This window comes from Prosopis cineraria, unplaced genomic scaffold, assembly GCF_029017545.1.
Source record: "Prosopis cineraria cultivar Desert tree isolate PC_DT_omini unplaced genomic scaffold, ASM2901754v1 PC10, whole genome shotgun sequence".
Classification (NCBI taxonomy): domain Eukaryota; kingdom Viridiplantae; phylum Streptophyta; class Magnoliopsida; order Fabales; family Fabaceae; genus Prosopis; species Prosopis cineraria.
Genome location: NW_026555341.1, coordinates 2,357,876 through 2,418,823, shown reverse-complemented (window position 1 = coordinate 2,418,823; position 60,948 = coordinate 2,357,876). Strand labels below are relative to the sequence as shown.

Genomic DNA, 60,948 nt, shown 5'->3' with positions numbered 1-60,948 from the left:
CTTTTCATTTCCATATTCACAAGGTTACATCCAAAACAAGACAAGACAATAGAGCACTTGCCTAAACGTATCATGAGTTCTAATGGCTCTAGAGGATTGTCGTAGGCTCAACCAATCCAAGGCCATGCCCTTGTACATCAATAATTTTAGATATGAGCAAAACCTCTGTGCAAAACCACAATTGAGTTTTTCACAGCCAAACGTTCTTGCACTTTTGGGAAATTGAAATAGGAAATAGAACACTAAAGGCCTTGCTTAGATGGATGAAAAAAAGAGAGAAAAATAGAAAAAATAATACTATGATAGAAGCTTGTACTTTTCTTCCTATCTAATTGATAAGTAAACCCTATCTGTGATCTTAAAATATCTAAAACCATGTGTGAGTGGTATTTTCCTCCATGTTTCATATACCCCATAAGAAACATCGTTTGTTGATGATATCCATACAAATGAGACATTTTTTCACAAACATGGCATGCTAACATCTTTAGTCCGACTTCTTATTGTCGTTCTTGAGTGATATGTTTGTCTTATCACTCTCTCAGAGGTTATGGAATTACAAGAATTTCTTTGTAGCTTGGTAGTGCCATGTTTTGAGATTGATAACTTATTTTGTTTCACAAAAATGATACTTCCCTTACAGACAAGTTCATGATTGACAGCCCTACTTTTAGAGAATTTTATATCATGGTTCTTCTTCCTCTTAATTTAAGAATCAAGTAACTATATAATTGAAACACACTTTTTTTAAGTTACTGTTTTTTAAAGTTATGTTTTAAGATAGATCATAGCACAAATCCAAATTATTTAATAAGTACATGTTTAAAAAATCACGTTGGTTTAGGGTGACCAGAACCTCCAAATATGTTTTAAATCAGTTAATCAATTAAACAATAAAACCTTAATTACTTTCCACTCCAATGTCTTGTGCTTTTAGTCATGAATCAGATCCTAACAATTCAGATTAAATAAATCAAACACCTTGCTCTAACAATGACTTACATTGCATGGGTTGCGAGATTTATTAGTCAAGATAGGCACTGCACGTTTTTCTAGAGTCAAATTGAAATGCATTTATAAATATGAAAAAACAAACGTCTTATAACAAAAGAGTTACAAATCAATCATCATTTACCTCATTCTAAAAGAAAAGATAGGGATGATTAAAGATGCAACATGTTCTCACATAGGTATGAGCATTTGTAACATCCTAATTTTTAGATAAAAAAATTTATGAAATTTAAGTTTTTTTAAAAAATGATGATAATAATAGGAATTTATATTATTTGAGGTTATTTGAAAATAATAATATAGTTAGGCATTTAATTATGAATTAAAAACTTAAGTTTAAAATTATATAAGAAATATTTTATTAAGATATAATTTTAAGATTTAAAAAAAATTATTATTAATGTGTGTGTGTGAGTTAAAAAGAAAAGAAAAGAAAAGAAAGTAAAAAAAAAAGGGGAGGGGGCTTAGTCCACATCGGTTAGATATGGGAATGAAAGGCACCTCCTCATGTATAAAAAGAGGAGGTGCGTTGTGGAGGAAGCATGAGTAAATTTTTATTGTAATTTGTAAAAATTGCAACTAAGGGCCCAAAATGTAATTTGTGAAAATTGCAAGTAATGGCCCAAAGGTTTGAATAATTAAATTCAAACCTATAATTTTTTTAATATAATTTTGGGACCAGAATCTCATTTTTATATTATTTTTCTCTCTTCCTCTCATGTTGCTCGGCGTTTTCTCACAAGGAGGAATTATTTTCTTTTTCTTCAGGTATGTTCTAACTTTTCTATTTAGATTAGCATTTAAAAATTTATTTAATTACAAAATTAATTTTATAATTATTTTCTAAATAATATTAGCTTTCTAGTGATATGATTATTTTGTAAGATAGAGTAAATATTCTGATTAGGATTTTTCTATAGGATAGTTAATCTGATGATATGATGGATTAAAAATATAGGTTAAAACTCTTAGGGATATAATAAATATTATAGAATATTTTCTTGAGGTTGAAACTCATGTTTAAGAATCTTTGAGTTAAAATCTAGATTTATATGGTTGAATTTATGTGGAATCTGAGATGTAGGGATAAACTTATAATTATTAAATATTTATTTAAGTATAAATAGATATTTTTGAGGTTATAGAAAGGTAATTTGAGGCTTCAGGATAGTTCTAAAATTTTTAATTTATTTTTGGACCAATTTTTAGAATATAGAAGGATGAAATTGTGATACTAGAAGTGAATTGAGGATAAAAAAATAGTTTATTAGGGTACGAGAATTTTAAAAAAGAATTTAGGAAGTTAAATGAGGCATAAATCTTAAATTAGTGTTAATATGGATTATAGATCTAAGACTTTCTAACTCTTTAAATTAGAGTTATTTATTTTAATGTAAAATTAATATATAGTATTGTGAAATAATTATGTAGATTATATTGACAAAGATAGTGGTGAAAAAGGAGTTGTGAAGGGGAACTTGTTATTCAAGACACAAGGTAACCATTATTAATGTATTGTGATGAGTGTGTTTGTGAATGGTTATGTGTTGACTTGTTGTTTAGAAAAACTATAAATTATTGAAAATAAATACTGTTATATACTTGTTTGAAATTATTGCCAAGTGGGTCAAAAATTTATTTTTATTTATCATGATGAGATATTATTGTTCGGATATATTCCTGTTTGGATATTTGAATGATGCATGACTTGTCAGGGTATTTTAATGTATGGTGTTAATGAAAATTTTTGTTCGATTAATTATTACCACGTAGTAAGCCCTCATTGGACCCAATGAGTGGTGTGTCGCTTGGTCCAACTCACCTTTGGCCGGGTGATTTGGCGTCCGAGCATGGTGAAAGGAGGATATAAGGTGCAGTCATGCAAATTAAATACTTGTTCGGTTTGTTTGAAAGTATTGTTCGATTAAATATTTTGTGTGCCCACTTAGTAATCGCATGATTAGTTACATCCGCATGCATCATTACATATTAATTTTTGGTTACTGGGACTTTTAAGTCTCATTCCCTGTGGTTAATATTTTTACAAGAGTGAGTCCGGCCGAGAAAGCACCAGAAGTGTAATTATGGTGTATGAGACACAATCTTTTATGTTGCTTCTTATTTTGGATTGTACAATGTATCTTGTGCCAACTTAGGACATATCTTCTTTGTGGAGCATGTAAACTCTAATCCTTTATATTAAATGCATTTATATGTCCAAGAGGATTATGTCTGTCGCTTTTGATTCATGATCTGATTTGAATAACATGCTATGAGAATCATGTCTGTCCCTCATGGTTCTAATTACTTTTTGAGATATTTTAAGACCTGTGGTATATTGTCTTGGATGTATCATGGTAGAAATTTTTCTACCATGATAAGGGTATGATAAGGGTTCAATAAAAAAAATGATTTGTTGAATTAATAATTTACGAAAAATCGGTTTGTAAATTTGAGGGTGTTACAGCATTCGTAGCTAGAGAGTTAGCATTACAACATACATCTTTTGTAGGCAAAATATATTAAAACAACCTAATTTCTACTAAGCAAAAGACAAGCATAATAAATAAAATCTTTAGAGGGATGTGATAAGCCCTATGCCTAATAGATTTAGAGAAATGTAAGAGACCAACTAGTCTATTAAGAGGACTGAGCCCATTGAGATCAAAGGAGAGGATCAGGGGAGAGGACCATCAGAACAAGCCTATAAAGAGGAGCCGATTGACACATAAGGTGACTTGGAAGCTACGTGACCTAGCAGGGGAGGAGGAAGTATAATAAGACAAAGTTTGTTACATTGAGTCTTGTGCAATGATTGAATTATCCTTCCTCCTGAGATTCTCATCTGCTTTACCAATTTATTTCCATTTTCTACCCTCCCTCTCTCTATCCTTCTCTTTTCTGCAATTTTCTAAGGCATTTCCTTTTCCATTTCTTTGCATTTATATTGTTTATTGCTTATGTAATGCTCTGAATTGATGTTTAGCTGGTTTATAATATACTCAGAAGGGCATTTATCATTCCTTGTTATCTATTATAATTTGAACATCACATTTTTTGTGCTCTTATTAAGAGACACCCATGGTAAAAAACACTAGACTTAAGGAACTTTAGGCTAATGTCAAGAAGAATAGTGAGTTTATGGCTAAGATGAAAGACAAATTCAACAAACTTGAAGAGTTACTTGAAGTAGTTCTCCAGTCGATTGATACTCTGAATTGATGATTAGAGAAACTTGACTCATCATCCATGGAGGAATCACCATCAAGAGAAAAGACTATAATCCCTACTCTGTCTCTCTTTCAAATACAAAGTTGACAAATTAAACTGGACTTCCTAAGGTTTAATGGAACAAAAGCCTTGAAATGGTTATTTAGAGCTAAACAGTTTAAGTACTATGATATTAAAGACCTACAATGATTAGTTATAGCTTTAGTTCATTTAGATAGTTAGGTAATACCTTGGTATCAAATGATGAAGAAAGCATAGAAGATACAAATGTGGTCGACTTTTACACAGGCTATAGAAGACCAATATGGGCCTTCAAAATTTGATAGTGTCAAAGCGCAATTATTCAAACTTACTCAACAGGGGACATTATAGGATTACAATAACAAATTCATGGCCTTAACTAGGCACATTGATGAACTATCGAAGATGGCTTTATTAGATTGCTATTTGGGAAGATTAAAAATAAAGTTATAGAGAAATGTTCTTATGTAATAGCCTCACTCATTGCTGATGTTAGCACATTGATTTGCTGAGACCACCATTTATGAAGTTTCAAGCTTAAAGATTAAAGACTTTGAAGAGCTTATACCATAAATTATGTAGGGTTATGCCATTCAGATCTATAAATCTATATGTAAGTATAAGAGGTAGTAACACTACTACTAATACCAAAATGGAAAACTAACTTACTGCCACTACTTCCTGCTCCATATGCCACATATCAAGAAGATTACATCCGCTTAAATGCAACCTTAGCGAGAAAAGGGTCTATGTTATACCTGTGATGCCAAATTCACTCCCAATCATTGTTGTCCTAACAAATAATTGATGATGTTATAAGGAGAAAAAGAGGATTTAGATGTAATTGGAACAGAGGTGCAAGTAAATGAGGTGGAACATGAAGCTACACTCTATCACTTATGATTACGTGTGTTATGGGGAACGTAAGGAATAATTACGATATGCCTCAAGGGGTCCATCTTGTGTACAGAGTTTCAAGTATTACTAGACGTGTGAAGTTTAAATAATTTTACAACCCTCGAATTGTATAACGTCTAAAAGCGCTGATAGAACGAACTACAGCAGTGAGAATGATGGGAGGTACTGGATAAATTTTGAAGAGTTAGGAAATGATAACTAATATACCTCTATTAATTGAAGGACCTAAAATAAGCTTAACCATGATCATGTCATCGATCGTGAGAGTAGACACGGTGATTGGTGTTGACTGGTTAAAGACGTTGGGGCCCCATATGGTTGACTATAACAAATCTACTATTAAATTTATATAAGATGGATAATTTATGACTCTGAAGGGATTTTGTGGAGCCTTGGCTGGACAAGTTCAACTTCACCACATGGATAGAATTCATAATATGGATGTGTACGATGAATTGTCTGTGGTGGAGTGAGTAGACTCTTTGCAATCAAATATAACTATAGCTGAGAACACACCGGATGATTTAGCTTTGATTTTGTAGAAATATTACTCTATTTTTTGACCCCTCATAAGCTACCATTTATTCGTATCTATGAATATTGAATAGAGTTACTACCTAGAAAAGGATCGATGAAGGTGAGACCATATCGATACCCCTTTATTTAGGAAGTAAAGATTGGGTAAATGGTGACTGAATTATTGTCTAAAGGGTTAATTCAACCCAGCGTAAGCTCATTTTCTGCTCCAATTATCTTGGTAGAGAAAAAGACTATACATGGAGATTTTGTGTTGCCTATCGTGCTCTTAATGCCATCACCATAAAAGACTCATTTTCAATGCCCATTGTTCACAAGTTATTAGATGAATAGCATGTTTTTTAAAAACTAGACCTTCGATTATGATATTATCAGATCCTAATGAAGGAGTCGAATAGAGAGAAGATGACTTTTTGTACATACTAAGAGATTTATGAATAGTTAGTGATGCCATTTGGTTTGACGAATGCATTGGTCACCTTTCAATCTAATAAAATTTTGAGATAATGGATGATCTGGGAAGATAGATATTATGAATAAATATTATTTTTAACTTATTTTAGATGTTTTCTATTTAATAATATTGTTTATATTTTATTTAGGTATTTAGTTCTCTAGATTTTATATAGATATTTACATATTTATTTAAATATCTATATATTTATCTAGATATTTAGTTATTTAGATTTTATTTAGATATTTATTTCTTTAGATTTCATTTAGTATTTATATAGATTTAGATTCTAGGAGATTTTATTCAATTTTATTTAATTATCTAGTTATCTAAAATTTATTTATTATTTTAGATTGTATTTAGCATTATAAATATGCTTAGAAATTTAGAAGCATGCATATCATAAATTAAATAGACTTTTGATACTTTTGATCTTTTGAAAATTTTCCTAAGCATGAATATTGAGAGAAGTATAGAATGAGATTCTTGTTCTATATCATCTTGATAGATTTATTTTTTATATTTACTTCTATCAGTTCTATGTTCACTTATTAATATTATAAAGTTAGATTTTGATTCCTTATATTAACAGAGATTTATCTTTCTTATTTCTCTCTATCTATCTTGGATCCTATCACAATCACTCATGAATAGTGTGTTCAGGCAACATCTTTGGTGGTTTGTGCTCATCTTCTTTGATGATATTTTAATTTACAGTCGCACATAGAGTTACACTTGCAGCACATGGATCTTGTTTTAGGTTTGTTGAAAGAGCACTAGTGACAACCTAAGGTCCTTTGGTTAATTAACTAAGTAGTCCTTTAGTTAACAAAGGACTGAGTTTGGGCCATGTAGTGACAGCCCAAGGTGTAGAGATGGATCCCTCTGAAGTCAAAGCACTTCTATCGTGGCCCATTCCTTAGATTGTGACCCGGTTGAAAGGATTCTTGGGTCATAGTTGGTATTATAGGTGATTTATTAGGAAACACGCCCATGTCGTTAGCCCATTAACTAACTTGTTAGAGAAGGATGGCTTCAAGTGGTTTGCTAAGGCCTAACAAGAGATTGAAAATCTCAAATGCCTAATCACATAAGCTCTAATTCTTGCTTTACCTAATTTTAGCTTGTGGTTCACAATAAAAACTCTAATCATTGACATCTAATATGACAAAACCCTTCGTTTGAAGGATGCTAGCTATTTGAAACACCATATGAAGACTTATGAAAGTTCACTTGTCTCAACATATTAGAATTAGTCCACGATTGCCAGATACACATATAAGAGCTTGATGAATGGATTCTAGTTTAGATTGTCCAATCCAAAGAATGGTGGGAAGATGGTGGAACAGGAAGTCAGAACGAGAAAGGGTGCTTGTAGCATGAGATGGATGGCACAGGAATTGATTTGCATGATGGATTTTTATATGTTTTATTCATGAGGGTATTTTGGTATATTCTCATTTTTATTTCTATTTTCTATTTCTCTTTTCATTTCAATCTCAACAACAATAAACATTATATGGGTAAATATTTTCTTAGAATAATTTCAATTAAGAATTCAAGAAGAGACTTAACTTCAGGTGAGTTTAAAAATATTATAAAATTTTAATTCATTCTACGGGAAGAAAGTTAAAAGAATTTCAACGGTGAAAAGACCAAAATGTCTTTCACATGTTATACAGAATCACTAGTTGTTAATTTTTTTTATTTTACTTATTAATTTATGAATATGAATTGCAAACTACATAAGTTAACATGTCAATAACTATATAAAATTTGCAACATTAGTTTTTCAATCATAAGAAGCAACATAAATTGTTAAATTGTTACCTTTACTTGTTAATTTACTAATATCAGTTGTAAATTCTTGACAGGTCTTGTAATTTACTAACATCAATTGTGAATTACTGAAAGGTCTTGTAATTTACAATTGATGTTATTAAATTAATAAGTAAAGTCAGCAAATTAACAAATAATAAGTGTAATAAAAAAATTAACAACTAGTGATTTTGTATAATATATAAATGATATTTTAATCTTTTTAAAGTTGAATTTTTTTTATTTTTCTTCCCTGTACTGAATTAAAGTTTTATAATGTTTTTAGATTCACGTAAAATTAAGGCGCTTCTCAAGTTCTTGACTGAAATTTTCTCTATTTTCATACGGAACTTTTTCCTTACTTATTTCATCTTTATCTCATCAAAAATTCCTCTTACATGCCTAGACATGTTTAGTTAGTAATAATAATCATCGGTAATAAAAATAAGCAAGGACCCACGTGGCAGCGGGCTAACGTAATTGTTATTTGGAGGATCGCGATAGGCGATGAGAGTTGAGGGGAACTGGCAAGGAGCCAAAAATCGCTGTGCCGGAAGTTGCGAAGGGGAAGAGGTGAGCTTCCGTGTCTCGCTCGTACATTCTACCTCCCTTCATTTTCTCTCTGTCTCCGTTTTTTTCTGGTCAGAATTATGTGAAGTAATCCGGAGCTTAGTGCGAGGTTGATTTTTAACCCTGATCTCCGTTCTCGAATTCTGAGTTTCAGATACCATCTGAAGTGAACTTTCCCACTCGTACGGTTCTAGCAGCATGGACCTGGCAGAATTAACTGTTGAACAAGTTTGTGACCCGTACACTTCGCTTGTTTTGCTATTTAAATCTTTGATTTTGTAATTCGCTTTCATTGCTCGATCTGTCTCTAAGTTTCGTTTGATTTACTTGAATCTGATCGGGCTTCTATAATGCGTTTGTTAATTATCTGCTATATTTTATAATATTGATTATCGAGTGGGGTGCTATGGTGGTGTTTCTATTGACATTCTGTTGACACTTTTGAAGGTTCTTCGTAGGGATATACCATGGGAGACGTATATGAGCACAAAGTTGATCTCAGGCACAAGCCTTCAGCTCTTAAGGCGTTATGATCACAAATCACAAAGTCAAAGAGCACAGTTGCTGGATGATGTAACTCTGTTACTAAAATTTATTCTATGTTTTTTGTAGTGTTAAGTTCAGCTTGCTACCAAATTTATCTTCTTTCCCTTTGTATCATAAGATGAATTTTCTTGAAGTAGATCTATGAATCTTTCCTGACTTTAATATATAATGGTATTGAAATTTCAAATTCATTCTGGCAGGGTGGTCCAGCTTATGTACGTGTATTTGTTCATGTTTTGCGTGATATACATAAAGATGAGACAGTGGAATATGTTCTGGCCTTAATAGATGAAATGCTTACAGGTAATTGGATAAAATTGGTGTTTCCTTATGCATTATAACCAGCTGGATAACCTTTTATTTATTTCCCTTTGCAGCAAATCCAAAAAGAGCTAGGCTGTTTCATGATAAGTCCCTTGCAGATGATGATGCCTATGAACCTTTCTTAAGTTAAGTGATTAAAATATGTTTAGCGGCTTCTTTCCTTCTTTCTTTTTTTTTCCCAAAAAAAAAAAAAAGTTCAGCAGCTTAATTATTAACTTTTGTCTGGTTTTGAAAATGGCGGAAGCTCACTTCTTCGTTTCCATTTGTTTTTCCATCTTATTTTTGAGTTTTTAATAATTTCTTCTCACAGAAAATGCCATCATTTGTTTAAGCAATGTTGTATAAATGTGGCATTTCTTCAACTTAGAGGCCACTAATAAGTTTCTTTAAGGAGTAATATCGTGCTTCAACTGGAGATGAACATACTAGCTTTCCATTCCAATATATTTCTTTTTCAGTATTCCTACTGCATAAGAACCAATAAAATGAGATTTTGATCTTTTAAATTTTCATTCCCAGGACAATTAATCTTCGTTTTCACTGCAATGCATGTATTCATGCATAAATAGAAATGTGTTGTCATACACTATAGTAACACTTAAACTGCACTTTAAAGAGAGGGTGGATTGATTTTTGTTTCCACAATTTTTTCCTACCAGATGATTTTTTAAAATTTGATTAGTAATGAGATTTATTTCCTCATGATTGAGATGATGTCATTTAGTTTCTATCATCTTATGTATTTACTTTCTACTATAAAATTTTGGAAAGTAAAAGTAACATTATTGTCCATCTTTCAGATTGCTTTGGAAAGGAAATTGGTTCATACAAGAGAAAAGTTGTAAGATCCTTGCTTTAGTAGTTAGGTAAAACTGCTATGATGCCTTTTGACATTTAACTCTAGGACTTAAGACTTGTGTGAAGTTGTAGATTTTGTTGTCTAAGTTATTTTTTAAGTACTTCCAATTTCCAACCACTTTGTCAATGTAGTGCAAGGCCAAAAAATCAGGACAGCAGTGTTGCAAATGGAGAAGTATCGAAATCAAAGAAGCCATTTATTACTATTGATGATGTTTTAAAAGAATTGGTAAAATGGCTCTGTGAACAGGTATTGCATTCTGAAGCTTAAGTTCCATCCCATTCTTAGTCAGATGTAATTGACCAGCCGAAAAACGTGATGTGATGGATAGTTGATCACTTTAAGATATCTCAAAGTCTTTCCCAGAAGAAAGTGCTTGCTTCTAAGAGAAAAGGATAAAAATTTTACTTTGCTAGTCAATACGCTCAATTTATTGAATTTGAGAAAGCTCAAACATTTTTCAGTTTTCACGTTATATGAGATCCAGCAATTCCCTTTAAGTCTTTGTACAACTTGATGTTGTGAACTGTAAGAATGGAATATTCTAAAGGAAGTGGAAAATTCAAACTATCGAGGCTTTCCCAAATGTATAATCTCATTGTGAAAAATATAAGTGCGATTAAAAGCAAATATGTAGTGGGCAGAGTCGCCTAGTTTTGGGCTTGCCAAATGATTAAATAGAACAAGTTAATTTATTGATGCAAGATGGGAAGATAAGTATATATATATATATTATGTATATTTATATTTTATTGATATCTGCCTAATGTCGTGGCCTTTGTATTATTTTGTCAGGATTAAAATTTATATTCTGATTTTCATGTAAGATTAAAATTTCTTATTATTGTCACCTCTTAAGTAGGCTTTGGTTGATAAAATAGTAACCCTTGGTTTTTATGATTGACTGATTTTAGAATAATTTGAAAATTTGTGTATTTCTTGTTATTAGTCTTTCATTCTGCATCACGTATCATCTGGTGAACATTCCCTCAGCCCAAAAAACTAAGTGTGTCTTAGACGATATACTCATTTTGGATTACAAAAATCCTAGTAAATATAGATGATAATAGAATGGGTGAACTACTTAAGAGAGGAAAGAGGCAGAATTTTTATTATGCAGTATTGCTAATCCACAATATCTGTATGGAAAGGGCATAGGATATGGAAAGGGCATAGGAAGAGTAAGTTAACAAAGATATTAGTCCAATTTAATACAGATGTGAGAGCTATAGGCTTTGCCATGGTTTCTTTCTCACGACACTGACTGCAGAAAGAGGAATTAACAAAAATGTTGATAATGCACCAGATCACGTTACTAATAGAAGTTCTTGACATGCATGAAAGTGCAGGATTTTCAAGTACAAGCTTGTGACACAATAAATGAGTGACTTGGTTATAATTAAGAACAGAATTGCACAAGCCAGATTTTGCAGATACACACCTAGATCTGTAGTCACTTGGTGCGATCTTGTCTAGGATTACACAAATATCATGCTACTTGCGTTAAATTTTGCAAGAAGATTCCAATATGCTTTCTCTCACCTTCATCATATTATGGTCCGTAGCTGAGGAACCCTACTCATCCTAGTCGTGGTGTGCCAACTGCTATCAACTGTTTATCAGCTCTTCTTAAGGAACCTGTGGTTAGATCTTCCTTTGTTCAGGCAGGTGGGGTGAAGTTGCTTGTACCTTTGATTTCTCCAGCATCCACCCAACAGTCTATTCAGGTATGTCTGGACCCTGTCACTGGCTGAGAAGGTTTATTACTGGCTTCAGATTCAGTTGGCCCTTATGAATCCTGCCAATAGGTAGCTGGATAAGCATGATGCATCTAATACAGGTTATCAAGGGAACTTGCTTCCCAAGAACAATGGTGGAGAGGGTGATTGTGGGATCCTCAATTTTTTTAATAAATTTTATTCATTAAAAAAATAACTGATTGAAATTAGTAAATGTCAGAATTGAAAGAATATTTGTGTGGGGAAAAAATTAATGGAGAATTTTCTTTGTAACAGCTCCTATATGAAACATGTCTCTGCATATGGCTCTTATCCTATTATGAGCCAGCAATTGAATATCTGGCTACTTCAAGAACCCTTCCCCGACTCATTGATGTTGCTAAAAGTTCTACTAAAGAGAAGGTACTGTTGGCTTTTTGAGCTTATATTCATCTTACATTCCTTTTATCAATAAAATACTTTTCTCATTTGTTTCTTCTTGGCGTTATCTTTCCTTGTTCATGGGTTAATTGACTGCTTTTGGCTGAAATTTTGTTTTCTGCAATACTGCTATGATATTAACTTTTCAATTAACCCATGCAAGCAACTAGATTTGTTTTTAACTTTAGCTAGTATAAAGATCTGATGTTAAAAGACTTGTTCTGTCTAATTTTTATCAGGTTGTTAGAGTAGTGATATTAACTCTCAAGAACTTGCTGTCAAAAGGGACATTGGGTGCTCAAATGGTTGACCTCCAGCTGCCACAAGTTGTTCAGAGTTTGAAAGCACAGGCATGGAGTGATGAGGTGAGATGATGAGATACAATCATGCTTTTTATGGTTATGCTAAAAGTATGATGCCTAAAGGGTGAAAAAATATTGTAGTTCTCTTGCAGATATCAGTCACCAGAAATTATTCATGATATACGTCTTGCCATTGAATTGTGGTCATGTGGCTCTTCACAATCAACTCCATGTTTCCAATGTGATTTAGATCACTATTATATGTATGATCTTTGATGTTGATAGGCTGCGGTTAAATGGTAAAATTGGTCCCATTTTGTTATACACACCCTGCCTTTATTGCCTGCTGAATGTCTACAAATTTAGAAGGCTCATTTTTGTTAGTGTTTGTACATCTTTAATAGAAAATTGGATGACATTTTCTTTGGGACTCGTTATACCCCATTATAAAATTCAGTGATAGGCAATGGACGACTGGTCTTGAAGTCAATGGAATCAAGTTACGTGTCGATTTGATGCTTACAGTGGCATTTTTGTTTCCTATGTGCATAAAAGCGTTGTGTGGCTAAGTTGGATATGCACGAACTGAGGTTCATAAATCACTCATTATGTTTGCTCCTACTTAGGCTTGATGTGACTGTATTTTGTGTTAAGCATGATCTTCTTGTCCCAGCTATTTGAGATCTTATTATTCTCGAATTTTGGCATAAGTTATAAACTCTGATCGGGGTTCTGAACCACCCCCCCTCCGAGGGGGCCTGCCCTCCCATTCTTCTCTTTGAAAATTATCTTCTGGTTCTTCTTCAACACCTTTATTGATTTGGAGGTTTATCATAGGACTTGTTGGAGGCACTGAATTATCTGGAAGAAGGGCTTAAGGATAACATTAAGAAACTTAGTTCTTTTGATAAATATAAGCAAGAAGTTCTCCTTGGCAACCTGGATTGGTCTCCCATGCACAAAGATCCTATATTTTGGCGAGAAAACATTCCCAACTTTGAAGAAAATGACTTTCAGGTATCTCTGCATTAATCTTCATTTTTTTTTGTGCTCAGAGATTTATTTAAGGTGTTACTCACAATAGTCGGCTGAGAAAATAAAAAAAATTTTTCAATTACAATTGGCCATAACATACCATATTACTTGCATATCATCTCATGGAGTATAAAAGAAAATGAAGAAATTCATTTCTGGATCTCCAACAGGTATTGAAACAATTTATTGGTGTTGACGGCGCTCATAATTGGTTCACCTTGATGAACATGGTTTCGTGCTTAATAGTCTTTGTCTGGCTTGCACGCTTTTCTGCTCAGATACTTAGTTATTTGGTTAGATAACACATGTTGTATTCTATGTCTACATATCTTGAATTTGTAGAGGTTTTTTTCTTTCTGAACTCTAGCAATAGTTGGTAGCACAATTATTCTTCTCGTCCAGGGTTAAAACCCTTTTAGGTGCAACAGTATCTCCTTTGCTCATGGATCGGGTGAATGAGGCTGGGATATGCTTCAACAAAATATGGGTGCTACTTTGCCCCCTGAACTAATGTGGACGATCAATATCAATATTTATATGAAATATGAAATTTAAATGGAAATGTGGCATCTCTTAGACCCCATGTGACCTTTTCTCCCTGTTTTTAATCTTTCTACAGATTAGGTTCCGTGCCACATTTTTCCTTTTAATATTCCTCGGCATGATTTAATAGGATTTCAATATTAGATAAATAGCACAATCTTTGAGAAATTTTGAAGTTATTGTTTTTCCCGTGCATCATATGGGAAAAAAGATATCTAGTTTCTATTCAAAGGACACATTTGTTTAAGAGATAAAATGGTATATGAAGTGCCATTCAGTAATCAGAAAGAAAAGATCAATTATATTGTATTTTGTTGCATATTACCTTCGGAGAGAAGTCTTTCTAATTTAGTTTGTAATGTTTTTGGTTTGGTTATACTTAAATCTTCATCTGTTGCAGATTTTGAGGGTCCTACTGACAATTTTAGACACGTCCGGTGATCCAAGGAGCCTGTCTGTTGCATGCTTTGACCTTTCACAGTTCGTCCAACATCATCCTGCTGGGAGAATCATAGTGACAGACCTTAAAGCCAAGGAACGGGTGATGAAACTAATGAATCATGAGAACGCTGAGGTCACTAAAAATGCACTGCTCTGTATCCAACGGCTCTTCTTAGGTGCCAAGTATGCAAGCTTTTTGCAGGTCTAGTTCTATTTTGCGTTGGTGACGTATCCATTCAATTCCATCCCCCTTACCATTTAGATGAGCACTTAAAATGGTTTTATCTATTTATTTTTCTCCAGGAGTAATTATTTTTATGGCCATCGGGTTATGATTTCGAAGCTGTGTTATCAATATTTAATGTTGAATAAATGAAGTCTTCTAAGTTTATACTCGAAGCTGGGCATGTGGGTATACTAATTTGTTGGAAATGCCAGTTACTCCTTGTTTGGAAAATAGCCAACTAAACCGTTCGCTCAGTTTTAGTTGATTTGCTCTGCCAATTACTTTTGTATTGTTTTTTTTTGACGTACTTGTATCATCTCTTCATCCTCTCTTTTTATCATTCCCATCCTATCACATTAAGATTTAATATTTTACAAAATTATTATATTATAATAAAATATAAATGAACAAATTTAAATGGTTAAAATTTGGCCTGAGTAGGGAGAAAAAAAGAACGGCCTCAGACAAAAACAATAAATAGTCATGGCCCACGAAGTCCGTTTTTCTAGTCACCCCAACATCGTTCCTGAACGTCAAATGAATTGCTTATTATGCTTAAACTTTTCTTTTTCTTTTTTGACCAATGCTTATACCATATTGCATGAACAATGCTGTACTACCTAAACTTTGGACAGAGTGTTTGACGCATTCGATCCCATAAACATACTGACTGACGGATGGACGAAATACAGGAATTTTTTTTTATTTTCTATTTTTTGGCCAGCAAACAGGAAACAATTATTCAAGTGTGTTTGGAATCATGTCGATTGAAACAATACTTTTGTTATCTCTATGAAAAGCTTACCCTCAAAAGATGGCGGTAAGTGTCTTGTTTCATGTCGGGTAAAATTAAGAGCTCCTGCTAAAGCTCAAGTCCCCAGAGACCCAGGCCAATGAAGAATTCAACGTTGCAGAAAGAGACGACACTATCTCATGCATGGCAGGGCGACTCGCTGGATCTTTCTTCAAGCAATTATCAATCATTCTCAGCACAAACACAGCAAGTTCCAATGGAAAGTTTCCATTCAGGCAAGGATCCATAAAATCCCTCAGCTTCTCCTCCCCTCGGTCCCCATCAAGAATGACACTTAAGACATCTGATAAACTCCCTTGATCTTCTGAATGAATAGCAGCAACTTCTTTTCCACTTAGCGTTTCCAGCATCACAGCCCCAAATGCATAAACATCTTGCTTTGTAGAGATAATGCCATTTTCTAGATACTCGGGAGCCATGTAGCCTCTTGTTCCAACAATATGCCTCGTCACAGGGAATTGATCATCCTCTCCTTCTACGGACCTTGCAAGCCCCAGGTTTGCAATCTTGGCCCTCAAATCAGTGTCGAGAAGGATGTTATCACTCTTGAGATCCTTGTGGATAAGAGGAGGAGAGGTGAAACTATGGAGATAGTCAAGTCCTGTGGCCACATCCAATGCTATCTGCATTCTCTGACTCCAAGTCAAAAACTTTCCGTCCAAGTTGTTGACGTAGATCCAATCAGTCAAGGATCCATTAGCGGCATACTCGTAAACCAGATACCAATGGCCCTCGTTGAAGCTGACGCCCGAAAGGCGTATCACGTTAGAATGGTTGACTTTGCTCAGAATTGCGATCTCTTTCGACACATCGCCATCCATCTTTTTAATAGCGGCCAAATCACCATTAATCATAGCACGATAAACACTCCCTTTGATGCAGCAGCTTGAATTAAAATTATCCGTTGCACGCTGTAGTTCCTTAAATCCGTACACTTTGAAAGTTTGGGCTATGCCGGATATTATCTCCAACAACGTTTCAGACTCTTCCCCGACCTTTTTCCCTTCTGGTTTCTCTGTTGCCTCGAAACTCTCGGACACTATTGCAGAATCATCTTTCTTTTCGCTTCTGGGACGCCGTTTACAGAAAACAAGGATACCGAGGAGGAATGATATCAAGACAAGACCTCCGACAGCTCCAACAACTGCATATATCCAGGTCTTATTTGAGCTGCCGCCTGAGGTAGAAGACGAAGGTGGGGATGAAGGAGATGGTGGAGGAGGAGACACCACGATTCGAGTGATGTTGGGTTCATGTTGAAGGGGCACTAAAAGTGTGGTATAGGGATATATAAAGTCTTGATAAGAAAGGCTATTTGATTCGAGAGTGAGATCAGTGAGTGCACCAAATCTTTCACTGATGACAGAAACAGAATCACCCGGGTCTACCAAGTAACTCAATAGGTACTTGACACCCTTGTCAGTTTGATTTTTTGTGGGACAAGCGCATCTAAGAGGGACCTTAAGTTTTGTACCGGGGAATAAATCTCCAGGAATGTCGTTTTGATCCATGAGAGCTTGACAGGTTGAGAGACCTTGGAAAGTGTTGTTAGCAATCAAGAAATATGTTTCTGTGTTGTGGACGGTGTAGGTCGTGTTAGTCTGATAATAGTCACTTGCACAAGAGCAGTTAACGGGGACAATCACCAGATGATTAGCTGCAAAAGTGGCATTCAGAGAAACCGAGTTGATCTCGGAGAGCTGAGAAGGGTCGGAGCCAAGCAAAGCAGAAATTGTGGAAACGGAGTAGTAAAGGGGTTGAGATCTGAAGGTGAGGTAAGCTTGGCAGCTGTGAGCAAGGCCGTTGCAAGTGTAACCACGAATAGATTTTGAATTGCCCTTTCTAGGACAGGCTACTGTGCCCAAGCCAATATAAGGTTGCTGCCCCAGATTCAGAGGGAAGCCGCAGAACAGAGCCAAAGAGAAGACTGGGATGAGGAACAATGGACGCATTGTGATTGCAGTCAAGTGGGAAGGAAGAAATGGTGGTCTGCGTGATCACTGATTACTGGAGGCTTATTCTCAAACAATATGTGACATTTATAGGGGTCCTACAGTATATGTTGCTTTATTTATTTTTCTTTCACGCATTGAATCATTGGTCAGAGTTATAGAAAATAAGTAGCGCAATTTCTGAGAAGATTACAGTCTGTATTAAGGTTAGAATTGGTTCTTCTCAAGTTGAATTATTGGCTACGTTATTCTGCACACCGTTTTTCTGTTGACCAAGTCTCTCCAACTGATATTAAGGCTTGTATGTCACCACCTTGTTCATTTTTTTAGGCAATCTTCCGCTCCTTACTTGACTATCTTCCTTATCTCTTCACTTGAATAATGAAAATAAAATTAAAAGAGAGCGACACGACTTAGCAAATTTATTATTTTTAAAGTTAAGAACTTTGGCCCGTGAGTATTATATTTATATGCTCTGCCGGGGAAAAAACAGAGACAAGGAGGCAGTCGCACGCTATACCGCTTACCGTGTAATTAATTAAGTGTTACCAGTTGTACATTTCGTTAAAAATGGACAATAAACTGAGTAAAAATATAGGTTAATAAAAAAAATAATGTAACAAATTCAACCCACATACATAGGCAAAGATTAATAAAGTTATATTATTTGTTATAAAATAATGAAATCCACAGATGACTTTCAAATACTGATGAATCTCAGAAAAGGACCGAAGGAACCATACATGGAGCGGGAAAATCGAGCCAAACCAGAGAAAGACCCAACTCATAAATTCTAGTTCCTAATACTTATCTGCCCACTCGCAGAAGCGACGACTTATTAATATATTCATCAAGAAGGGAAGAGCAGGTGAAGCCTATAAAATTAGGCAGAGAAACCATCGGCATGAAGTCCCTTGTAGCCAATGAGTGTACAAATAAATTCAATGATGAACAATGAATACCATTGACAGTAGACTGAATCACAAGAATCTAATTTGTCCCGGACACAGCGCCGCCAATCTTTGACTTTAAGTCATGCTTCTCCATTAGCATGAATCCGAGAGAAGCTTTAACTTCCCCACTACCTCTTACGAGTACGAAGTATGATCCCCCATCAAAATTATTACTTGCGGACTTTGACACCGTATCAACACCTCCATGTACCACACCTTGGTCCGTTGGTCGTCAAGAAATATATTTGCAATCTTAAAGGTAAGGGCTACGGCAAAGTTATACTTACACAGTTACACCCCCTCCTAGGGATGGTTTTTATCTACCAATTTCCTAAGCACAGATACAATATGATGAAGAAGAAAAGAAATGCTATACAAAGATAATAGGCGAAGCAGTGGAAATTGCAGCTGCAGTTTCGAAATCCCCCATTGCCACGAATCTGGACAATGACAACTGAAATGCCTATTGCCAGACAAAAAATTCCGCCTACCATGCTATTTCTTAGTCCATGAGCAATCCAATTCGGAGCTATCACAAATAGCAGAAAACGCGAGACTGCATGAATAAAAAGTAATCCAGAATCATTACAATTTTGAAATGACACCAGCCTTAGCATAGGATCCATTAGGAAATGTTCAGCAAGAAAATCAAACCTGGAACTGGAAAAGTGTGAGGGAAAAACACGTTTGCTACAATTGCAAGGAAAGCAACCCAGCAGCCAAATTGTTCCCTGCATATTAGAATCAGCGATTTATAAACTTGAAAGTTGAAAGGCTAGATAGTTGACCAAAGGCTTCTTTTTATCTTGAATTGAAATATAGTCAATCAATGTGTCTCGGAAATCTGGTGAGCACCTTAAAATTCTGAACAGTACTTCTGGTAAACTTGTGAAGAGATATAACACTAAAAGGGTGCTTTGTGTGCGTGAGTCCTGTCCAAATCGATTCAAAACCAACAAAAACCTGTAGAACAAAGGCGCACAAAATCTAAGGATTGTGTGACATGAGAAAAGCTAATATATATATGTATGTATGTATGTATGTATATGTATATGTTTATAAGCTTCAACATTCAAATGCAAGGTTCTATAGCTCAATACTTCAGAATTCAGATTAACACGTATTTTTTCTTTTCTTTGGGTGGGGGGATACATCACTATGGGGGAATACTGAATGCTGCCATGAAAGCCTGTATGAAAAGCCATAACCGAACATTATAACAATGAGAGTCTCATAAAATTTAGCAGTTTAACAGCCCATTTGTCTTTTGTTTAGGAGCATTTCAGCATCACAATATCTGGGCACTGAACACATTAGCCCAAGAGTATATTTTATATCGCAGCAGTACTGAAACTAGGCTTCGTAAGAACTTCGAACTAGCAAAAAACAAGACATTGCAGCGTCATTGGTCCCGTATTACAATAAATCATGCTGACTTGAGCTCCAGGATAAGCAAGAGATTTCCTCCTTTTTGGGAGATTTTGGGAACAGACGATCAAGTAATGCAAATCGACCATCCGATAGGAAAGCTCTCTAACTAACGACTAGCCAGATTTGCTAAGCAAGGATCTTCAAGTTTGCAAAGGAATCATCAGTGACAATTGGGAAGCAATATTTCAAGACATTACAGATTATACAATTCAATTGCTTTGATTATAGCGTGAAGGGAGTATTGTTTGTTATTTATCCTAAGAAAGCGAGAAGCATTGAGTAAAATCAGGCATCTACTTCGCTCGTTCCTAAATATTGCCATTTCAATGCCAACATGGGAGAACGAAATATAATCGTAACATTGTTTGCCGACACTAAAATCCAGCAATCGTCACTGTTATTTCACTCCTAGGAAGCTTACCGTTAATCGATCTATCATCTATGTATGCCAATAATACACAACAGGAAACCCTCGGACACATAAATCACGGGAAGGAAATCCCTGAAGTTAAAAGTTCCGACGAATTGGCTAGAAAGAAGGATTTAAGCAAGTGTACATGGGAGTAGAGAATGATACTGACGGAGAGAGAAGAAACGACTCACAAGTCGATGATGCTTCCACCCCATTGAAAGGCAGCTTGGGCACTACTAGATTTCGAGGCAATAGATGTAGAAATCGCAGCTTCGAATGCATAAGCAAGGCTTGCAACGGCATCACGAAATCCTGTCTGCAGAGCATCCATGTTTGCGTGGCCTTCACCTACCATTCCACTCCACATCAATGATGCATTGCTTATTGCCCACGATTGTCATTTTGCATTTGTCTTCACAATTAACCTAACCTTCCAATCAATCTGCCACTCTTTCCCGGATATGCCCAATTCTGATTCTGGAAGATCCTTTCCTATGTTGTATGACCACATAAACCATGTATTGCCCAATTTTCTGTTTACAAGATAAATGTTTTGCTCCAAACCAAACGGTCAGCCCCTCAGAAAGTCATATATGTGGCCATTGGCTTGGCTCAATGATCCTGTACTGTACGGGCATATGTCGTCGTAACGGCCTGTGCCATGTTCAACACCGCTTAATCAATGTCGCCCCACAAAAAACATCCCACGGGAAGGATCTTCTTTCTTTTAAAAAAACCATTGTCGATCAAATCACAAATCTTAAATATTGAATGATATGTGGCCTTAAAAATATGTTCATGGACACTATCACATTTGGTTTCTTCTACTATGTTTTTGGCCGAAAAGGTTTATTCCGCTATTAATATATTGAATTGAATATATTAACAGAGTGATGCCAATACATAATAAGAGCATTTTTACATCAAGAAATTTTTTTTGTCAGAATTTGTTACCGGTGGATATTTTTTTTTATGACTTTTAATTTTTGAAACATGTGTGGTCAAAATACCCAACACGTTCTAGCTCAATTAGATCTTGGCTAGGTAGAAATTTGGAGAACTCCTTATGTACATTAGCATCTGTTCCTATCTTTTAAAAAGTTGAGATACATTATCTTATTAAATTACCCAAAAATAAAATAAAATAGCCCGAGGTTATAACTTATCACCCTTTTTCTTTAACTTTTTGAGGGGGGTTCCGTAACTACTTGCTCAACTTAGATTAACCAAACTCTGCTTTTTTTCCCCCTTATCTTCCTCCGTATTTGATCTTGTTAACTACTATTTTATATTTTTCAGTCTCTTTTTCCTCATAAATCAATGGAAACTGCGTGTCATGACTTAACCTGAACATCCATAAATGATTTAAATGGATCATGATAAGCACAATATTCAACGGCAATGTTACAACATATGTTAAGAAGTGCTTTTTAATTAATTAAATGTAGAATGTAGCCAGCATACCCATCTACTAGCAACCAAATTATAATAAGCTTGGGAAAGCAATGTAATAAGAAGCTAATTAAAACAGGCTAAATACATGGTGAATTGTTTAGAATCCGGGAATAGTAAAAGTTAAAATCCCCGGTGGATTGTTTATAATCCGAAAATATTAAAAGTAAATCTCTAATCTCTGCATCTAGAGGTTTTGGTACAACATAAGGCATCTAACAAACTTGTTAATGCCCTCACATATTTGGCATCTACAACTTCAAAAATTTGTTCATTTTTATAATAGGGTCTTGGCGTGCATGCTCCTTTTGTTTTTGTGAAGCAAACTCCATTTTCAAACACACCCTCACTGAATGAAATTCCCACCCTTTCCTATTTCCATTGCTCTCTTTTCTTCATGTCACCTATTCACATGCATTAGTACAAACTTGTATCACTTAGGTATGATGCTCAACCTTCATATATGCATAGGTTTTTTTTAAGCAAATTTAATGAATTGCTCAAACTCCTCCTCAACTCCTTTTTTTCCGGATGTTGGTGCTATGAAAGATTGGCTTCACTTTTGAGGCTAGGTCCCATACTTCTGCCAATAGCATATTGCACCCATCCTAAGTAGAAGTTATTGTCTACATGTGCATACCCATAACGAATTTTGCAATGTTATCATCACATGAGACACGTTTCATACACAAAACTATAAGTTGCTAATTAATTAATTACATACTTGGGCATGTGTTGGTTGTGTTTAGGTCCAAAATGGTTATACACTATGGTGACTTTCATGTTCTTGTCTCTAGCATAACCACCATCATGTCTAAAAAGCATAACCTTGTCTTGGCCTCTAAACCAATTGGTAGAGATGGTAACATTGATGGAACTCCTTGTGACATCCACAAGACCATCTTGACAATCATACAATGTATTCTGGTCAATTTAGACTTTGGAGTCTGTAACCAATTTGATTACATCTCCGTCCACTTAACCCACTTGAATAACCTTACTCGTTGGACCCATCATCATCCCAGCAATTTGGGGCTTATAGTGATGAATATGAATGCCATGTATTATTATGTTGGTTTCTTATTAATTCCAAAAAAGAAAAAGCACAACACAATTGTGAGTTACTTATTAAACTAATAATAGGTGTGAGAAGAAATTAATGATTAGATAGAGTACCTTGAATACCATCAAGAACGCGTTACGACCAATGTGAACGTCAACGCCTCGGCCATCAATGGTAGTGAAGCTACTAATGAGGAGGGGTTTGAGAAGCTTAATGTGCATATCTCTTGGGAATGTGATCCACACTATGTGTTGAATCATGGAAGCTCCATATCTCAACGTGCCAAGTTTGGCGCTTATTGGATCATCACTAGGATCAGTGACTTTCTAATGGATGAGGTGTTTCCCAATATTATCGGTCATCTTCCTCGTGTGGCCCACATAGCAGGTTGCAAGCTGTGAGCGATGTCTCCACCATTGGGAGTTCATTCTCTAGCATTGATCAATCACATTTATGCTTAACCCAGCCATCTTGGCAAAACCAATGGCAGGAGAGGAATGCAATAGCAAGAGCAGAGTAGCACATGATAGAATTGAAGCTTTGAGAGGCCATATGTGCATGCAATGTGAGGAGAGAAATTGCAAGATATCTGAAAGGAGGGAGTATTATTGAATGAGGATTGAGGTTTGGAGAATTAGAAGTGCAAGGGAGGACTAAATATACAGTAGGAGTGGTTAGTGACACTTGGAATGCGTTGAGTTGTTGTGTTAATCTGTGGTCAGGGGAGCGTCCAGTGTTGGGGAGGAGCTATTTTTGTAGAGGCAATTCTTTTTACCGTATTTTATTGTAATTGAAAATCTTAATTAAGGAGCTAAATTTAATCTGAGTATCAACCCTCCAGTTTACATATTTCAACAAAATTGTAAACCAATCATTTAATTAATCAGTTGCGATGGCATGTTGATTTTCGCACACCATTGCTTGATGAATTGAAAACACTAAACAACCATGAAATATTCATTCAACGATTCGGTCTTGAAATTGTCAATGTAAAATCCCAAGTATAGTTGTCAATTGCATTGATAGTCATCACAAGTATTTTAGGGTCAAAATTAATTTAATTTTTCAACCCCGAAGAACTATAATTAAGAATAACGTGTATGGTAAATTATTCAAATAAATTACTGAAAATAAATAAATTGTGATTTAAGCAATGAGGACAATGTTAGAGAATCGAAATTCGCGGGGGAGACTGATTATGATCTCTGGTTTAGACTTTCACATTTACGATGATGACAATAATCATGTTGTATCCTATTAATTAATCCATCAATATAATAGTTTGTACTATTATTATCATGTCAATTAAATACATTGAGGCATGGCCTTTCAACTACCACATCTATGATCTTAATCTATGTCTAGCTTAAGTTGCTTATGGATCTTCATCTTCTTAGTTCTAAATCCATATTTCAATTACACATCCTAAAACTAGTCATAAAGTTGGCTTGTGATATATACTCATTCCATCTCAAATTATTTTGGTACGTCAAATTATAAGATATTTTAATAAAAATAAGATTTTATTAATAATTAACATTTCAATATTATTTCTAATTATTTCACTCATTAAATAAATTTATTTTCCTTTTTCTTTTATTAATGAAGGTTATTTTTTTTGAAGTTTATAAAAAAATAAAGATCATAAATTGTGTTTAATGAATTTCATTATATATGTACTTTTATTAAAAATTAAAAAAATTTATAAATTGAGACGGAAAGAATACTCCTTAATAATAAACACAAAGGGAAGTATTGCTTGGGATATATGCACATTAACAAAGGGAAGCGTAAACTCAAGAATTCTCATTCATGAAATAAAGAAGCAAAATATCTTAGTAAAAGCAATTGATGTCAATCGTCTTATAATTCTCCTTCGTGCTTACTCTTATCCTCCTAGCTAGATCACGCCTTTTAAATTCAAAATTAAAATGCCAAAGAGAAGCATCCAGATGTCTCGAATCTCTCGATCCCTCTCCTCCTCCTCCTCCTCCTCTTGTTTCCTTGTTTATGTGCCTGCATGCTGCTTTCTCAGTCAAGAATTCACACCGAAATTCGTTGCTTACATGTACTACCTCCTATTTTAAGTTACTTGTTGGGATATTAATTAAAACTTTTTAATAAAATTTTATTTAAAGTCATTAATTATGAGAAAAAATATAATATAAATTTAAAATTTTTTATTTAAATATGAGTAAGATCATAACTTCATTCTATTTTTGGATAAAACTAATAACTCAACTATTTCTTTAGGAAGGGAACCGAGTTCTTTTAAAATTTGTTCATTTTTTTGTAAAAATAATTTTATTCCTCCGAGCTTTAATGCATTTTTTCGTCCCAAAAAAAAGAGAGGTTAGCCTGCCAAAAACACTCCCTTTTTAAAAAAGAAAAAATTAATATGAAAATTGCTATGAGAAAAAAGATGGAAAATCAATTGAAAGTGCCCGTCAATATTTACTAAAACTTAAAAGGTGAGGATGATGGATACATAGGGGAGAGAGGTTGAAGAAAAGGAAGCGCCAGCGCTTGTAAAGTGCCAAGTGGATTGCACAATGATTGCAAGAAAGAGTAGAAAACACAAATACGTACGGTTGTGTCCGCGTACACGGGTGATGGCAACGCCCTGCCTCTAACATTGTAATTAGAGTGGAGAATAAAAATTAAATTTTAAAAATTAAATTTAAAAATTTTATTTAAATAAATGTTTGAGTTTGAAAAATGAAAAACTTTTAACGCAATCAAGTTTTTGAACTCAATCCTGATAGGTTTTAAGAAAAGAATTTGAGCTGGAATGGCTTTACAAAATTTTGTTTTATTTTTTTTCTTCTATGTTAGAATACACCATTTGGTAAATAAAAAAAAATTTTAAATATTCGATCATTTTAAGTTCTTTAGTTTTCTTTATCTTTCAACTCAATCTCTCCCTCTCACCCTCTTTTTTTTTTAAGTTGTCTCACTTCTTTGCTCGCCCTTTGGCTCTCAACTCATCTCTTCCTCTAATCTCTTGACTTAGTGTGTCTCTCTTTGACACTCTATTACTTTGATCTTTTGACTATTTTACTCTCAAATAAATCCTCTTCAAGCATAGACTTTTTTAGTTCATGAATATTTGATAGTTTAATTTGATACTTGCTTTTAAGATTTTAATTTAATTTAAAAATTTAAATCCCTCATCTTATTATGTGAAGATTATATTGATATGGCTCATATATTTTATTTCTAAAATTTTGTTACAAATTCTAATGATATCAACTAACATGTATTTAAATTTTTAAATTTTTTATTTATTTTTTAAATAATGTGATGCCTTGATTTAGTTTTTGTTAAATTTTAACGTTAAATTATAATATTAACTATTATAACATTAAATTAAATTATTATTTAAAAAATAATATTAATTTATAATATTAATTTTTTTTATTTTTTAAAATAAGACTTTTAAGCTTGGTTCTGAACCTTTTTAATAAAGAACGAGCTTGAAAATTTAGTAAAAAAATTAAAAAATAAACTTCTAAGACTTGGAGCTTTTTAAGGGTCGAGTCTATAAAAAGTAGGCTTAAATGATCGAGCTTGCCTGTCTTCTTACCTCGAGATCTGTTTTCCTATCTCTATTTATGACGCCAATTCCTTCGTTAATTACTGCCTCACCAACCACAAAGAGCATGCACGCTCATTCTCTCTCTGTTTATCTCTCCATCTCAGGTCAACCATGAATCCAAACATAATCAAACATTAATCCTCTCTTGTATCTTTTCAAGCTTACCCTGTGCGCTGTGAATTCCATCTGTGTGTGTGTGTGTGTGGCGCTTCGTCACAAAGGATAACGATGAAGGCCACATCAATAGATTAAGTTGCAGCGCACCGATGCCGTTCTCGAGTTTGTCGCTTTCACAATCCTTTCCTCCGCGTCCCAGTTTCCTTCTTTTCCCTCCCTCATCTCTTCACTCTTCCTAATTTTACCCCAAACGCTCCACTTCTTTCTCTTATTCCCACTTTCACCCCCCTTTTCTTTTCTTATTTTCTTCTGAACTCTATATCTGTAGCAACTTTAGCACTTTGACCTGATGGGAACCGCCCGTTGCCAGTCGACCCAAAAAAAAAAAAAGTTAAAGCACGGCGGTTTTATTTTGGAGCATGAACCTTGCCACCTTTGCAGACCAGATTCACCCCTGCTGTCTCGAGAAACCCCTTCTTATGTATTCATGCTTCAACTCTCTGGTTTTTTTGTCAAATATAGGCGTTGAACTTGGCCGAGATAACGGGCTTCATTCAGCGGGCATCACATTTCATTGTAGAACTCAAGCACCATATATGATTTATGAGTTAGTCGAGTCGGCAGAGAAACTGACAAAGCACATGGTGGCGCATTAGTTCTGGGCCATGTGGTGGCACGTTCATAGTAATCATCAGACCAAGTTACATTTGATGCAATTGGAGGGCAATTGAGGGAGTGGCAACTGAAGGGATTCATGAAGTAAAATGTAATGGAAAGGGGTGGTTTTGACATGCCAATAATTGAACATAACATGGAATAGATGATAGGGTCTAATGAGCGCACAAATTAGAGCAAATCAATCTCGAGAGCAATTATATATAGTGTTGTCACCTTAACTTCATGCTTACCCTCTAAGGAATATCCAACTTCAGGACTATATGGATTCCAACTATATATATATATATATATAGTTGCAGGCTTCTGATTTTCAAGTTATCAGCTATATATATATATATATATATATATCTGTTTCCGCATGGCCCATGACCACGAGTGCTGCTATATATTGAAGAATGTCGTCATTGTGTTCCAGCATGTCTCTATGTACATTTTACTTTCAGGTCCGTGACAGAAAGAGCAGAATGGTGCGCAGCATGGTAATGAAATTTTACATCACTTGGGAAGCGGTATTGTTTCAGCGAGAACGGATTTGATTGGCAAGAGTCCAAAAGTAAGTGAGATATCCCAAAGCATATGCCTCGAATATAATTTTTTTCATATTCAAAGAATGAATATCATGCACATGATAAATTCAGTTTTCAATTAAGATCTCTTTAAATCGTAGCAGACGCCCAATGGTTGGTGAACGGTGACATCAATGTGCAGTTAAAAGACAGTACATACCAACTGATCATATTCCCTTCATCGCTACTAATTTGGTTTTCGCCCGTCAATTTTTACAAGATACTCCAAATATTTACAGGCTCGCCGACTTAATCCTTGTTTTGACTTGCGTTTTCATTCCCAAAATAAATGGCCTACAAATCAGTAAATCTTACTGTTGACTTCAATTTGAATTCAACATCTCTTTGAACCCTTTATAGTCGTTTGAAAACAGATAGCTTCCACTTCCACATTCCACAATCATCTTCTGTTCTATACCTTGGTCCCTTCAACGTCATATTGATACTTGAGGAGCCTTCTGGAAGTGGCATATTCAAGTGTTTAAAACAGGATCAACATGACTGGAAATGATATCGATAACAATGACAGCCAGAAGCTATGGTAAAATATTTAAAAAATAATAACAACATTTTCTCCCCTAATATATTAAGCTGGGTGATCTTCTTTCTTCATTAATTCCAATTAAGTGTATATAGATTAAGTAGGACCATTTTTATTTACTAAATTAAGACAATAGGCTATTCTGAGTCAACGAGGCTCATGGAGGTAGAAATAAGGGCCTATAACCTGGCCTATTTCAGACTCAATTTAGATCAAATTCAGGCCTTTAATTAGGCCTATTTAATTCAATAGGTTAAGTTTAATTTTTCAAAATCTAATCAACAAGCCCAATAGATTGGCATGTATATATATTATGTAATTTATTACAAATACATTAATTTTACCATTTAATTTTTAATCAATTTATTTTTTTTTATTTTGAATTATGTTTTCAATTAAATTGGACTTATATATTAATTTTGATATTATTACTTTATTGTCGTGTTGTATTGTATTTGATAAATTCTTTCAATTATTAGATATTATAATTAATAAATTGAGTCATATATTATATACTATAATAATTTTAAAGTACATTTGAAATGTTTAAAACTTAAATAAGAGAAGAAGACTTTTAAATAGGCTTTCAGGTCAGATCAAATTTTAGATAGACTTAAACTTAAGTTGTGAAAAAGTCTTATACAAATTTCAAGCCAGACTCATCCTTTGACTTATGGCACAAGCTTAAATTTACGTAATTAAAATCTAACTCATCTAACTTATTTCCACCCTTACTTAACTTTGATACAACTTGATCCCGTGGAACCACCGTGGGAGAGAATATGCTATGTCTATACCACACACTTCAGTCATATTTACAATTGAGCCCCTAACATTTCAGTCATATTTACGAATCAGGACCTAAGGGGACAAAATAGTCAGAGCGATACATTTTGTCGAATTATCTTCCGTGTATGGTGTGGTGGTTTGTAATTTCCAAAGGTTTGCGTCCTTTAAAACCAAGCCACCATAAGCCTCTGGCAGCAAAACAAAACACTAGCTTAGCTGAAGAGAGAAAGAGAGAATGACGCCCTCTTACTGCGTGAGGGAGAGAAAGCCATGTGTGCGTTGGGTTGAGAAGTACTTCAAGGACTGCCTCTGTAATCTCAAAGACGAATTCTCGTTCTCTTTCGGGCTCGTCAGTCTCGTTTGCTGGGGGGTCGCAGAAATTCCTCAGATTATCACCAACTTCCACACCAAGTCCAGCCATGGGGTTTCCCTTGCCTTTCTCCTCACTTGGGTCGCTGGGTTCGTCTTCATTTTATACCAATTCAATCATCGCATTGATTCACAGTTCATTATGTATTTTCAGAGCAATCTGGTGGTTAATTGGTATTTTTCATTTGCGTCGTTAACTTTTGAAGCAGAGATATATTCAATCTGGTGGGTTGTCTTCTGGAGCCAGCCACGGTGAGTCGGACTTACATACCGTGAGACATGTTTGTTTCATTGCTTGGTAGCAGGTGGTGGTCCTGAGAGAGAGCTCAACTTGTGGCCAAAACAACCAGCTGAAATTGAAAATTGTGTGGCCTTTCTCGTAGACCTTATCTCGAACATCAAAATGCTCTCTGCATCATCATCCACCAATGTGTCCTATCCCTTGCTCGTTACTTATTTTATGATTGTGGACTAACTGTGTCCTTTTTTTTTTTTTTGGCCCTTCTGTTTGGTGGTTTTACGTACGGATGCAGCTGCCCACTCAGTTATACACAGCTCTGGTAAATGACAGTATCAATTTTGCTTTCGTTTTCAGGTGTAGGACTCCCTTTTTTTGTCTACTTGGGTAGTAGAAAATGGTTTAAAAGAGCTAAAAACATTTAATGAATTATATACTGTGGCGGTAGTAAGGGGGAGCTTCCACAGAAATCGAAGGCTGAGTCAAGACAAAGTTGACTACGTGTCTATCAATCCAATTCCAAATCAACTAGGTGGCCAGCCTTGGTTGGTTGTGGTTTGGAGCGCCCTCCTGGTGGCACATGTCAATCTCCAAAAATTAGTTCTGTTCTGTCCGTCCGGTGTAATCCTTGGAACTTCCACCTTCTATTAACAGTTCATGTATTTTAGAACTCACTATATGCAGTTTTTGTAAAACTACGAGTGATTCTCTCCCACTGCCCTATGCGGCTCACTTTGTTGCAAGTTATTATAGGACTTGGTCCCACCCCATTGATGATATTCATTAGATCAAATTGGAATTAACTGCATATTTATATAGTAATACTGTAGGACTTTAGGTAGAACTTTATAAAAAAAAATGATATAATCTCACTGGCAGAAAATTGCCGTGGTTGACAGCTGTACACAACAACTACAATTGTATTAGTACTGCAAAGCTTGTATTATGATTACATCTACAAATGTTGCAGACGAAGTCGGCAGAAAAACAATTACCAAGAGGTAAGCCCCTGCAGTTTGGTCGTGCTCCAACTGAGATTAGCCTGACATTTTTGCGAGTCTTGTCCGTTCCACTGGATTTTACTGTGATGACATGAAATAAGTATTGGATAATGATAGGATGAAGAAGAGAAAAAAGCACTGAGACCGAAACCGAGACACGAGTCTGGAGTTGCAATACCAGATGGCACGCACAAAACATCGCCAGCCCCTCGAAGGGAGATGTTCTATTATACGTAGGTTAAATATTAATGTAATTTCAGCGGGTTGGTGATTAATAATGAAATAGAACGGACGGAGTGATTTTGGTTGTGTTGAATAAAAACAAAACTGAGCAGGTCAGCGAGATCTCTGGCTGGGAGCGGCACCCCACCCTTCCGCACCTACATCCGAGCAGCCAAGAGTGGCCCTTCCGCCCTGGAATTCATCTCTGACTCCTCCTCCGACGATGAGGCTCATCCGTCTTACTCCAACAACTCTCCCTCCCAACCTCGACCCATCCCTCGTTCTTTTGCCGTGAGTCTTCAATCTCTACTCCCATCGTAATTAACACCTTTTCTCTGGAGATGCCTACGAGTGCGCTTGCCACTTGACTTTATCTGGTAACATCACATGGCGTTTGACTTATCATTTCAGGCAGGCTATGGAACATTTTTAGCAGCATCGGTTAACTTGCCCATGCAGGGCAATGCAAGGAAACTGTTACAGGTGTGGATAGGCCCCCATTGCCTTGTTCACACTATTATTGTTGTTGTTAATATTAATCGTATCATCCTGAAGTATGCATATTACTTTGTGATACTCTAATTTGGATAATCACTTACGGGAGGGTTGGCAGCAGGAGCACGAGGCGCACAGTACCTTTGGTCAATGGTTGGGATGGCTCATGGCTGCCATATACATGGGAGGCCGACTCCCTCAAATTTGGTTGAATGTGAGTCTTTTAATAGTTTTCACTTAATGGTGTCCATTGGATTCTGTATGGTTTTATGGTCTCCTCCTAACAAAGCTATTGCCTTGTTGACCTGCAGATTAAAAGAGGGAGTGTAGAGGTATGTGTTTTGCCATCTGTGTTGGCTTCAATCACCGTGTGCTTCCATGAGTACTTGACCAATTTATTGTCTCTGTTTTCATATATAAAAGCAGGGCTTGAACCCTCTCATGTTCGTCTTTGCTTTGATTGCCAATGTAACCTACGTGGCGAGGTTAGCTTCCCTCTCTCATAAAGACATGTTCTTTATAATTTAATTAGAAAGGTCTAATTGAGTTTTCTGGTGGATGCAGTATTCTTGTACGAACAATTGAATGGGAGAGCATCAAAGCAAATATGCCATGGTTGTTGGATGCTGTAGTTTGCGTGGCCCTGGACCTATTTGTATCCTTTATATATATACATATATATGCACTCACGGTGCAAGGCTTCTATGACTGTTGCCGCCACTCTGCTATATACTACTGGACCAAACCTTAACAAACATGCGACAGATAATAGTGCAGTATATCTATTATAGATACATCCGAAAGAGATGGGTAAGGCACGAGAATGGTGGAGGCTACAAAGAAGCAAGCAAAAGCGGTTCATCCTGATCAGTGGACTTGTAATTGATGTGTGAAGAAAGGAGGTCCTCCGGTTTGTAGCATTAGTGGGCCTTTTTTTTTTTTGCCAAAACCAATGACGCATTGCTTTCGCGTCATTCTGCTGTACTCCTACTTTTACTACTAATCTAATCCAAGCCGAACAGTGATATATAGCCCAAGTTGGGAGGCTCATGAATTGTTAGCCGTTCATGATGCTTCTGAAATCACGGTCGGCCCCTGCTCTGATGATTCTAAAGTGGAAAGGGAAACCCACCAACTCCGTCATTTAAGACCGCACTGATGCGATTGAGAATTTAAATTTTAATGATCTGACGTCCACAACATCACCCGTTGATGAACCTAGACATTGTCGAGGCTTCGTATATACATTAAACCGACAATCTCACTGCAGGATAGGATGACAGGAGGATGTTTATTTCAAATTAGTTCCAAATTTTCTAAAATTACGCTGGAGGATCAAGGATTAAAATGAAATATAATTATGTTTTGTATCAAAATGCTCTTCATTCATTTTTTTTTTTTCAAAAACATCCAGCCACCCTTGCATCATTGATAAAATAACAAGTAACATTAGTGACAAGTTTACGTAATCTTGATTTGAAAATTTGGATTCTATTATATATTATGTTGACATTGTATAGCTAAGAAACATTATTGACTTGGTGGTTATTACTTCCTCTATTAAAAAATATAAGATATTTTTTTAAAAAGTTGAATATTAAAAATATAAGGCATTTTAGTGTGTTGAAGTGTAATTATTGTATTTTTTTTTGAATACTTCTAATAAATAAATCACTTTATGTTAACTTTAAAGTAAAATATCTTATTAAATAGAGGTAAATATAAAAAAATAATGTTAGTTTAAAGACAATAATCTACTTTGTTGGGATGTGAACTTTGATTAAAAATGCTTTATATTTTTTAACAGAAAAAATATATTTTTGATGCACCAAGCCACCTTGGAGGAATTAATCCTGGCTGTGGAGGTCCGGCCTTCGGAGTTTTGGCAATAGTGGAGGGGTGTTTTTTAAAAAAAAATAATTGAAAAACATTTTAATTATTTTCCAATAAAATATAATTTCAATTTAATCTTGATTTTTTAATGTAATTTCAGAATTGTTTGAGTTTGATTCTAAATAAATTTTACACCCTCCGACTCAAAATATAAGCATTTTTTTAAGTTAACTTTGATTTAAAATATAAGTAATCTAGTACATGTAAAAAAAATTTCAATTTTACCTTTTTGTATTTATTAATCTAAATATTTGTATAAATGTATTTATAATTCATTATGGAGTATTTTGATAATTGAATTAAAAAAATAATATATATTTTTATAAAAATGAAAATTCCATTAATATATTAATTTTAAAAAAAACTATTTATACTTTAAAATGGAAGAGTATGTTATGGTCCCACGGGTAAATTGGCTTATTTCGTCCCGTCCTGTGTCTTCATTGGTTTCAGCAAAGGCACCTACTCATGTTTAGCGCACGCGTATCCCCTTCCCCCCTTCTATCTATGCGGAACAGAGGAGGAGACGCAACCAACTCTGAAATAACTCATGCTCTATTTGAGAGTACATAATAAAATGGAAAGCAAGTGTTGTTGTTGAAATAGAACAGGGCATAGTATAATGGAATAAAACCGAACAGGACATTTCATTGTTTGAAAATTTTATTAGAAGGATGAACGTTTTTATTTAAAAATTATTATAAAATTAATATATTTAAATTAGTATAATTATGTTTTTCAATATCAGGGGAAAGGGAGGTGAAAGAGTTGGAGAAAGTAATAAGGATGAGAGTAATTTTACAATAATATTATTTACATTAGACCATTCCATTTAGTAGGTCAAAAAAAAAAAAAGAAAGACTTCAAATGGTTAAAAATAGCTTGGAAGGCAACCCAAGTCATAACACTCCCTTTTAAAAAATTCTCCCAAACATGATATAGAACTTTTCAATCATCCCACTCCATTTAACTCCATCCCTAAAAAAAAGTCCCAAACACTACTTTAATAAGTGTATGGATGTACTTAAACTTTAGAACAAGCCATCGTCAATATTTAATATTTAATATATTAACAATGGTACTTATAATAAATAATTTTTTAGAAGAAATTGATAATTTTTATTATAAATCACTTCATGAGATAATATTTTTTTTCAATATTATTATATGTAAAGTCATTAAATACGAAAGAGAATATGATACAAGTATAAAACACCGTATTTAAATATATGTAAAATCAAAAATATATTTTATTTTTAGACAAAATTAATGATTAATAGACTTGAAAAAAAATTCAGAATAAACCTAATCAAGTTTGAGCTTGGATCAAATACCTAAATAGCATTTTTTTTAAAATATTGAATATTGGTTAGTTATTTAAATCTCAGTTCATTTTATACTAATAGACCATATACCTGAGTAAATTATTATAGATATTTTCTTAAAATTTAAAATATCAATATTGTTTTATTTTTATTATTTTTAATCTATAAAATATATTAAAAATAGTATTTAAAATATAATTTAATCTTTATCTTTCAAATTTATGACCCACAAATTTTTTTTACGAAAATGTGAGTCTTCCACACATTTTTTAAGTATTTCAAAAAACATATTATATATTTTTTGATGATGATAAAAATAATTAATTATAAAATACAAATTAAAGCTTACTTTTAAAATGAAAAGAATTTCATAATTTGATTATTCGGCTTCTTTTGAAAGTGCTCAGGTCAAGCTTGGACCCATGGAATTACAAGCTCTGGCTGGTTGTGGGCTCTACCTTCATTTGATGTAACTGGGTTACTGGGGTCCCGATTGAAGGCTTCACGAATCAATTGAAGCCCAAAAACAATGTTAAAAGGTGAGAAGAGATTATGGATCGGCTCGGGAGGAAAAGCCCATAAAAGACGTGACACCAGCGTCGAATCTTCCAGTTGGATTCATGGAAGAGGTTCTACAGTCCCTTCAGAGAAAGAAAGGTCGGTGGCCGTGATGGCGGTGGAGCTTTTAGAGCAGAGAGACATCACATCAAAGTGTGCCATTGGTGATGGATGGATCTTCATTGGGTGATGAAAAATTCAACATTCATGTTTTTGCTGCCTTAAAAGTTCATATCCTGATATTGTAGGAGCCGGGAACTTCCCCTCTTCTCTCTCCCCCACTTCCCCTTCCTTCTCCAATTCCCTTCATCGTCCCCGTGTGCTACTTTCTATTTATCTCTTGGAGTAGAAATACGCGAGATCTCCCTCTGCAGCTTGCAGCCTTATCTTTTTTTTTTTTAAAATCAATTAAAGTTTAGACTTTTGACTAAGTTTATTAAATAAGTCAGAACTGATTTTATGAAACCTAACCTACAAGTTCAACTGATTAATCTATTTACATAAATATTATTATATAATATATTATACACATTAATTTTATCATTTAAGTTTTAATTAATTAATTTTTTTATGTTTTGTTATGTTTTCAATTAAATTGAATTTATATATTAATTTTAACAGTTATGTTATTATTGTATTGTAGTTGCTAAATTATTTTAATTGTTATATATTAAAATTGATAAATTATGTTACATAAATATAGAGTTTAATAATTTGCTCTAAGGTAAATTTGAGATGTCTAGAAATATATAACCCTGTTTAATAGGTTTTTTTTTAAGTAAGTTTTTAAATAAGTTTTCAGGTTAGAATAAGTTTTGAGAAAACTCCAATCTAAGATGTGAAAAAAAAGCTGTACAAGCTTTAAGTTAAGTTTAGGTCAGTGTTTTTAAAACTGGACCAGATGGTCAGATCAGTCTAACCGTCGATCGGTATGAATTTCGGTCTGGTTTATATGAAAAATCATTTTAAGGGTTAAGTCATTTTCAACTGGCGGTCAGACCGGGAACCGGAATCAAGCCGAAAAAAATAACTAATTTTTTAATCATTTGATATTATGTTATATCATGTGGCTTGTTAAATTATGATAAATTTAAAATATTTTATTTTTTAAGTTAAATAGTAATTTTATATGTATTTGTTATATTTAGATTATTATATACATATATATATTTTTTAAAATTTAATTATTACATCACCAGTTTGACCACTTGTCCAACTCGATTGAACCATACGAACTGTGAATTGCTAATTTTTTCAGTTCAATATTAAGTTCGGTTCTGAAAATATTGGTTTAAGTTTTTGATTTACTACATAGGCTCAAATTTATTTAATCAAAACCTTACTCAATCTAGTCTATTTCCACCCCCAATTGGCTCCCCCTAATTTGCCTATCTTTTATTTTTTAAAAAAAAAAGAATATTCTTTCGGAAAGTTGAAATTCTCCGTACAAACCATGGTAGAATACTCATCTCCATTTGTGAATCCATTAATCCTGCGCATCCCCAGCTTCACATGGCATGCCAGTGGCGGTAAGTTGACTCCGCCCAACTTAAAACCCGAATATTTGAAGTTTTTGCCATTTTAATATTTGTCACTTCCCAAATTCAACTGGCCCAACCTCTGGTGTCTTTTATAATATTAATATAAAATCCGCCGTTGCTGTGACTCACAACGCATCTCTAGGATCGATTCCCCCCCCCCCAAAAAAAAACACAAAAAAAAAAAAAGCCTAAACGAGACACACACACACACACCAAAAATATAACTGCCACTGGGGATATAGATGCCTCCCAAATCCCAACCCCCTACCCCCTTGATGATTTGATCCCATCAAACATTAAACTATGGCTCCGTCTCGCTCCACTTCACAACGACTCGTGTTTCTTATTCAGTATTTCACTGGCTTTCTACTCCTTTAATTTTGATTAAATTATTATTATTATTATTTAATTTACGGTCGACGCCCTGAAAACTTACTAGGAGTCTTACGTAATTTTGACCGCATAGAGAGCACCATTATACTTTATATCATGTCCATAAATCAAAGTGTCGGCATTCATAGATTTATTGACATCCATATAAGTAGTCGCTGAAATTAAATTCTTGATAATCAACTTTCAATATATATTTTTACTTTCTAGAATGTTATGGAGACCGGCCCAGTGATAAGTCAATCGTCACTCATAACACTAGTTAGAGGCGCATGAAACGCACGTACGTGGGGCCGAATACGTAACGAGCATAACATGGGAGAGCGGAAAGAATACCGAAGACGTAAACACTGACTGAGCTTGCCTTTTTTCAACCCCCCGGTGAAACCCTCAGCCTGTCTTCTTAGTCATCATGTTATTGTTACTATTACCGTGTCCCTACATTATTCCAAGGCTTTAATTTGTTTTGTGATCTCGTGCACGTTAACTTTGGGCACATTTAAGTAATTACATGAGGACTGAAATTGGAGTTGGGAATTGGAGAATCGGTGCCCCTTTTTCAAACACCAGGGTGCGTCCATCCATCCATTCTCTCAGGAGCCACCTGTTTTCATCACGCCCACTCATTCTCTTTTGCTTTTAATGCAATCACCATCACTTCTCTTGATCCTTCTTGTTTTGCCATCCATTTACTCCTATGCACTGCGTGGTACTCGCACCCACTGGCCCCGAGATTGCTTTATCATAAATCATGCATGCTTGCGATTTTTAAGCGGCATCCTAACACATAGGATCCTTGAACGCAACAATTAATATTCGTATATTTCAAATAAACCCATCAATTAAGCCAAAAGCCGGACTCTATTTGGATGACCATAACCAAGTAAAAGCGTCACCACTCACCATAATTAATGATCGTCAAACCCTCGCAAAGTTATGTTGTGCTTTAAGCAGACAATCCATGGACGCGTGAAAAAACTGTTGGTGATTTGCGTAACCTGAAAAAATATGCCCATGCACTAATCCTTTTCAGATCTCTCATCTCCCTAGTGTCACCGTCACGGCGCCACCGACATCTTCCCTGGCCGTCGCTTTCTCATTTCACTTCTTTACAGGCCAACCTTGCCTAGCGGTTTATTTTGACTGCTTTCGTTATTGGCTTCCCCGCTCATTGATTACACATTGCTGCGATTTAATTAATTACGTATACAGCACAGCAAAATGTGCAGACTTGTAACCCTTTTTTTATGGGCAGTAACCGTATAGGTCATATATAATTACGTGCAAACGGGATTTGAGAGGAAAAGTGACAGGATCTTCAACGAGAAACATAGAATTATGAGCTGTAACAAAATTATAAGCTGTAACAGTCAGTCGACTACACTTCTCATAGAAAACAAGAATATGCAATATGTCCATGGCTGTACCTATACTATCCATTCCAAGTCTAGAAACACCATATACTTCTGTCTCCTCCACGATCAGCCGGGAGCGACTGCAGCGCCATCTCCTCCCAAACACGGAAAAAAATTCAAACCATAAATTTAAAAAGACGATAAAATTGGGGAAATAAAAAGAAAAGGACGATGATAGATTTTTAATCTTATTCATGGAAGCAAAAAAAAAAGAAGAAGAAGAAGAATTGGATGGCCTAAGCATCCAGAGCGACGGGCGTCTCTAACAGATCGTAGGGAGCCCATAGGGCATCCAGAGGGCAAGGCCTGTTGGCGTCTAGCCGAACCCAGGGCTTACCCTTCCCGCTCCAGTGCAACAGGCTCACCGGGCCCGGATGCAAATCCCTGCAAAGCCCACTAAAGTTGTCGCCGCCGAGCCCATGTTGATTCCACTTGTGATCCACCGGCGCTATGTTCCCGGCGAACACCAGCAGGAACGGCGGCAGTGATCCCAGCTCGTAGATCCGAATCCTTTTCTGCAGTTCCATCCACTCCTCAATCTTCCTTGTGTAATCGCCGGCACGCCACCGCTCCAAATCGATCACCATCACCCCGGTGTTGAAATAGCAAGGTCCGCGACCCGCAAACGTGAGCGACAAGGACGGATTGGACCAAAACGTCGGCGTGAAGTAGGCGGTGAAATCGGCGTTGCAGTATTCGGGAGCAGCAAGGACCTGGTTGGAGCCCATCGGAGTGGCAGCTAGTTCTGCAATGTCATTGAAGAGGACCAAGTCGGAGTCGAGGTAGACGACTTTGCGGACAGAAGGAGGGAGGAGATTGGGGAGGTAGTTGCGGGCATAGTTGAGAGGGCAGTCCAATGCGGTGCGGATGGAAGAGGAGATTAGCCCAGCGACGGTGACGTCATCGAAGGGGTAGATTCGGAATTTGAGGTACGGGAAGGAGGCGGAGATGGTGAGGTTGAGGATGGGAGCGGAAGAAAGCATGGAAGCGGCGGAGACAAAATGGAAAACGACGTTCTCGGGACAGGAAGAGTGTTGGAGGACGGAGAGGATGGCGGCCATTGAGCCGCGAAGGTAGGTGACGTCGAGGGTCATCGCTACGTGGATAGCGTCGTCAGAGCAGTTGGGGGAGTTGTAGAACTTTGGGGCTTCTTTGAAGCGCGGAGCAGCAAGGGCGGCACAGCTAGTGGTGAAGAAAAGGAAGATACAGATGAAAGTCGACGTCGGTGAAGGTGCAGGCATGGTTGTGTGTTATTCTGGGGAATGATGGATGTGGGACGGAGAGGAGTGTGCGATTCAAATGATTTTGAAAAAGAAGGGTTAGTAGACAGCAAAGACAGAAACGGGAATCGGAGATGGAAGGAGAAGACAGTACAGAGCTCCAACCCCTCCCGCGGTTTCTGCGTGGCTTTGAACCCACGTTGGTCTCTTTCATACAGTCACCCCCAGAAGTCAATGATATCCAATATTTTGTCGCTGGCAGCCAGCACTAATACTGTATATATTTCCCCCTCCCTCGCCTCTTTCGCATGTTTACTATTCTCTTCTTCCATCTCCCATTTTCTTATATTACTACTTTACTTCTGAAAAGCAGGAACTTCATATGGGAAATTTAGCAAGGAAGGTAGGAGAGGAAGAACACAGTGGCAGTGGAGGTGGCGCTATAGAAGATTAGAAGTAGATTGGGATCAGAATCTTTAGCGGAGTTGTTCTGGAATTAATTGCTATTATTAATAATTAATAATATGAATGGAAATAATAAATAATAGTGATACTTCGAGGTTGGTATTAATTTTAAGTGGTACTAGATGCATTGATTATAGTCGTGGATGGTTTATTGATTAATCTGCATGGACCAGGGGCGGTAGTTGAGGTATGCTTGTCTTGCCAAAGCGCTTGTGGATAACTTGCATCAGCGCATAATGTCTAAAGCTGAAAATAAAAGGCTAAGTTTGGATACTTTATTTAAATAAGAGTTTGAGTTTTAGAAATAAATTTTTTTAAAGTAATTAGACTTAATGGCCTAACCTTAATAAGTCCTATAAAAAAAACTCAGACTCAATTGACCCTTCAAGCCTTATTATATTATTATTGTTATTTTTTTTATGAAACACGCATTTAAAGCCAAGTACTTGCTCACTTGAAGCCCTGCTCTCACATATATTATATTATTATTAATTTTAATTTATTGTAAAATTAATTTACTATAATTTAATAAATTTTAGTGTGCAGTATAAGATTTTTAATATTTTTAAGTTTTTTATAATTATTATGTTTGTGTATTTATAAAAAAAATTATTTTTAACCAAAATTTAAATTTTATTACTAAATTTTTAAATGTGTGTTGTTTAATTTTTAAAAAATTATAAAAATTTTAATTTTAAAATATTTTACTTAATTTATAGTGTTTAATTTTATTTTAATTTTTTTAATTTTTGTAAAACGCAGGTTCAATTTTAAACCCTTTAAATAAGAGCCGAATTTCACAAAAGAAGTAAAAAATAAAAAATTAGAGTTAATTAAAAGTCAAGCCCGCTCGTTTTCTTGCTCTCTGTATGTCAAAGTCACCAATTTACTCTCTCAAAACTCGACCAGTTAGATATACGTGGGTTTAGATACACGTTTTGTCAAAAATCAAAACCAAGTCGTCGGCAAGAACTACATTTAACATACATGTTTTCGGAACAAGAGTGGACAAAACTTCATGAGCTGGGCGCAGCTATTGTAAAAGGAAGGATAATTAACGATCATTGTACGGATCCTATATATATATATATAATGAAAATAAAAAATGATAGAGCTGATAATTTCTGATCGGGTACTTCCCCGTACTTGTGCTCACTTCGCTACGCGTGGACAAACGCCCTTTCTTCTCTCACATATTCTTGCCTTACTCTTTTTAGCTCATTTTTTATTTTCACTTCTTGACAATTTTCCAGTATCATTTACATATATTTTTTAATATATTTTAATATCTTTAAACGAACATTTTTTCCTTATCCTTAATTAACATGCAAAAATTGAAACAACAAATAAATTACATTGTATGAAAAAATGTTTATACATAATACAGAAATTTCTTAGATAATTAAGCTTATTAAGGATGACATACTAGTGATTTGGATGGGAAAATTAATGTGAGAAAAAGTTTAGAATTCAAAACCTCCTATGTAACGTAAAAGAAAAGTTTGAGATATAGTAATTAATCGCGTACACATTCCTTAATCATATTTTTTGGACGTACACTTATTAAAGCTGTCAAAATGGGATAAGTAACATCTTAGAGGTTATGGTGTATCTACGACCAATAGATGACCCAGTCATTGGGTTTTTGGAAACGATACGTTTTATTTCACATTAATAATTATCATAAAGAAATTTCAAGTATGTCTAAATTCAATGTAACAATATCTACTAACTAACATACTTGAAAATGTTTTATTTAATATATAACAGTCTCATACCTAACACAACCATGCTAAAAATTGTTCATTCATATAATAAAAGAATTTAGATAAAAGATACAAGAATCCATCAACCTTATCCAGTAATTCAAGTGTATATTATCCAATGAACATCAATAATATCAAATAAACATTACAAGAAACAAGTATAAAACATTTGAAGAACAATATTATTAGATTAAAAGTCTATTTTTTTTTATATTAATTTCATCCTTATCTCCTCATTTTCCTCAAGCCGAAGCCTCAGGTGAAAGGAGCTGGTGCCTAGTCGAAGGCTTCGTTACTCCATATCGAGCCTTAACTTCCCCTTTCAACAAAAAGGGTGCAAAAAAAAAGTACTAAGCTTATCCCAACCTTGGTCAAAGGAACTAGGTAGCTCAGGTACATAATAAGGCCACTTCATGCATGCTATACAAGGGCAAATGTGTGATTACCATCCTGCATTTTTTTCTTTGTTTTATCCCACAACCTACAACCAGCCCATGAGTAGAACAATTTCAATATATTTCAGAGTTAATCGCATTTTCATTTATGACAAGATTATTTGATAATGTTCAATGACCATAAACTATCATCCAAAATAGTTATATTCGAATCCTCACATAATTAAATTTTTCACCATACATCTAATAACATTTAAATTATACAATCAATCAAAATCAATTATCATCTATCTAATTCTAAATTTTCATACAAGCAATATGTAGTATTCCTAAGTGTTATACTATGCAACATAAATTCTCAATTTTTTTTTACTCTTTACTAGACCAAATTTTTGCAAAATGTTATGATATGCATGCTTTATTAGATTCAATTTAATATAAGTATTATAAAATTTATAGTTACCTACCAACATGTGTATATATAACAACTAAAAAGAAATTAGCTAGGTTCGTGTTCACTCAAAGAACCTAAGGTTTCTCTATAAAAGATCCTCCAACTAACTCAAACATCAAAGAAAAATTAAGGAGTCCCTTAAAAGACTCTTAACACCTTTACAAACAATAATCTAAAAATTTAGAGTCACATAAAATTTATATTTAATTATCTAGTACTCTTTAATTAGTTATCCCAAAGCACACATGAAAACTATATTTAATTTTAGAACTACTCTCATTAAATTCTACTAATTTTATTTTATCTATTTCTGACATTAGATCTTATCAAAGATTCCCCAAAGCAACTCTAAATCATATTATTCATTACTTTTTAATTTTAAAATGGTTGTGTGAATGTTTTATAAGTCCTACATATCCAATAAGTAAAATTTTCCTCCCAAAGTAATTAAAATAAATTTCAACTAGTCATGATTTATCTTTAATTTATAAATTATTTTACAGAGGTCTAAAAATAATTTCTACAGCTTTTAGAATTACTCAAAAGTAATCTAAAATTTTCTAAAAGTTATAACCCCTTCTACTGGTCTGGATGCATGTCGGTGGGATACAATTTTTTTTTATTATTGTCTTTTTATGTTAAAAATAAGTTTAATCAATCAGAATTTTAACACAATTTTTATTTAATGTAATAAAATTTCTATATATATATGCAACTTAAATTTTTTATTGTATTGTGGTTTCAAAAGATTAATTGAATATATTTCATAGATAATACTAATTTAATGAATCATAACACTAGCTAATTAACAAAACGAAACAAGGCTCGAGGGGAAAACGACGGTGCAACGATGGTGGGCTGTGGCCGGGGGGCAGTTTCTCCACGCTACGTAGTCAACACGTTTTCTTTGCCGACTTCACCCTCATTCACTTTAGCATATTCTTTCTATTTTTCCTTTTCCTTTTTTTATTAAAAAAAATCAAATCGTACACTATACTCAAAAATTCAAACTTCCCAGGGTTTATTATTTGTATTTAACAAAACTGTGAAAAAATTATCATAAAAATTTCTTTTAGTTGACAAAATTTTAGTTTATAATTCATAAGATCATAAGATTAAATTTTACTATTTATATAAAAAATTTAAAAATTTCACACTACTGTTATCTCAAGTCTCATGTATAGAAGCCATTATCTAACCATCTATTAGTTAATTTAATGTATTTGAATGTTTTAATGGAGATTTAAATTTAAACTAAATCTTTCAATTGGATATATAAAATTTTTATGAATTTGAATTTATCCAATTCTAAATTTATGTTTTACTACAACTCTTTCGTGATTGTAAATTTCTCCTACATTCCAATTGTTTAAAATCTATCTGTTCCAAATTATATCATTTTCTTCCCGTTTTTATCAGGCAATTTGACTCCAATGCTATATAAAAAAATTATTTACCCAAATACTATATTTAAAAATATTTCTCTAAATATTATAAATTAAGAAGTCAGTTTGTATTAGACCGATATCCATTTTTTCCAACTCTTGGCTTTTATGAAACTGAATTCTTCACTTGCATTAAAAAATAAATAAAAGACATGTGATGTGATGGACATAGCTGATACCAATAGGGCTGTGACAAGCCTATCAAATCTAATTCAAATTAAGGAAATTCAATCCAATCTTACCCTATGAAAAAATTGATTTGAAGGACTAAAAGAATTAATAAGGCTAAACTTTATTTTTGAGTTAGACTGAATAGGGATTGAGGTTTTAAACCATTTGATCTCGTCTAGTTTCATAAAATTATTTAAACATCATTATAATATTTTATTTTAATATAGTGAAATGTGAAATCTAAGATTTAATTATTGAATGAAACGTCTCAATTTAAATTTATATATTATATTATTATTAATCACTTTATATATGTGTGTATAATTTATTTTTAAAAAATGTATCAAGAATAATTGATGCCGGAGAAAATGATTGCATGAAAATTAGTTAAAATTTGTCATTAATTTGTTGCTATAATGTAATCTAGAGATGTTGAATTTATTGAATGTTTTTATTGATTATAACTAAAATATTTCTTTTTTTTTACTGGAGACTGTTATGGATTTAGTATGATTAACTTTTAATATTTTATGATAAATTTTGTATAATTATAAATATTTTTATTATTTTAATTAAATTTCTCAGTTTGAAATGAATTGTTATCTCTTGTAAAGAAAGAAGAAGGGAAAAACATAAGGGTATTGAGCTGTAGAGACTAGCCTCCCAACTTCATGGACTAAATCTAATCCTATTCAATTTTAGTTTATGCCTTAATAGAACCAAATTATACATTGCCTAATACGGTCTTATTCACGAAAGAAATCAAACTTTAGCTTAAACCAAAATTCTATCTTGATAATCTTTTGTACAATCATCTCCATTTCTCCTATCTCTTTCCTTGCCCTCTCCTTCTGTAACATCCCAATTTAAATTTTAATAGTTAATTTAGGTTAATAGAAATTTTTTTAAAAAAAAAATAATAATATTTAGAGGTAAGAAAATTAGTAGAAAATGATTATTAAATCTAATTTAGGATATAATTCTAAATTTAAAAAAAAAATTTAAAAAAAAAATAAATTTATTAAAAAAAAATTAAATTAATTAAAAAAAATTAATTATTAAATTATTATTATAATAAAAAAATTTGGTGTGTTACAAATTTTGGTATCAGAGCTACATGTTTCAAATTCTTATAAATTATGAAATTGTTATACATTAACCTAGTTTATTGGCAATATACATTAGTAAATCATAATACTTCTCCATTATTTTTCTTGTCTTGAGATTAGTGTTAATTTAATTATGTGACTTCCATCCTTTAGGAGGGGAGAGATGGTGTCCAAAACTAGGAGAGGTGGCGAAATTACCGGTGATTCTATAGAGCCAATAGGAAATGACATACCTTCACTGCCACAACCGGAGTCCACACAGCAACAAATTGGGCAGGGCGAGCCCATACAGTCACAACTAAGGCAGGATGAGCCAACTATGAGGCAAATGATGGATCTACTATATAATCTTAGTGACCGTATGAAGAGACAAGAAGAAGAGTTGGCCGCTTTAAGACAATATAAGGAGAATGATAACCGAGAGGGAAATGGCCAACAAGAAGGAAGCCATACCAAGGTATTCAATGCGAGCCAATCTGCTGATGAAGGCTTACCTCCCTATTCTCACCATGAGACTAGTCCGAAGAATGTGAGTCTCCACTCTGAGCAACAGACATCCACGATCACAAAGATCTGGAGTACTTTTCGTAAGTTTAATCCTCCTACTTTCGATGGGAATCTTAAGCCGGCGGTAGTTGAAGAATGGATAGATCAATTGGAGAGTATTTTTCGTATGGTTGTGTGCACTTCTAATCAAAAGGTGCAGCTGGCAATATTCCTACTACAGAAGAGTGCTAAGAAATGGTGGGAAACATCAGGACCGAAGGATGATTCCTCTCTTACTTGGGAAGATTTTAAAGCCATATTGTTCGAGAATTATTTTCCTACTGCACTGAGAGCAGAAAAGGAGGCTGAGTTTCATGCATTCCGTCAGGGTGATTTAGATGAGGATGAATTTATTGAACAATTCTCAGAATTATCTAAATACTCTACTTACCTCCAGAAACATGAAGACACGGAGTGGATGGCTGAACGATTACTAGAGAAGGCGAGGCCTGATCTAAGGGAACAGTTAGCCCCTTTTGAGATCAAGACATTCAGTGAGATGTGCAATAAGCTTCGAATAGTTTCTCGGAGGAAGAGAGAGGCTAGATTAGAAGCTGATAGAGAGAGGAGGAAAGAACCTCATGGGAAGCCCCCTATCCACACCCGACCCATTGGTGGAGTAGAGAAGAGGAGCAGTCAAATCTTTGGAGGTTTTAGAAATCAGAAGAAGAAGGGCTACTATCATAAGGGCCAGAGCTACAGAGGGAATCAGAGTGGAAGTCAAGGGTCCTATAGGAGCCCAGCTACCTTTAATCCTACTCCTAGTGCTGCTAGTAATCAAGCATGCAGTAAGTGTGGGAAGTTTCATTCTGGTGATTGTTGGGTTTGTTACATCTGTCAGAAGCCTGGTCATATTGCTAGATTCTGCTATCAAAACCAAAATAGGGGTAATGATCAGAGACCTACAGTACCAGCACGAGTGTATGCCCTCTCTGGGCCAGAGGCTGCTAACAACCCTAATGCTATCCGAGGTATAATCCGAATCCTTGATAATGATGTTTGTGCTTTGTTTGATTCGGGTGCTACACACTCTTTTGTGTCTGATGAATGTATGAAAAGATGTAAATTGCCTGTGTGTACCTTACCTTTTGATGTGAAGATTTCTACTCCTGCTGGTTTGACTGTAAGGACTGCTAAGGCATGTCTAAATGTAGAGGTTGAGTATGAGGGTCGAAAGACCACCATAGACCTCATTTGTTTGTCTTTGTCTGGGATTGATGTTATTGTGGGGATGGATTGGTTGTCTACAAATGGAGCTGTACTTGATTGTCAGAAAAAGAGTGTGTCACTCTCAGCTCTTACTGTAACCCCTGTAGAGTCCCAAAGTCCTATGTTGTTGTCTGCAGCTCAAGTAGAACAGTGTATAAGAAAGGGCTGTCAAGCTTTTATGATTTTCTTCTCAATCAAGGCAGAGATTGAAGAAGGTGTAGATCAGATTCCAGTAGTAAGAGAATTCCCTGACGTCTTTCCTACTGAAGTAATCGGTTTGCCTCCAGAACGAGAGGTTGAGTTCTCGATTGAACTCGCACCTGGTACGGGGCCTATTTCTAAGGCACCCTATAGGATGTCTCCATCGGAGTTAGCTGAATTGAAGAGACAAATTGAAGAGTTGTTAGAGAAGGGGTTTATCAGACCGAGTGTATCACCATGGGGGTCACCGGTACTGTTTGTGAAAAAGAAAGATGGAAGCCTTAGATTGTGTATTGATTATAGACAATTGAATAAGGTAACCATCAAGAACAAGTACCCCTTACCTCGAATTGATGATTTGTTAGACCAATTAGTCAATTCAGCAGTATTTTCTAAGATTGATCTAAGATCAGGGTATCATCAATTGAGGGTTAGAGCAGAGGATATCCCTAAAACTGCTTTTAGGACTAGATATGGGCACTATGAGTTCCTAGTGATGCCGTTTGGGTTAACAAATGCCCCAGCTGTCTTCATGGATTATATGAATCGAATCTTCAGGCCTTATCTCGATGAATTTGTTGTAGTCTTTATTGATGACATACTTATTTATTCTCGAGATGAGGTGGACCATGCTAGACATCTTAAAATTGTTTTGGAGATATTAAGAGAGCACAAGCTTTATGCCAAGTTGAGCAAATGTGATTTTTGGCTTAAAGAAGTTAAATTCTTAGGCCATGTTGTTTCAGAAGAAGGGGTAGCAGTGGACCCTAGTAAGATAGATGCAGTGATGAAATGGGAGCAACCTCGAAGTGTGACAGAGATTAGGAGTTTCTTGGGTCTTGCAGGCTACTATCGTCGTTTCATTAAGGGTTTTTCACAAATTGCAATGCCCTTGACTAAGTTGACCAGGAAAGATGCTCCATTTATTTGGACGAACGAGTGTGAAGTTGCCTTCCAGGAGCTGAAAAAGAGGTTGACCACCACACCGGTGCTCACCTTACCTGTTCCAACTGCTCCTTATACCTTATATACTGATGCTTCTAAGAAAGGTTTAGGTTGTGTATTGATGCAGGAGGATCGAGTAGTGGCTTATGCCTCTCGACAGTTGAGACCTCATGAGGAAAATTACCCTACTCATGACTTGGAGCTTGCTGCTGTGGTATTTGCTTTGAAGATTTGGAGGCACTATCTTTATGGTTCTTCTTTTGAGGTCTTCAGTGATCATAAAAGTTTAAAATATTTGTTTGATCAAAAGGAGCTCAACATGAGACAGCGCAGATGGATTGAGTTTTTGAAGGATTATGACTTTGAGTTGAAGTATCATCCAGGGAAAGCTAACGTAGTCGCCGACGCTCTGAGCAGGAAGCTTGTACATACTGCTCACATGATGGTCAGAGAACATGAATTATGGAGTAGTTTTCATGCAGTAAATGTAGAAGTAGTCGAAAATCGTTTGGCTGCTCTACATATTACTGAATTTGAGAATAATTTTTGGGAAGAAATTAGAATTGCGCAACAGAAGGATGATTATTTGAATAAGATTAGGGTAGAGATTGGGGCTGAAAAGGCTGAACATTTTGATGTGTCCGATGATGATGTCGTAAGATATAAAGGTAGAGTGTGTGTGCCTAATGATACTCGATTGAAAAATATCCTACTTGAGGAGGCTCATCAGAGTAAATATACCATTCACCCAGGAGCAACTAAGATGTATCATGACTTAAGACGTGGTTGGTGGTGGCCAAGGATGAAGAGAGATGTAACTGAACATGTAACTCGTTGTTTGACTTGTCAGAAAGTCAAAATTGAGCATCAGAAACCAGCCGGGATGCTACAGTCTCTTGATATTCCAGAGTGGAAATGGGACAGCATTTCTATGGACTTCATTACCGGATTGCCTAGAACATCTTCTGGTCATGACACTATATGGGTAATCGTAGATCGACTCACCAAATCAGCTCATTTTCTGGCTACTAATATCAAGTATTCTCTCGAAAAATTAACTGAAATCTACATAAGAGAAGTGGTGAGATTGCATGGAGTGCCGACAAATATTGTATCTGATCGTGATCCGAGATTCACATCAAACTTTTGGAAGTCATTACAGGAAGCCATGGGTACTCGTCTGAGTTTTAGCACTGCTTACCACCCCCAGACCGATGGGCAAACAGAACGAACTATACAAACTCTTGAAGACATGTTAAGAGCGTGTGCCATTGAGCTTAGAGGTAATTGGGATAGTCACTTGCCATTAGCTGAATTTGCCTACAATAATAGTTTTCATTCTAGCATTCAGATGGCACCTTATGAGGCATTGTATGGAAGAAAATGTAGATCGCCACTGTGTTGGACAGAATTAAGTGAGAGAACTGTTTTGGGGCCAGACATTGTTGATGAGACTACCCAAAAGATTGCTTTAATCAAGCAAAAATTACTCACAGCTCAAAGTAGACAAAAGAGTTATGCGGATAAGAGGAGAAGACCGCTTGAGTTTGAAGTAGGTGACCATGTATTTTTGAAAATCTCTCCAGTAACTGGTGTTGGAAGAGCTATTAAGGCTAAGAAGTTGACACCAAGGTTTATGGGGCCTTTTGAGATCTTAAAACGAGTTGGACCAGTAGCATACCAAGTAGCATTACCACCCCAAATTGCTGGAATACACAACGTATTCCATGTGTCACAACTGAAAAAGTATCAACCAGATCCTTCCCATATAATTGAACCCGAGGAAATTGAACTCAGGGAGAATTTAACATTCAAAGCTGAACCAGAAAGGATTGTGGATTATAAGGACAAGCAATTAAGAAACAAGACCATTAGATTGGTTAAAGTAATCTGGAAGAGCACAACTCCAGGTGATGCTACGTGGGAGACCGAGGACAGTATGCGACGTGATTATCCTCGTCTTTTTGATTAAGTGAGTAGTTAATAGTTATTAATTTTAAATTTTGAGGACAAAATTTCTAAAAGGAGGGGAGAATTGTAACATCCCAATTTAAATTTTAATAGTTAATTTAGGTTAATAGAAATTTTTTAAAAAAAAATAATAATATTTAGAGGTAAGAAAATTAGTAGAAAATGATTATTAAATCTAATTTAGGATATAATTCTAAATTTAAAAAAAAAATTTAAAAAAAAAATAAATTTATTAAAAAAAAATTAAATTAATTAAAAAAAATTAATTATTAAATTATTATTATAATAAAAAAATTTGGTGTGTTACAAATTTAAGATGGTGTCCAAAACTAGGAGAGGTGGCGAAATTACCGGTGATTCTATAGAGCCAATAGGAAATGACATACCTTCACTGCCACAACCGGAGTCCACACAGCAACAAATTGGGCAGGGCGAGCCCATACAGTCACAACTAAGGCAGGATGAGCCAACTATGAGGCAAATGATGGATCTACTATATAATCTTAGTGACCGTATGAAGAGACAAGAAGAAGAGTTGGCCGCTTTAAGACAATATAAGGAGAATGATAACCGAGAGGGAAATGGCCAACAAGAAGGAAGCCATACCAAGGTATTCAATGCGAGCCAATCTACTGATGAAGGCTTACCTCCCTATTCTCACCATGAGACTAGTCCGAAGAATGTGAGTCTCCACTCTGAGCAACAGACATCCACGATCACAAAGATCTGGAGTACTTTTCGTAAGTTTAATCCTCCTACTTTCGATGGGAATCTTAAGCCGGCGGTAGTTGAAGAATGGATAGATCAATTGGAGAGTATTTTTCGTATGGTTGTGTGCACTTCTAATCAAAAGGTGCAGCTGGCAATATTCCTACTACAGAAGAGTGCTAAGAAATGGTGGGAAACATCAGGACCGAAGGATGATTCCTCTCTTACTTGGGAAGATTTTAAAGCCATATTGTTCGAGAATTATTTTCCTACTGCACTGAGAGCAGAAAAGGAGGCTGAGTTTCATGCATTCCGTCAGGGTGATTTAGATGAGGATGAATTTATTGAACAATTCTCAGAATTATCTAAATACTCTACTTACCTCCAGAAACATGAAGACACGGAGTGGATGGCTGAACGATTACTAGAGAAGGCGAGGCCTGATCTAAGGGAACAGTTAGCCCCTTTTGAGATCAAGACATTCAGTGAGATGTGCAATAAGCTTCGAATAGTTTCTCGGAGGAAGAGAGAGGCTAGATTAGAAGCTGATAGAGAGAGGAGGAAAGAACCTCATGGGAAGCCCCCTATCCACACCCGACCCATTGGTGGAGTAGAGAAGAGGAGCAGTCAAATCTTTGGAGGTTTTAGAAATCAGAAGAAGAAGGGCTACTATCATAAGGGCCAGAGCTACAGAGGGAATCAGAGTGGAAGTCAAGGGTCCTATAGGAGCCCAGCTACCTTTAATCCTACTCCTAGTGCTGCTAGTAATCAAGCATGCAGTAAGTGTGGGAAGTTTCATTCTGGTGATTGTTGGGTTTGTTACATCTGTCAGAAGCCTGGTCATATTGCTAGATTCTGCTATCAAAACCAAAATAGGGGTAATGATCAGAGACCTACAGTACCAGCACGAGTGTATGCCCTCTCTGGGCCAGAGGCTGCTAACAACCCTAATGCTATCCGAGGTATAATCCGAATCCTTGATAATGATGTTTGTGCTTTGTTTGATTCGGGTGCTACACACTCTTTTGTGTCTGATGAATGTATGAAAAGATGTAAATTGCCTGTGTGTACCTTACCTTTTGATGTGAAGATTTCTACTCCTGCTGGTTTGACTGTAAGGACTGCTAAGGCATGTCTAAATGTAGAGGTTGAGTATGAGGGTCGAAAGACCACCATAGACCTCATTTGTTTGTCTTTGTCTGGGATTGATGTTATTGTGGGGATGGATTGGTTGTCTGCAAATGGAGCTGTACTTGATTGTCAGAAAAAGAGTGTGTCACTCTCAGCTCTTACTGTAACCCCTGTAGAGTCCCAAAGTCCTATGTTGTTGTCTGCAGCTCAAGTAGAACAGTGTATAAGAAAGGGCTGTCAAGCTTTTATGATTTTCTTCTCAATCAAGGCAGAGATTGAAGAAGGTGTAGATCAGATTCCAGTAGTAAGAGAATTCCCTGACGTCTTTCCTACTGAAGTAATCGGTTTGCCTCCAGAACGAGAGGTTGAGTTCTCGATTGAACTCGCACCTGGTACGGGGCCTATTTCTAAGGCACCCTATAGGATGTCTCCATCGGAGTTAGCTGAATTGAAGAGACAAATTGAAGAGTTGTTAGAGAAGGGGTTTATCAGACCGAGTGTATCACCATGGGGGTCACCGGTACTGTTTGTGAAAAAGAAAGATGGAAGCCTTAGATTGTGTATTGATTATAGACAATTGAATAAGGTAACCATCAAGAACAAGTACCCCTTACCTCGAATTGATGATTTGTTAGACCAATTAGTCAATTCAGCAGTATTTTCTAAGATTGATCTAAGATCAGGGTATCATCAATTGAGGGTTAGAGCAGAGGATATCCCTAAAACTGCTTTTAGGACTAGATATGGGCACTATGAGTTCCTAGTGATGCCGTTTGGGTTAACAAATGCCCCAGCTGTCTTCATGGATTATATGAATCGAATCTTCAGGCCTTATCTCGATGAATTTGTTGTAGTCTTTATTGATGACATACTTATTTATTCTCGAGATGAGGTGGACCATGCTAGACATCTTAAAATTGTTTTGGAGATATTAAGAGAGCACAAGCTTTATGCCAAGTTGAGCAAATGTGATTTTTGGCTTAAAGAAGTTAAATTCTTAGGCCATGTTGTTTCAGAAGAAGGGGTAGCAGTGGACCCTAGTAAGATAGATGCAGTGATGAAATGGGAGCAACCTCGAAGTGTGACAGAGATTAGGAGTTTCTTGGGTCTTGCAGGCTACTATCGTCGTTTCATTAAGGGTTTTTCACAAATTGCAATGCCCTTGACTAAGTTGACCAGGAAAGATGCTCCATTTATTTGGACGAACGAGTGTGAAGTTGCCTTCCAGGAGCTGAAAAAGAGGTTGACCACCACACCGGTGCTCACCTTACCTGTTCCAACTGCTCCTTATACCTTATATACTGATGCTTCTAAGAAAGGTTTAGGTTGTGTATTGATGCAGGAGGATCGAGTAGTGGCTTATGCCTCTCGACAGTTGAGACCTCATGAGGAAAATTACCCTACTCATGACTTGGAGCTTGCTGCTGTGGTATTTGCTTTGAAGATTTGGAGGCACTATCTTTATGGTTCTTCTTTTGAGGTCTTCAGTGATCATAAAAGTTTAAAATATTTGTTTGATCAAAAGGAGCTCAACATGAGACAGCGCAGATGGATTGAGTTTTTGAAGGATTATGACTTTGAGTTGAAGTATCATCCAGGGAAAGCTAACGTAGTCGCCGACGCTCTGAGCAGGAAGCTTGTACATACTGCTCACATGATGGTCAGAGAACATGAATTATGGAGTAGTTTTCATGCAGTAAATGTAGAAGTAGTCGAAAATCGTTTGGCTGCTCTACATATTACTGAATTTGAGAATAATTTTTGGGAAGAAATTAGAATTGCGCAACAGAAGGATGATTATTTGAATAAGATTAGGGTAGAGATTGGGGCTGAAAAGGCTGAACATTTTGATGTGTCCGATGATGATGTCGTAAGATATAAAGGTAGAGTGTGTGTGCCTAATGATACTCGATTGAAAAATATCCTACTTGAGGAGGCTCATCAGAGTAAATATACCATTCACCCAGGAGCAACTAAGATGTATCATGACTTAAGACGTGGTTGGTGGTGGCCAAGGATGAAGAGAGATGTAACTGAACATGTAACTCGTTGTTTGACTTGTCAGAAAGTCAAAATTGAGCATCAGAAACCAGCCGGGATGCTACAGTCTCTTGATATTCCAGAGTGGAAATGGGACAGCATTTCTATGGACTTCATTACCGGATTGCCTAGAACATCTTCTGGTCATGACACTATATGGGTAATCGTAGATCGACTCACCAAATCAGCTCATTTTCTGGCTACTAATATCAAGTATTCTCTCGAAAAATTAACTGAAATCTACATAAGAGAAGTGGTGAGATTGCATGGAGTGCCGACAAATATTGTATCTGATCGTGATCCGAGATTCACATCAAACTTTTGGAAGTCATTACAGGAAGCCATGGGTACTCGTCTGAGTTTTAGCACTGCTTACCACCCCCAGACCGATGGGCAAACAGAACGAACTATACAAACTCTTGAAGACATGTTAAGAGCGTGTGCCATTGAGCTTAGAGGTAATTGGGATAGTCACTTGCTATTAGCTGAATTTGCCTACAATAATAGTTTTCATTCTAGCATTCAGATGGCACCTTATGAGGCATTGTATGGAAGAAAATGTAGATCGCCACTGTGTTGGACAGAATTAAGTGAGAGAACTGTTTTGGGGCCAGACATTGTTGATGAGACTACCCAAAAGATTGCTTTAATCAAGCAAAAATTACTCACAGCTCAAAGTAGACAAAAGAGTTATGCGGATAAGAGGAGAAGACCGCTTGAGTTTGAAGTAGGTGACCATGTATTTTTGAAAATCTCTCCAGTAACTGGTGTTGGAAGAGCTATTAAGGCTAAGAAGTTGACACCAAGGTTTATGGGGCCTTTTGAGATCTTAAAACGAGTTGGACCAGTAGCATACCAAGTAGCATTACCACCCCAAATTGCTGGAATACACAACGTATTCCATGTGTCACAACTGAAAAAGTATCAACCAGATCCTTCCCATATAATTGAACCCGAGGAAATTGAACTCAGGGAGAATTTAACATTCAAAGCTGAACCAGAAAGGATTGTGGATTATAAGGACAAGCAATTAAGAAACAAGACCATTAGATTGGTTAAAGTAATCTGGAAGAGCACAACTCCAGGTGATGCTACGTGGGAGACCGAGGACAGTATGCGACGTGATTATCCTCGTCTTTTTGATTAAGTGAGTAGTTAATAGTTATTAATTTTAAATTTTGAGGACAAAATTTCTAAAAGGAGGGGAGAATTGTAACATCCCAATTTAAATTTTAATAGTTAATTTAGGTTAATAGAAATTTTTTAAATTTTAAAAATAATAATATTTGTAACACACCAAATTTTTTTATTATAATAATAATTTAATAATTAATTTTTTTTTAATTAATTTAATTTTTTTTAATAAAAATTTATTTTTTTTTAAATTTTTTTTTAAATTTAGAATTATATCCTAAATTAGATTTAATAATCATTTTCTACTAATTTTCTTATGACTCAATGGTACCAGACTTCGCCTCAACTTCATTAAGGTGGTAGAGGTTGGAGGTTCGAGTCTGGGGAGGTTCCAAAAGACCCTGGAGAGGCAGTGGTGAGGAATAACCACAGTACCACCTGTGGGAAAGTCGGCTTTTGGTCCAGTGATGGACCAGAGTCCAGTACCGAGTCGAGGCCCAAGGGGTGGCTCTGTACTGTTACCTTTTATGTAACAGTACAGAGCCACCCCTTGGGCCTCGACTCGGTACTGGACTCTGGCCCATCACTGGACCAAAGCCGACTTTCCCACAGGTGGTACTGTGGTTATTCCTCACCACTGCCTCTCCAGGGTCTTTTGGAACCTCCCCAGACTCGAACCTCCAACCTCTACCACCTTAATGAAGTTGAGGCGAAGTCTGGTACCATTGGGTCAAGCCAGGTTTCCAAAATTTGTAACACACCAAATTTTTTTTTTTTAAATAATTTAACTCAACCATAGTTGGGTTACAGCCACCCAACACATTTTTATATCAATAATTTTGATATAAAATATTTTATAATTGGCTTCAACTCACACACTATAACATTTCAGATAAATTTTTACCTCCCACATGCCATTAGGCTAAATCACATTTGTCCATCCTTATACTCCCAACAAGTAAACTAAATTACATTTGTCCATCCTTATACTCCCAACAAGTAAAATAAGCAATTTAATCAATTTTCAACACAAGCCAGTTATTTGACCTTATAATCATGCCATTTTAACCAATCCAAAGTAAACCAAATATTAAAATTACAGTCATCCAAATTGTACCAAAAATAGAAATAGTTTGAAAGGCATGATTACATTTATATATTCATATAATTGACAATAAACATAAAAAAGTCCTAATATTGGCAATATAACACATTATAAATCATAAATTAAATATCCAAAAGAGACAGTGGATCTATACCACTAAGCCTCTGGGACTCCTCTACGTGTCACTCGTGGCTCTTCTCCTGAAAATTGTTAACCACATAATGAGACTCAAAAGTCCCAGTAACCAAAGCCAATTTATGATAGTGTATACAAACAGTTAAGTGTGTGCTTATTAAGTGAGAATTAAAAATAATATAATTCCAACAAATATAAGAAATATTATAATACACACAAACAACCATCCTTATATCCCTCCATTAACCTCGAGCCGTAGCCCTCACTCGGTACTAAATTATCCGGCCAAAGGTAGATTAGCCCGAGCCCTTACAAACCACCTATTGAGCTCCAATAGGGGCGTATCACGTGGCACATAATTACAACAATAATAGCAAGTCTCCCAACACCTCCCACAATAAATAAACAAATTCATAATAATATTGTACAATTATACAATATTACAAAATTCATAATTTTCTCAATAATCACTCAATTAACATGAAGTAACACTAATCATAAATTAAAAGCATGGTTACCTTGTGGCTTTTTCAATAAATTATTCCTTAAAATTTCTCTCTCTCCACAATCTTCACCAGTAATACAATCTACAAATAACATATTATTTATAAATATTAGTTTCAATTTTTGAAACTAATAAAATAATTCTAATAATAGAATTAAAAATATAACATAATTTCTAATCTCAATCTTAATACAAATCTATAGTTAATACTATTAAGTAAAATTTTTAACTCCTCTTTTAATTATCAATAAACATTAATAATCTAAAAATCAAATTTTAAACTAATTTCTATTATCAAAATTTTCTTTTTATTTTATAAATTCGTACCTAAAATACCCAAAAATTAAAAATTGAGTCTCTAGCTTAGAATCATAATCCTATAACCATAATAATTCATTTCTCATCCCAAATAATCATCTAAACCTCAATAAATCAACATATATTTTCAGATCTAGTTTAGAATTTGATCCATAAGCCACAGATTCAAAGATCATCAATAAATTTATACTCTAGAACATTTATTATACTACTGACAACCTCAAAAATCATATTTATTCAACATAAATTCATCCCTCTTCCAGATCTTAAATTTTCTACCACTACAAACTCAGAAACTAAATAAGAAGGATGACTAAGAAAAATTTTTAGAACACTTACTTAGTCTTGAAAAGCTTAAAATCACACCCTAAATATCCTATTAAAAACTAAATTTATTTTTTTTTAAATTTTTTTTTTAAATTTAGAATTATATCCTAAATTAGATTTAATAATCATTTTCTACTAATTTTCTTACCTCTAAATATTATTATTTTTTTTTTTAAAAAATTTCTATTAACCTAAATTAACTATTAAAATTTAAATTGGGATGTTACACCTTCTAAATCCACCCTCCATCCTTGATTCCTTGTGTGGTGTGTGTGAGTGTATATTTATTAAAAAAGATGTGTATATTTCTTATCGGGAATGAGTATGATATAAAATATATAATTATAATTATAAAAATTATAAAATAAATGTTTTATATTACATTTATGATACATGATTTTATAAAATGTAAATAAATATGAATTCATATTCATTAGTTTTATATTATTTATATAAATGTTATTTTATTTTAAAAATTCCAATAGTTGCATGAAACTTTAAAATATAGGCATATTAATTTTAAAATAATTATAAACAAGGAATAAAAAGACTTAATGCCTTCAACCATTTCTACTAAAAAATTTTAAAACTAAAGTAATAATAATTAATAAATACTAGCTAATCCAATTGATAAGGACTTGTTCATAACTTACGAGGTTGTGAGATCAAATTCTAATGATAATGTGAGGACCTTATTTGTGAATAATAAAAAAGTACCTCAATAAGCTCAATGAGTTTGAAGACATAACCTAGTCCGGTAAGCTCTCAAAACTCAATTTATTTAAACTTTTATTTATTAAAAAATTAATTTATGGGTATAATCAAATTTTTAATATTAGTTAACTTAACTATTTTCTTGGTATGTAATTATAAATATCATAATATACTCCCTCCATTTAAAAATATAAAATATTTTTTAAAGAATTAAATATTTAAAAATATAAAATATTTTTAATATTTTAATATGTAATCATTATCTTTTTTTAAAAAAATACCTCTATTAATGAATGATTTTATATTTATTATAACGTATTTAATAAAAATAAATATAAAAAAATTAATTTAAAAATAAATAATTAATTTATTGAGAAATAAAATTAAATTAAAAATATTTTATATTTTTTAATGGAAGAGTAAATTTATGTGATTTTATTTTCTTATGAATAATATAATATTAAACTTGTTTCACGTGCGCACACGAGAGCGGAGTGCAGAGGAAGGGGCATGAAAGGCTAAGGTGGAGAGCTGTGGGGCGGCAGGCGAACCCTGCCAAGCGATGCCTGACACTGGCTAGCATCTTGTTTTTCTTTTTCTTTTTTGCTTAATTGAAGCATGGTCCCTCCTCTAAAATTACAAAAGGTTTTTAATCAAATCTTAATTTTTATTTATCTTTAAATTAATTTTATTTTTTTTATATTTATTAATAGAGTATTTTATCTTAAAATAAATATAAACTAATTTATTTAATAGAGACACTTTAAAAAAGATAATAATTACACACTGAAAGGTTAAAAAATTACTTTCAGATTTTTTTAAATTCAACCCATTAAAAATTACTTCCATTCAAGTTCTGTATTACCAGATTTTATTTTTTTAAAAATGGAATCTCCCTGTGATACAAACTGAATTTTAAATTTATAATATATGGAAAAATATTTTTAAATGTATATTCTCTCCATTAAAAAATATAAGGCATTTTTAAAGAGTTAAATGTTCATAAATATAAGACATTTTTAATCTTTTGTGACGTAATCATTACTTTTTTTAAAAATATCCCTATTAATAAATAATTTTATATTTATTATAAAGTGTTTAATAGAGATAAATGTGAAAAGATAGGATTAGTTTAAAAGTAGATAATTATTTTATTAAGAGATGAGATTTAGTTAAAAATAATATTTTTAAATAAAAGGAGTAGCATTTGGATAAACAATTTTTGTTAGTAATGTTGTAGTCAAATTGCCTTTTTACTATTCGTATCTCTGTTACTTTTGCCATTCCTGTGTTCTCTGTGGTTTTCTCCACACTTTTTGCCGAGGCCTTGCTGTACTGTAATGTGTGATTTTCATTCTCCTTCGGATAATGTGAAAGATATCAGCTTACCACACCAAAGAAAAAGAGACATCAGTTTTTAGGCTTTAGACAAATTTATGAAATACATTTTAAAAAGCGAAAAGGACAAGAAGGTCCTCAAAAGGTTACCATAAGTGTCCACATTTTTCTCTATTTGCATTTTAAAAACATGCTCAAGCAACCACCAAAAAAAAAAAAAGCAAAAAGAAGAAGAACAGGTACAGTGGCTGTCCTTTGCATAATATGAATCAAGGAGCCTCTGAATTCCGAAGGGAGTGATGTAAACTTTAAAATGTTTTGGGTTACCATGACTGGTTACTGACAGGTACGAAACGTACGAACAGAACCGCAGTTTTGGACTTGTTGGATCCTGGACCTCAGGTAATGTAGGAAGGTTAAAGTTCCCGTTATAATTTTTTTTCACCAATTTCATTAATATTAATATAAAAATATAAAAAAGTGTAAAATTTTAAATATATTTTCATATAATAAATTTAAAAAGTAATGTTATATTATTTTTTATTCATAAAGAATAATTTTAAAAATTTATTTTAAATATCACTTAAAAAAAATATCATGACTTATGAATAAAACATAATAAATCTTTTAAAATGTACTTTATAAAAGGTGTAAGAGGAAATACTAGTCATTGTATATAAATAATTAATTAAGTTGAAATGAATTTTCACGGCTTATCTCTATTCTGAAAAAAAAAAAAAAAAACAGAGAGAGACGGCTTGAGACGGCGCGGAGTTTTCAAGATGCTC

At 34.7% G+C, this 60,948-nt stretch overlaps 6 protein-coding genes and 1 pseudogene across 9 annotated transcripts; 3 read left to right on the top strand and 4 right to left on the bottom strand.

Annotated features, from left to right (window-relative positions):
• Positions 1–8,479: 8,479 nt before the first annotated feature.
• On the top strand, positions 8,480–15,273 carry LOC129322059 (V-type proton ATPase subunit H-like). Its single transcript, XM_054968093.1, has 13 exons — positions 8,480–8,563; positions 8,715–8,788; positions 9,008–9,133; positions 9,307–9,409; positions 9,484–9,556; positions 10,231–10,296; positions 10,421–10,538; positions 11,855–12,016; positions 12,305–12,430; positions 12,688–12,813; positions 13,588–13,767; positions 14,729–14,971; positions 15,073–15,273. The coding sequence occupies exons 2-13, from the start codon at positions 8,759–8,761 to the stop codon at positions 15,076–15,078; spliced, it is 1,359 nt and encodes a 452-aa protein (XP_054824068.1). The 5' UTR covers positions 8,480–8,563; positions 8,715–8,758; the 3' UTR covers positions 15,079–15,273.
• Positions 15,274–15,522: 249 nt separating this feature from the next.
• LOC129322058 (lysM domain receptor-like kinase 4) lies at positions 15,523–17,797 on the bottom strand. Its single transcript, XM_054968092.1, has one exon. It carries the CDS (start codon positions 17,759–17,761, stop codon positions 15,845–15,847), a length of 1,917 nt encoding a protein of 638 aa, XP_054824067.1. The 5' UTR covers positions 17,762–17,797; the 3' UTR covers positions 15,523–15,844.
• A 603-nt stretch (positions 17,798–18,400) lies between these two features.
• Positions 18,401–21,240, bottom strand: LOC129322984 (cold-regulated 413 plasma membrane protein 4-like). The gene is made up of 4 exons (XM_054969468.1): positions 20,749–21,240; positions 19,570–19,677; positions 19,369–19,445; positions 18,401–19,270 (listed from the first exon to the last, which is right to left on the bottom strand). The coding sequence occupies exons 1-4, from the start codon at positions 20,922–20,924 to the stop codon at positions 19,035–19,037; spliced, it is 597 nt and encodes a 198-aa protein (XP_054825443.1). The 5' UTR covers positions 20,925–21,240; the 3' UTR covers positions 18,401–19,034.
• A 1,247-nt stretch (positions 21,241–22,487) lies between these two features.
• Positions 22,488–23,434, bottom strand: LOC129321972 (probable pectate lyase 8; annotated as a pseudogene).
• A 6,109-nt stretch (positions 23,435–29,543) lies between these two features.
• On the top strand, positions 29,544–32,872 carry LOC129322800 (probable vacuolar amino acid transporter YPQ1). 4 transcript variants are annotated; one of them, XM_054969191.1, is made up of 12 exons: positions 29,544–29,820; positions 29,937–29,982; positions 30,264–30,290; positions 30,868–30,969; positions 31,087–31,202; positions 31,305–31,482; positions 31,603–31,674; positions 31,805–31,900; positions 31,998–32,018; positions 32,113–32,171; positions 32,251–32,341; positions 32,452–32,872. In XM_054969191.1, exons 1-12 carry the CDS (start codon positions 29,597–29,599, stop codon positions 32,551–32,553), a joined length of 1,134 nt encoding a protein of 377 aa, XP_054825166.1. In that variant the 5' UTR covers positions 29,544–29,596; the 3' UTR covers positions 32,554–32,872. The 4 variants fall into 4 exon arrangements, with proteins under 4 accessions (XP_054825166.1, XP_054825168.1, XP_054825169.1 ...); XM_054969193.1 differs by having other exon boundaries at positions 29,546–29,820; positions 29,940–29,982; XM_054969194.1 differs by having other exon boundaries at positions 29,547–29,820; positions 29,940–29,982; positions 31,808–31,900.
• Positions 32,873–38,963: 6,091 nt separating this feature from the next.
• On the bottom strand, positions 38,964–40,257 carry LOC129323058 (probable galacturonosyltransferase-like 1). Its single transcript, XM_054969600.1, has one exon. The coding sequence runs from the start codon at positions 40,047–40,049 to the stop codon at positions 39,045–39,047; it is 1,005 nt and encodes a 334-aa protein (XP_054825575.1). The 5' UTR covers positions 40,050–40,257; the 3' UTR covers positions 38,964–39,044.
• On the top strand, positions 40,072–40,511 carry LOC129323059 (uncharacterized). The gene is made up of 2 exons (XM_054969601.1): positions 40,072–40,304; positions 40,402–40,511. The coding sequence occupies exons 1-2, from the start codon at positions 40,074–40,076 to the stop codon at positions 40,480–40,482; spliced, it is 312 nt and encodes a 103-aa protein (XP_054825576.1). The 5' UTR covers positions 40,072–40,073; the 3' UTR covers positions 40,483–40,511.
• The last annotated feature ends 20,437 nt before the right edge of the window (positions 40,512–60,948 follow it).

Bases quoted from the DNA above. Each gene is read 5' to 3' on its own strand.
- LOC129322059 (XM_054968093.1), top strand. From the start codon at position 8,759: ATGGACCTGGCAGAATTAACTGTTGAACAA. The intron at 9,557-10,230 runs TTAAGTGATTAA...TCCATCTTTCAG, and splicing joins GCCTATGAACCTTTCTTAAG to ATTGCTTTGGAAAGGAAATT. The intron at 12,431-12,687 runs GTACTGTTGGCT...AATTTTTATCAG, and splicing joins AAAGTTCTACTAAAGAGAAG to GTTGTTAGAGTAGTGATATT.
- LOC129322058 (XM_054968092.1), bottom strand. From the start codon at position 17,761: ATGCGTCCATTGTTCCTCATCCCAGTCTTCTCTTTGGCTCTGTTCTGC.
- LOC129322984 (XM_054969468.1), bottom strand. From the start codon at position 20,924: ATGTGGAGTGGAATGGTAGGTGAAGGCCACGCAAACATGGATGCTCTG. The intron at 19,678-20,748 runs GTGAGTCGTTTC...TTTGTTCTACAG, and splicing joins GGTGGAAGCATCATCGACTT to GTTTTTGTTGGTTTTGAATC. The intron at 19,271-19,368 runs GTTTGATTTTCT...TTATTCATGCAG, and splicing joins TCACACTTTTCCAGTTCCAG to TCTCGCGTTTTCTGCTATTT.
- LOC129322800 (XM_054969191.1), top strand. From the start codon at position 29,597: ATGACGCCCTCTTACTGCGTGAGGGAGAGAAAGCCATGTGTGCGTTGG. The intron at 30,970-31,086 runs GTAAGCCCCTGC...GGATAATGATAG, and splicing joins AGAAAAACAATTACCAAGAG to GATGAAGAAGAGAAAAAAGC. The intron at 31,901-31,997 runs GTGAGTCTTTTA...GTTGACCTGCAG, and splicing joins TCCCTCAAATTTGGTTGAAT to ATTAAAAGAGGGAGTGTAGA.
- LOC129323058 (XM_054969600.1), bottom strand. From the start codon at position 40,049: ATGCCTGCACCTTCACCGACGTCGACTTTCATCTGTATCTTCCTTTTC.
- LOC129323059 (XM_054969601.1), top strand. From the start codon at position 40,074: ATGGATGTGGGACGGAGAGGAGTGTGCGATTCAAATGATTTTGAAAAA. The intron at 40,305-40,401 runs GTATATATTTCC...TCTGAAAAGCAG, and splicing joins TGGCAGCCAGCACTAATACT to GAACTTCATATGGGAAATTT.